The sequence below is a fragment of the Rutidosis leptorrhynchoides genome, chromosome 9 (assembly GCF_046630445.1).
Source record: "Rutidosis leptorrhynchoides isolate AG116_Rl617_1_P2 chromosome 9, CSIRO_AGI_Rlap_v1, whole genome shotgun sequence".
In the NCBI taxonomy this organism is placed as follows: domain Eukaryota; kingdom Viridiplantae; phylum Streptophyta; class Magnoliopsida; order Asterales; family Asteraceae; genus Rutidosis; species Rutidosis leptorrhynchoides.
Genome location: NC_092341.1, coordinates 153,831,952 through 153,904,040, shown reverse-complemented (window position 1 = coordinate 153,904,040; position 72,089 = coordinate 153,831,952).

Below are 72,089 nucleotides of genomic sequence, written 5' to 3'. Positions count from 1 at the left end.
TGGATAATCTAGGTGGTGTCTTTTTAACCTTGTCGATAAAATAAAGGTTATAGTTTATTTTAAAAACGAATGCAGTCTTTGAAAAACGTCTCATATAGAGGTCAAAACCTCGCAACGAAATCAATTAATATGGAACGTTTATAATCGATATGAACGGGACATTTCACGGATAGAGTAGGTAAGAAGAGGTAATATGATGGAACTGAAAATGTGTAGCGGGGGTTGTTTTTGTCTTCACGAAAAGCTGAGGTTTTAACTTAGTTATCCTCGTCAAACTGTGTGATTCCGAAATGTAGATCAAGAGCAAGTTCTGATTCCGAGATGTTAACATCGGCGCACACAACGGAAATATAGTGAAGAACTAAAAACGAGTGCTTATAAAGCCTTATTTGGGGATGCCTAACAACAATTATAGTAGGTCGAATTGTGCCTTTCGTTATGCAATGCTCTTTTGGAAAATTGATTTTGATTTTCGCAAAAAGTTTTCAACCTTGTTTTACCCTTTTTGTCTATTTTGTAGCAAAAACTTTTTGATCTTTTATAGAATTTTATAATCCTCAGTGTTTTATAATTCGAAAAGTTTTAAATTTTTGTTAAAAACTTGAGGATTTTACAAGAATCGTTATGTGCAACATTTGATATCCCTCACTTTAAAATAACATTGTCCTCAATGTTAAGGATATGAAGTATCTCACAATTTAGGTTTTAAAAGAGGCGTTGTGTTATTAAAAGTTTATGTTGGTGGGGTTGCCAATCCCACACTTAGTTTTTAAAGTGGTATAGTAGATTGCGTATATTCTATTGAAAAAGGTGGTGAAGACGTAGTACTCCCCTATGGTTGCAGGACGTGTAGTCGGATGGCGCGCTAATTATGGATTCTTCAATTCTTGTGCCGGTGTCATCCTCGTTCAGAGCTTCCTTGCTTCAAGTTGTGCTGCCATCTCGTATGGTCTCGATCGTCATTTGTTTTGTGATGTTTTATTCATGCAATTGTTATTCTAGAAACCATACATACTAAAAACATAAAGTAGTGATGCTCGAAACCGGGCGTACAAGCATAAAGTAAGAGAGAGTAGCATAAGTAATAATCTAAATATTCGAAATATAAATATAGTCACGGTTGAGGTGGTGGGTACGGAGGGGAATAGATTACGCTGGTGCGCGGCCTTTCCGGGTTTCTCAATCTGGACTGACCTTCGTCGGTCATCTCCTCGTCTGTGGCGAACTGATTGGCCAATTCTGTTGTGTTCACACCCGAGGATATCCTGAACTATATCTCGTCCGACCGTGTAATCAACCCTGCAAGCGATGATGTGCTCGTGTAAACCATAGGGCCTATTTGCCAACCCATGCCCTCTTGTAAATCTCTACCCCGACCCCACTGTTGATTAACATCCATACCATCTATACCCTATGCATAGGGATGGCACCCGAGGGTCGTGGGCGCGGATCCACTACATCTATCACCCGCACCCGCGGATTTTTTGATGATCCATTAATCCGCGAATCTTGATTGACGGATTTATTTTTAGATCTATGCCCGTACCCGCGGATATTCGCGGGTCGCGATTTTACCCGCGGATCTTATTCATCATAACATAATTCAAAGTAATATGAAAAACATCATCAAATCATATACCATGTTTATGATATAATACAATGGGAAAACATATATTAATTACACTTTTTTTTTGCTAATATATGTAAAGTTACAATGTTTGAAAAATAACAATAAAAAAATTTAGTTGCTAAAAGTATTCATACAGTAGGTTGATGAATTACTAAAGTGATAGGTAAAAATTAGATTTATTACAATAGTCTAATAAACAAAACAAACAGCAAATGCTTTGGTTATATAATACCTAGATGCTATAGTTACTAAAAAGTTTGATACCAAAATGATATGAGGAATGTAGAAACTTATACCGAGTAAATTATTACATATTGGCCATTTATTCAAGGTGACGATTTCACTCATTTAGAACGGGTATATCCGTCGATTATTTAAACGGGTATTACGGATTTTCGGATCGGATATTACCCGCAACAGATCTATTACATCCATCACCCACCCGCGACCCATCTGCGGGTACAAGATTACATCCATCGCCTACCCGCGGGTAAAGATTTTGGATTTTATCCGCCCATCACAGGTGCGGGTATCCGCGAATCTCGGATTTTTTTAGATCCATTGCCATCCCTACCTATGCAATTCCCTCGGTCGTATGCCGGTGCAACGCCTGATCCCATACCGACTCCTGAGCATCGGTAGATGTGTCTCTATTAATGTTCATATGGGAGGTATCGAACAGGTTGTCGACAAAACCTACAGCCCCTGTGCTCTGTGGAGGTGGAGGTGGAGTTGGGATAACTGTATGCTGCGTGTAGTGATGCTGAGGTGGAGATGTGGGTCCCTAATGCTGGTGGCTTGGGCCTGCTCCTCTGGGCTCCCCGTGGGATACTAATACCGGGTACTCATGAGGGTATGGCAGAACGTTGAGTTGTCTGCCCGCATAGTGTGTAAAATGATCCAAATTCTGAAGGATCGCATGCTGGGAAAACCAACTCTCGTGTCCTGGTAGATCCCCCATGTAGTAGTGGTATGGCGGAAACAGTGGCCTATCACCCTCCCCAACTGATGAGTGTCGACGGGTGTCAGTGGACCGTCCATGTGCGTGGGATCATCCTTATCCCTTGATTATTGAGAACCTCGCCGCCTCGTACCATCTCTCGTCCTAGAATCAGGTCTGAAACCCTGTACTCTCACCCCTAGCACTGTCCGGTCTTCAGAATCAGGTATATCTGGATTAGCTTGAATGATCAAATGTTCACCCTCAACACGAATGTATTCCCAAGTGCTCAGTATCTTATACCCTATTTCTTCCGACATAGCCCCAATCCTATAATTAAACAACTTTACATTCCCCAAAACACGCATTCAACGAAGGAGTTTAGTAACAACTGTTGGGATTTAACAAGTTCCATTATGTATAAAACATTTTAAGAATCAAATGAAAGCGGAAGCATGTAAGTATTACCATTTAGAACTTGTTAATCATTAACCAATTAAAGTTAAATCCCAATTAGGATCAAGTTGTGATATATACTTACAAACTACAAGCAAGTAAAGAGGTTATACCTACTCCAAGCTTGCTAGTAAATGATGAAGATGATGATGATGAATGGAGCTCCAAAAGTGTGAAACCTCAAGTTGTTATACCCCAAACTTATGCACCAACACCCTTGCTTTTAGTTAGCATTTTGTTTAACACTTGAATGAGCTTTCAAAAACTAAAATGAGAACCCTTTCTTCTCCCTCAAAGCCCACGGCTTTCTGCAGCAGAATGTAGGGGTTTATGCAGTTTTTTTTTTTATGTATTTTGCAAGTATCTCTCTCCACAAAGAGTCAAATGTGCATGTATATGGAAGTGGGAAAGTATGGCAAGGTGTAGGGAATCATTAGCATGCATTCTTACAACTCCAAGGCCACTCCCATATTAGTTTAAATAAAATAGTTTTATATAAGTTAAACTTTTATAAAACTATTATATATAAAACTTCCATATAAATTATAATGCACATTTTGTAAACTTGCATATTAATTATGTACATTTTATATAAAATCAATTATAAAGAAATGTAACATAATATTATTAATTATTTAACCTATAAATAATTAAATCCATATTATAAAAATTATTCCATAATTTATATATATATGTATACATCAAGTAGTATTTCAGAAAACCATTTTTCTTAATGTTCAAGTGTCGCGTATTTAATCAATGATCCAATCGTTAAAATTAAATAAATATAAGGTGTCGGTAAGCTTGTTATTGGGTATGACCCGACTTGGATCATAACACATTAGCCACATTAATTTAATATGTCTCTTGGGCATACGAAATATCTTCAATCTCCCACTTGCACGAGAAACATAAGAAATTAATGCAAGTGATTGGTACTACCTAACGACCGTCCATCACCCCCAATATGCTATGACTTTGTGCCATTCAATAACATCATCCCTTTCGAGTTCCCACCTCGAATATGAATAGGTGAATCTTTCATTATATCCTTTCGTCCTAGATGTCATGTTAAATCCAAGAGATACAGAGTGATCACTCTCTTTTAGATTTAACTTTATCAGGCCTTAGACATCTGACTCTCAACGAATAAGAGGGAAAAATTCCATCTTGACTACATACGTCCTAAATATGTACCTTGCATTATACCTGAGCTCTTCCTTGTGAACTACCATATTTCAGAATAGTGAAGGAAAGAATCAAGGTATGATACTCGGTAGGTATCCGAACCCAATATGTATCTCAGGTCAGAGGATACAATGATATTCGCCTTTACTCAAGATTACGTGTGATCAACCACAAAGGCTCCATTTTGTAAATCTTGAGGGCGGGTCTTCCAATATTTGTATCCCACAAATATCTATGAACCTTGGTTACAACCTTTCCCCACATTCATCCCGTGAATGTATACCAATCCAAGTTCATAATAGTCTAAACCTCACACTTGTTCCCACAAATGTGATCGACTACGGAATTTAGAATAATTACTTATTCATGGATAAAATATGCAAGATAGGAACATAACTCAAAATAAATTAATACCATAATTATATTAATGAGTTTGAACAATTTTGTTCTATTACAATACTTAAAACAGATCATAACCAATCACTAGAATATCGAAGCCCTAATGCACTAACATGCCCTTGATGTTTTGCACCATGTAAGAGTTTTGTGAGTGGATCCGCTATATTAAGATCTGTGTGAAATTTGCGAATACATATCTTTCCTTTTTCAACTTCATCCCTTATGTAGTTGAATCTCCGCTCAATGTGACGGGTCTTTTGGTGAGCACGAGGTTAATTGATTTGAGCAATCGCACCCTCGTTGTCACAAAAGATCTCAAGAGGGTCCTGAATGGAAGGGACTACTCCTAAGTCATCGATGAATTTCTTCATCCATGCAGCTTCCTGAGCTGCCAATGAGGCAGCAATGTACTCCGACTCTGTAGTGGATAATGCAACAACGTCCTGTTTTGAACTCTTCCAAGAGACCGCACCTCCATTTAATGTGAAGACATAACCGGATTGTGAACGAGAATCATCACGATCAGTTTGGAAACTCGCGTCCACGTAACCTTTTACAGCGAGTTCCTCCTCACTAGACCCGTATATAAGAAACATATCCTTAGTCCTCCTAAGGTATTTCAATATACTTTTAACAGCAATCCAATGACTGTTTCCTAGGTTATTCTGGTATCTACTTGTCAGGCTAAGAGCGCATGACACATCCGGTCTAGTGCATATCATTGCATACATGATTGACCCAATAGTAGACGCATATGGGACTTTCTTCATTCTCTCCTGTTCATCTTTCGTGGTGGGACACTGAGATGAACTGAGAAGTGTTCCCTTTTGAATAGGTACCAAACCTTTCTTAGAGTTCTCCATCTTGAACCTTTTCAAGATCTTTTCAATGTATGCACTTTGATTCAAACCTATCAATTTCTTAGATCTATCCCTGTAGATCCTAATCCCCAAAATGTATTGTGCTTCTTCAAGATCCTTAATGAAGAAGCAGCCTTTTAGCCAAGTTTTAACTCCTTGCATTGTCGGGATATCATTCCCAAATAATAATATATCATCCACATATAATACAAGGAACATGATAGTGCTCCCACTAGCTTTCTTGTATACACAAGCTTCATCACCATTTTTAATGAAGCCAAATTTCTTGGCTTCCTCATTAAAACGATGATTCCACATTCTAGATGCTTGTTTCAATCCGTAGATTGACTTCTTTAACTTACATACTTTGTTAGGATGTTTTGGATCGACAAAACCTTCAGGTTGAACCATATAGACATCTTCCTCAAGATATCCATTTAGGAAAGCGGTCTTGACATCCATTTGCCATATTTCATAATCATAATGAGCAGCAATGGCAAATAATATCCTAATAGACTTTAGCATTGCCACAGGAAAAAAGGTTTCATCATAGTCAATCCCTTGAGTTTGAGTGAAACCTTTTGCTACAAGTCTAGCTTTATATGTATTTAAGTTTCCATGCATGTCGGATTTCATCTTGAAAATCCATTTACAATCAACTAACTTGGAGCTAGTAGGTTGTACAACTAGTTCCCAAAGTTGGTTATCATACATGGATTGCATCTCAGCATTCATGGATTCCTGCCATTTATCTTTATCAATCCTTGATAAAGCATCTTGGTAGTTTGTTGGTTCATCCAAATCAACCACATAGCAATCATCCATGAGAAACCCATATCTCTCAGGAGGATTACTAATCCTACCAGATCTGTGAACGTCTTGTATACTTTGATCATCCATTTGATCATTCTCAACATTTTCATGTTGAGTGCTAGTGTTGACCAATTGTGTATCATCTACTTGATCTTGAACCTCTTCAAGATCTATCTTCCTTTCACTATTTCCTTCCAATAGGAACTTAGTGTCAAGGAATTCAGCCTTTCGAGCAACAAATACATTTTGCTCGGATGGATCATAGAAATAATATCCCATATCATCCTTAGGATATCCTATGAAGATACACTTCGTAGATCGAGCATTCAACTTATTAGGGACGTAACGCTTAGGATAAGCTTCACATCCCCATACCTTTAAGTATGATAGAGATGGAGGTTTTCCAAACCACATCTCATGAGGAGTTCGTTCCACTTTCTTGGTTGGGGCCATATTTAAAATACGAGCCACGGAGCATAGACAATGACCCCAAAATATTAGAGGTAATGAGCTTCTAGCCATCATAGATCGAATCATATCCATTAGGGTTCGGTTCCTCCTTTCAGAAACCCCATTAAGTTGGGGTGTTCCTGGTGGAGTAAGTTGTGAGACAATCCCACAACTCCTAAGATGATCTTGGAAAGCATCGCTTAGGTATTCACCTCCTCTATCGGTACGAAGTACCTTGATTGTTTTGTTGAGTTGATTTTGTACTTCGTTTTGATATTCTTTGAATGCTTCAAAAGTTTCATCCTTATGTCTTAATAAGTAGACATATCCGAAAGGACTAAAGTCATCAATGAAAGTAACAAAGTATCTTTCACCATTCCTAGTCATGGGTTTAAAGGGTCCACATACATCCGAATGTATTAATCCCAATAAATCTTTAGCCCTTTCATAGGTCCCTTTGAAAGGTGCTTTAGTCATTTTGCCTTGTAAACAAGATTCACATACATCAAACGAGTCTATCTCATTTGATTTCAAGAGTCCATTCTTTTGAAGTGTACGCATTCAGTTCTTGTTTATGTGACCAAGGCGATAATGCCATAAGTAGGAATCACTCAAATCCCTTTTGAGTTTCTTGGTGTTAGTATGGTATATTGAGCTACTAGATGATGTATTATCATGAACCAATTCATAAATTCCATTTGAAGGCGAAGCCTTAAAATAAAATACATTATCTAAATAAACGTGGATATCATTATTAACAAAATTAAGATAAAAACCACATTGTTTTAAACGGGAAACTGAAATAATGTTTCGACATATATCCGGTGCATACAAAACATTGTTCAAAATAAGTTCCAAACCACTTGGAAGCTTTAATACAAAGTCTCCTTGAGCCTTCACTTGCACTTTGGCTCCATTACCCATAAAGAGACTTGATGTTCCCATTTGCTTGCTACTTCTTTTGAACCCCTGCAAAGAATTGCAAATGTGAGTTCCACATCCAGTGTCTAATACCCATGTATTAGAAGAAGTAATACTAAGCTCTATATATACCATATATATATTACCTGAGGTTTGCCCCGCATCCCTCTTTTCCTTCAACTCCTTAAGGTAGACCGGGCAGTTGCGTTTCCAGTGACCCATTTCACCGCAATCGAAGCACGGGTCTTCCTTGGGGTTTGCTTGTCCGGCAACCTTTTGCTTCTTGTTCTTGTTTTTGGTTGGGGTAACCATCCTCCCCTTTCCCTTGCCTTGATGGGCGGGTCCTTTCCTCTTAGCCGCCTTTGGCTTAGAGGTGTTGTTCCCTTTGGACCCACCATCATTGATCATTATCACGGGTGAAGCCCTCTTACCCATGCTAGTTTCCGCCGTCCTAAGTATGCCGTGAAGTTCGCCAATGGTCTTATCCATCCCATTCATATTGTAATTAATTAAAAATTGGTCAAACCTCTTTGACAAGGAGTTTAGGATAAGATCCGTGGCCATCTCATTAGATATGTTGAGATTAAGACGGTTTGCGCGATCAATGAGGCTTTTCATCTTAAGGACATAAGATGAAACGGATTGGGAGTCGTCCATATGACATGCATGAAGCGCTCGAACGGTCTCGAAGCGCTCGACACGTGCTTGTTGAAGGAACATCTCCTTCAATTGCGTGATCATGTCGTATGCAGTATGATGCTTGAAATCATTTTGGAGTTCGGGTATCATAGTCCCAAGCATTAGGCAAGCGACTTGCACCGAATCGGCGCAATACTTATCCCAATAAGCCATGCCTTCCATATCATCCTCGTCGGGTTGATCGGGAATAGGGTCTTCCAACACATACGCCTTATCCTCAAGTTTGAGGACAATCCTAAGATTGCGGAACCAATCCATAAAGTTCGTATGGTTGATTTTGTCTTTCTCGAGGAGAGACCTTAACGATAGGTTGTTCAAGTTAATAGGTGCGTTTTGCATGTTGTTGTTATTGGCGGCCATCTACAAAATTTAACAAAGTTCATTTAAGTGTCGATTTTAAATTTAATAAACAATACCCTTTTAAATTTTAATTAATTTATTAAATATTAGAATCTAACGGTAAATCAAATTTCGGTTAGGTGACCTTCATCCCGTTATTTGATTTAGCTAGGTAGTCATTTATATGACAATTGCAATCCTTTTGCAACTTCTAAATTATGGGATCATGCAATCCTTTTGCATGGCATATTTATCCCATCAACGCCTATTTGTTCCTCATGCTTCGGTGACCCTAAGTTCATGATTCCCAAATCAAGTCGTCCTACTTGTGTAAACATGTAAAATTAACATACAAGTGGTTAGGTGACCTTTATCCCACAAGCATGCGAATTTTACCTTAACCATATTAGTTTGCTCATAATGGTTAGGTGACCTTTATCCCATTATGAGTTCCCTACTATGTTTAAGTGTCCCACAAAAGGATGGCGTTAAACTTGTTTACCTTGTTTTAGTTTTAAAGGGATTTTCGGCTTTCTTTATTCTAGTTTAAGAAAACATATATGCCATACACCAACATGCATTTAGTGTATGGTTTATTTGAAATCCATTTTCAAGTCTAGTAATTTTAGCCAATTACTTGATATAAACCATTTTATATATATGATCCTTATCATGTTCTTAATAACCGTTTATTAATGTCCTTTTAACTGTTTTTAATTTAACCATTTAAATTGACGTTTTGCATGTCGTTAATAATTTAACCAATTAAATTGTAGTTATGCTTGTTGTTAACTTGAGTGATAACTTGTTGTATTAACATACACAATCCACAATCATACAAGAAATAAAACAACCACGCATGCAAACAAATGTGTTCACAATCAAGCCGATTTGGTAGAAATTTGTTTAGCCGAAAACAAATGTCACCGGTTAAGGGTTATAACACTAAGTAGGAGATTTCAAAATCTCCCACTTAATCTTGCATCCAAATGCATCTTCCAAGTCTTCATCTTGTATCTTCATTTTTACAAAAAATATATCCTAATACATTTTTCTAGAAAATGAAAATACAACCTAATCTATTTTACATATCAAATATAAAATAAATTACATAATCAAAATAATAAAATTACAAACCAAATTGAATGAATATTACAACCACATGAATGAATTAATATTACATCCCAAATGAATAGATTAATTCAACCAAACATGCAACCATTCAAACACAAGGTCAAGGCTTGATTGTGAACTCAACATGCAACCAAAATGACCAAAGTGGAAGACCCAAAACCCATTTTGGGTCCCCAATAATTCGGCCAAAAAGAGGATCCCACCCAAACCCTAAAATTTTTGCATTCTACTATCATGCATGTTCATAAAATGCAAAATTATAGTGGGTTTTAATAACCATCTCGAAGCATATTTCAAAAACTTCGGCTCTAGATACCATTGTTGGGATTTAACAAGTTCCATTATGTATAAAACATTTTAAGAATCAAATGAAAGCGGAAGCATGTAAGTATTACCATTTAGAACTTGTTAATCATTAACCAATTAAAGTTAAATCCCAATTAGGATCAAGTTGTGATATATACTTACAAACTACAAGCAAGTAAAGAGGTTATACCTACTCCAAGCTTGCTAGTAAATGATGAAGATGATGATGATGAATGGAGCTCCAAAAGTGTGAAACCTCAAGTTGTTATACCCCAAACTTATGCACCAACACCCTTACTTTTAGTTAGGATTTTGTTTAACACTTGAATGAGCTTGCAAAAACTAAAATGAGAACCCTTTCTTCTCCCTCAAAGCCCACGGCTTTCTGCAGCAGAATGTAGGGGTTTATGCAGTTTTTTTTTTTTTTGATGTATTTTGCAAGTATCTATCTCCACAAAGAGTCAAATGTGCATGTATATGGAAGTGGGAAAGTATGGCAAGGTGTAGGGAATCATTAGCATGCCTTCTTACAACTCCAAGGCCACTCCCATATTAGTTTAAATAAAATAGTTTTATATAAGTTAAACTTTTATAAAACTATTATATATAAAACTTCCATATAAATTATAATGCACATTTTATAAACTTGCATATTAATTATGTACATTTTATATAAAATCAATTATAAAGAAATGTAACATAACATTATTAATTATTTAACCTATAAATAATTAAATCCATATTATATAAATTATTCCATAATTTATATATATATATATATATATATATATATATATGTATGTATACATCAAGTAGTATTTCAGAAAACCATTTTTCTTAATGTTCAAGTGTCGCGTATTTAATCAATGATCCAATCGTTAAAATTAAATACATATAAGGTGTCGGTAAGCTTGTTATTGGGTATGACCCGACTTGGATCATAACACATTAGCCACATTAATTTAATATGTCTCTCGGGTATACGAAATACCTTCAACAACGCCCCCAAAACCGGCACAACTGTTCTTACTGAATTCTTCTCATTACTAAAAGCCCAGGCCAGGAGATGTGATACCTGCATATTTTGGTGGTGTATAATGGCATGCATTAGGCACATATCACTAATGGCAACAGCGCCGCCATGTTGGGATTTTGGGTGAAGGGTTTTAGTGATGAGGTGGTGAAGGATGTGGTGTACGGGATTGGTAAATTCTGATGCCTTTTTACTTGATTTCCAAGGCTCATTATCGATGGTGTACTCGCGCCAGAAATCTTGGTGGTCTATGTTATTCAAGGTGGTGAATCCCCTCTTGAATATTGAACCGGTGAGCTGTGACAGTTTGTACAACTCCAAACACCTTGCAAACCGTGCGAGAGATAGGTGATATGTGTGGTTTTAGTGGCGAAAGTGGATGCACTCTTGATCATTATAATCCTCCTGATCAACATCTGAATCAAAACTCCAAGTAGCCATAAATTCCGCGTATGGCTCATTGTATGTTGTTTCATTCAGCTCAAACAAGTGTTGCCAGGCCCTGTGTGTTCTACCTTTTGCTTGAAAGGTCAAGATTACCCTAAGTTCGTCGGCCCACCCACACTGTTCCATGATCGTCCAGTTGATATACTTGTTACCCCCTTTTGGCTGATTAATCCAAACTCTCATAACCGGCTCATTATCTTCCGGATCATCTTGCCCGAGAAGATAATGGGGCAACTCATATTCGTATGGTAAGCGATTAGCCATCTGCAAAAATCAAGTAACATAGGTTATGTTCCAAAAATTAAGACTTAAATGCATATATTTTTTGAAAAAAATTCTAAATCAGGGCTTTAAAAATGACATTTTTCAAATTCCTGTTATAGTCAAATATAGCCAAAATCACCACAAACAATAGCTAAACGAACTATAAACTTATTTTTGAGCAAAATTCAAAGTGTACCCGTGATTACAATAAATAATGCTAAAAATAATAATTATAGCAAGTTAGTCGTAATAAGCAATTTTGAAACAAATGTGATGATTTTTAAGCATACAATGGTTCTAATGACCATTTTTGATTACCTTAAATATTTTTAATCACCAAACTTGAGCTATAAAATTTTTAAGTCAAAGATTAAAGTCGTTTACCAAAAAAATATTCATTTTGTTCAAAACGTACAAAATAAGAAAAATCAAAGAATAAGCTACATTTTCATAAATCAATGATATCATTATTTGAACTAGTTTAAAGGCAATTCTAAGTTTTAAAAACGTTTTAACTATAGGAAAAACCTTAATCCTAATTAAGTGTAGTTTAACCAAAAAGTCAAATATAAGCAAACAAGCATGCATTGTTCCAAAATCAGTTTCTAAGCACTCTTAAAGAATCACTAAGCCTAACTAAGCTAGCAAAACATCAAATTTCCAAGAATTACACCAATTTTTACCCTAAAACCTCAACTAATGAATCGAGAGCCAAAAACTATCCAAAATGCTTCAATCAAGCCTAAAAACTAACATATAGCAATCACATTATCTATATTGGCATAAAGGAATCCAAAATTGGGTCATGAACAAAGTTTTCCTCAAAAGTCAAAAATTTGAATTTTGTTTTAACCAAGAAAAAGTACCTTTTACACCAAATTGACGATGAAAATACGTTTAGGAGGCATGAGAGAATAAGATTTGAGCTTTGAATCATTGATTTTGGTCAAGATTTGATGGTGGGATGGTGGTGGTGTGCTCCTCAGCCACGAAGAACAGGGAGGGAAGAAGAGAAAAAAAAAAAGAGAAAAAGAAGAAGAAAAAGGAGAGGAAGGGAAGAAAAGGAGAAGAAAAATGGGCCAGTGTGTCTCACGGGCTTATTTCCCCGACCCGACTTACAAATTTTTATACTTTTTAAGATTTTAAAATTTTTATGAGGTTAATAAAAGATAAGTAGAATTTTACTTCGGATTTAAATTCGATTATTTTTATATAATTAACTAAAATAAGAAAAGACAAATGGACGGAGTAAAATTAAATTATCTTATTTCATTAAAAACACAAATTACACAGGTTCTACAACTAAATTTCAGAAATTACGTGGGAAGAAAGACAAGTTTAAAACTTCTTTGACCATCCAGAGTAAGTCAGCGGAGTGTACTGAAAATATTTCGAAATCACTTAACATTTTGCACTCGCGCTTCTGTAAATCTCTGATATCGTCCATAAGTTTAACCAAGGCCCTTTTAACCTTTTTAGTGTTTGAAATTTCATCCCTTGGTCCAGTATCTCTATAATTAAGTTCGAGAAGAAGTTTTGACACTGTGTCTTGAAATAAAAGATCTTCCGCGCAGTCAGGATCACCGATAGTAAATTTAAAATTTGTAGATATTTCCCGAATGATCTTCCTTTGCGGAGTTGTAAATGGAAATTTTGACAAAGTGAGGATTTGTACGAGTTCTGAATATATTTCTTTTCTTTTTGCGAAGAAATTCTGATGTATTCTTTCCTCGGTAGAATCCGGAAAAGCTTCAATCAATCTTTTAATGAGAAATGAGGCTGGATCAAAGTAGAAGAAATCTCGGTTTTCATATTTTGAAATAGGGTTAGGTTTCTTGCTTTCAATCCAAAATTCTAATTCAGAGATCATTGCCGCGACATAACGGTTTATATAAACTGAAGAAATTTCCTTATTGGTAAAGTGAGGGAGAAAACTGACGAATGACTCTAAATTGAAGTTGAAATCAATTTCTGTATCCCGATACTTGACGAAAAGGTCATCCCCACATTCTTTTAACAGTTTGTGAAGAGAATGAATCTGAGAACGCAACTCTTTTAACAGATTGATTTGAAATGTTGAAAACGGGAAGTCTGAGGAATAGAGGTGCCTAATGAATGCTTTATAGACGTCTAACCTTTTACTAGGATTTAACATATTTCCAATAAACGGAGCTTTTGTTTTATCAGGGTGTCGTATTTCTTTGCGATTAAATTCGAACAAGTCTGGATAATTGAAAATAGTTGGATATTCTTCATCTTCCATAATCAGGAGTTCATTAAGACTGAACCTCCCTTTTGGATCATGAAGAGGGTCGAATCCTGGTTCATTTGAGTAAAGCTTATCCAAAATAAATGAAATCTCTAAGTCAGATGAAATTATCCGGCTTCCTGGGCTACAAGGATCAAGAATTAAGTCTTGATGAGATTCATCAGGGTTTAGATTTATTTTAGGTTTATACAGAAAAACTTCGCCGGTTTTCGAAGTTGTGGGAGAGCAACTACCTTTCACACTTTCTTCGTAGTCGGTTAAGTTTGAACTGGAATCTACAGAAATTATACCATAATTAATATTTTGTTTTTATAATTTTGAAAAGGGTTTACTGTAATGGCGACTTTAAATCCTATACCGACAAACTCTCTGCTTGTTAAGCGTGTGTGATTCTTGAGACGACCCGTCCTAATCCATAAGGATGAATACAATAACATATGGTTACATTGCGAGGTATTTGACCTCTTTATGATACATTTTACAAACATTGCATTCGTTTTTAAAAGACAACTTTTCATTTCATCGAAAGTTGACAGGTATGCATACCATTTCATATTATAACCAAACTATAGATGACTTAATCTGTCATTTACTTAATAATAATCTTTATTGAACTTAACGACTTGAATGCAACGTCTTTTGAAACATGCCATGAATGACTCCAAGTAATATCTTTAAAATGAACAAATGCACAGCGGAAGATTTCTTTCAAACCTGATAATAAACATGCTTTCAAGTGTCAACCAAAAGGTTGGTGAGTTCATTAGTTTATCATAAACAATCATTTCATTAATAGACGACAAGATTTTCATTTCCATTTTTCATAAACATCATAATGCAATCTGCATAAAAATCATTCATATGGATTGAACACCTGGTAAGCGACATTAACAAAATGCATCTAGAATATCCCCAAACATATAAACATCGAAGTACTAAAGCAGTTCAAATTCTCTGACTGGGGCGTGTCAAGGCCCATAGATCTATCTTTAAGATTCGCGTCAGTTGGTGGTAATTATAATAAACACCAATTCTTAGGCTACTAAGTTCAACAAGGGCGATATCCGGTATAACAATTCAACCATAGAATGTAGTTTCAATTACTTGTGTCTATTTCGTCAAACATTTATAAAAGCGCATGTATTCTTAGTCCCAAAAATATATATTGCAAAAACATTTAAAAAGGGAGCAAATGAAACTCACAATACTGTATTTTGTAGTAAAAATACATATGATGACATGGAATAAGTGCAGGGTTGGCTTTGGATTCACGAACCTATAACATTTATATATATATTAACACATATAATGGTAATCGAACAAATTTAGGTGTTATTATTAATTGTCATTTTAGTAACTTGTACGTTTCATTAATAACTAAATTAACTATATTTATTTTTTATATACATTAAATAGATAATTAACATTTATTACAAACATATTAATATAGTGTTAGAAATAATAAAAATGATAATAATAATAATAATAATAATAATAATAATAATAATAATAATAATAATAATAATAATAATAATAATAATAATAATAATAATAATAATAATAATAATAATAATAATAATAATAATAATAATAATAATAATAATAATTTTAGAATACAACCTTTGAAGAAACAAGCTTCTAAAAAAAGTACGCCACTGCTCGGGCTTGAACCCGAGACCTCTCGTTCCCGAATCACACTCCCAAACCATCCCTCTGTTTGTATAATCCTTATTTAATCATAGCCTAAAACTATATAACCCATATATATTTGTTTCCTAATCATCATCATCATCTATATTTATCATCATCGAGCAACCATCATCATCATTATGATCATAATCATAATCGATTTCTCTCATCATCATATAACATCATACTCGTTATCATCACTATCATTCCATGTATCCTTATCAACTTCCCAAATTATCATCATCTATGTTCGCGTTTAATCTTAACAAAAAATATATAGCAGTTTCCTTATAACTTGATATTGATCCTGGCCCAACCAAATACGATGGCTCTCGGCCCAACAGCAAAAACAAGTCTCTGCCCAACAATATACACAATCCCACGGCCCAACTAGAAAGTCCAATGATAATATCACGGCCCAAATATAAACATAGTAATCAAGGTCCAAATCGTTAGCTTAATTATATGCGTGAGATATCAGATTTATCACTGTAACAAAACTATATCACGTTATCATAATGATCTTCATCCAACCTCATCATTACATCATATTCCATTATCTAAATCGTAAAAGATAGATGGCCGTAACAATTATTATAACACTTATATTTATTTTTTTTTATTTTTTTTAAAACCAACATAGCAAGATTGAATGGGCGAGTTTTTCTTTAGGCCTACCTCTATACTTTATATCATCATCACTCTTGCATTATAGAATTAGTAGTATTATACTTCATTAATACAGCTCATCGTCGTTTTTCTCACTGTAATGTATGTACCGTAACAGCAAAAAATCTACTGCAGCTGTAGTAGTTCAGAAAAAAAGGAAGAAAGAAGAACGATGCAGCAGTAGGAAGGGGTTTTGAAATGTTGGTGGTTTGCAACAAGAATAATAGTAACAGAAGCAGCTTCACAGGTGGTTTTGTGGCGGCTATTTTGGATGGTTTTTGCAGTAGATACCTGGTGGTTTGAAAGGAAACAGAAAATGGAAATATTGTAATAATTGGGATGATTTTGTTGGGTTTGATTGAAACACAAAAGACACGTAGCAACAACAGGTTTTGTGGACTGTGGGTTTTCATTTTGAGCAGATGCAACAACTATTATGGTTATGGTTTCAGTGGTTGGGTAAAGATGGTGATCGTGGGTCTTGATGAAAGGAAGAAGAAATTCTAATGGGTTCGTGGTTGATTGTCTACAAAAAACCTTGATGATAAGTTTAATGAAACTCAACGGTGGTGGGTTGCAAAAGTGAGGGTGATCGTAGATGGTGATTGATATGATAAAGGTGGTGGTTCGGTTGTGATGTAAGTAAGAAATGAGAAGATGATGGTTTGGAATGAGGATGATGCAAGTGTATGATTAATCATAGTTGTTTGTTCAAGGCGGTTAGTGGTGGTCGTGGGTTTGTAATCGAACAAGTGGTTCTTTGATGGTGGCGGAGTTTCGTTGACAACAAACATTAACCGTAAATGTGTGGGTTTTGTAACTTGATGAAGTTGTTTTTCGTTTGTCAAAAGATGTAATAACCGAACGGCTAGGAATAGTTCAAAGTATTGGTTTGGTTTATGGGCTTTTGTACTCGAATATAGCTAGCATGGTGATGATTATCGATGGTGGGAGGTGGTGAACGGTTACAAGAACAAGGAAGAAGAAGGGTGTGTGGTGTTGGTGATCAAAAGAAAGAGGAGTGAAAAAAAAATGGTTCTGGTTGATACATACATAACACATATATATGCATATTATATATAAAGTAATTGAAAACAGTATTAGATATTTAATATGCATAATTTCAATCAGGGATTGTTAAAGTAAACCAGTAACACAGTGATTAAACAGTAATATATGTCTATGATTATGTATATTATATATATGGAATCGTTTGAGACAATCAAAACAAATACAATCACAATTTACAATAGTAATCCAATTCACATTCACAATTCATATTATACGTGTAATATTAAAATAATAAAAAAATATATTAGCAGCCGTTTAATTTAACTTACTCTGCCGACAGTTTTTAGGGACTACTATTTCGTATCCCATTGATAATTAGTGGCAGATAAAAGTCTTTCAGAAAAGTCCCAAATATTTAAATTAAATTCCTTTATTTATTTCAGTCATTATGGTATAAAATTCGACCATTAACTATTAAATAAAAATTACATTAATTATTCACTCCCAACCCCAAGTAAAATATAAAAAGTTTTAAAATTTAACAAATATTTCCTAAATACATTTTTAGTAAGTCCAAAATTTATAGAACTCATTTTCGGATCACCGTTTATTCTAAAACTATATAAGTTTGAATTTAACTTACTTAATATCGATTGACTGACAAACGAGTGCTATTATCGTTTACTAAATAAATTCGAAACCATATAAATATACATTCAATATACCTTACATATACATATATATATATATATATATATATATATATATATATATATATATATATATATATATATATATATATATATATATATATATATATATATATACAAATAATTGTTCGTGAATCGCCGGGAATGGTCAAAGGGTAAATGATCTCATTAAAATAGTTCAAAAGTTTTAAGACTCGGTTTAACAGACTTTGCTTATCGCGTCGAAATTATATAAAGATCAAGTTTAAATTTGGTCGGAAATTTCCGGGTCGTCACAATTCTTGTCAAGTTATCTTTTGAAACAAGTGACCAGGCAGACAACGGAGAGGCATGATCCTTTTGGTTCCAATATAATTGGAGACTATTCGGAAAATCCAACAACCAAGTCCGTGTATAATTGTCTTTCTTAGACACCACTCAAGAATCTCAGATATCTTAACAAAACCAACGATTACCTTAACAGACAGAAAATTAAGTCCCCGGCTGCGGCGCCAAAAACTTACTACTCCCGTGATATGGCCAAAATGGACGGTTTTGTTTGTGCGGTGTCGTTAGGCCGCAACACGTCAGAGATAGCTACCACAGGGGCGTAATGGTTTTATCATTTATATTTAGCTGGGGTTCCTAGCTATAACTCACCTACTTGTCTTCCTTTTAACGAGTAAGTGGTAAATATAACTCAGGTACGTATTTTTTTATGTTTGCTCAGTAATGTGGGACAAAACTGCCTATATAGTTAACCCTAGTGACAAGAGGTGATAGATTAATATTAACAAAATAGAATAGTAATTTGACATTAAAAGTAAAGATAGATAGGTATGAAGAATAGGATTCTGAAGGGGAATTATCGCACGAGTTTAACTTCCTAGGATAAACACTAAACCTCAATCAACTGGGCAATGAACCTAACTGATTTGTCACTAAGAGTTTAGGCCTTGAAGATTCTGGCTAAGACGAATATCCCTACTCCCAACGTTAACCTAAAAGGTTTAAACGACCTTATGGATAGAATCCTAGGTACATGAACAAAGTGGTATACCTAATAAAGGAAAGTCTTACCTTTTATTAATCCTAGTTGGTCTAACTAAAGCAATATCCTACCACTTAATCACTTATGCTATGCCTTAACATTAACAGACATGCAATCTTAGATATTCTAAGGTACTGCTAATTATAATAGAGGTCTCTCCTTTGCGATCACTTATTCAACCCCGGATCATCTTACAACATCTCAAGAACATTGCTTCTGACGCGAATCATGCTTTTGAGTAAGCTAGTGTTCACTGAACTATCTGTTGCTAACTCTAATTACAACCTAAATGGGCAGCTCTTCTATGACGAATAAGTGGTTATTCGTACGTAGGTACTATATCCCTATTGTGACGTTAAGCACACATAACTACTTACCTTGTATCCTAGGGTTGATCAGGTCCTAATACTAGGTTATAGCCACGTGAATAAGTGGAAAGGGTGATCCGTAAATTAAACTTCTAAACCGTCAAGGTTTTAGCATAACAGTATGATAAGTTTCAGAAAAAGTATTCAACATGTAATAAACATTTGTAACAGATAGATAATCATGCAAGATGAAAGCAACTTAAGATAACAAGATAACTTCATTAAATTAAGGAAAGCGTTCACCGTTTACAGACAAGATCTGGACCATTACAAGTGCTGACATCCTCTAGACCGCTCCTATTACAATCTTCGGCGTTCGCCTCCGGGTACTTAATTTCCCGCTCAGAGGTGAGAAGGCCTTGAAAGCTCTAGTGAGAGAAAGTGTATTGTAGTGAGAGAGTGAAGAGAGGTGTGTGGAAATTGGATAACAAAAAGCCCTTAAATAGATTTGAAAAATGCCTGCAAACGGCTGGCAGGCCGTTTGGAAGGCCGTATTTGGCAAGCAGTTTGCTAGGCAAGCCGTTTATTGAGCCTGTTTGTCTGACCATTTGGCAGGCCATTTGCCATACTGGCAAGCCATTTGCAAGCCGTATGGTAGGCCGTTTTGTGCCTGGTAAGCCTTGATTCACTGGATCGTAACTTGATTTCTTGTCTTTCACCGTTTTCGCTCTAGAATCTTCATTTTAGCTCTGTCTCTCTTGATTCTTTTTGCATCGTCTTCGTAATTACTTTATCTACAAATTTAACCAAAAAATGATTATTTTACTGACAAAGTTTTGAACTTTATGCTTTTGGGACTCAATATCGGGGGTAAAAACATGACTTTTTAGCCGATATCACCTTCCCTCGAGTGGCTGATCCTGGCGCGCCGCGGCCTGATGACACCGCGCGAATAAAAACTATCTGTTTCGGCCATATCACATAGAAACTTGAAAATATATTTCTCTAAACTCTCTCAATCGATTTACATATATATATTTACTCAGTATTATTTCAAGATATTATTAGTATACATAAAATACTACGACGAAGTTATGTTCAGGAGATTTCAAAATAAGTTTTCAAACAGGATAGAGCTAAGGAAATTATGGGTTATAGCTATGGAGGTTATGGGTATTGTTCGAGGGTATTGCTCGTGAGGTCAACCTAACGTTTATCATTTTCATTGCGTCTACGTACTTTCTTGCAATATTGAATCACAATATTGATACGTGAGCATTCATATCTTATCTTTTATATATTAATAGTGTATCCCTGACTAGTGCTCGAGTATATATGATTATGCATGTTTGTATGCTTAGTTTCGTCGTTAAATAGTTTATGAAAAATAATGAATTTAATACATATGCTACTAAGATAAGGTAAATGATATGCATGTCATTGGAAAGCTGGCGAAAAATTAATAACTTTTCATTTAGAAAGCTTATGGTTTCGATGAACGGATTAAAAGATATGGTCAACTGAATTATTATTAATTTTAGTATTATTATTATTAAAATGATTATTATTATTACTATCGCCGTTATTATCGTCGTTATTATTATTATTTAATAATAATAATAATTATTATTATTAATATCATTATCGTTATTAATATAAGTATTATTATTGTTATTGTTATTACTATCGTTATTATCATTAAGGTTATTATTATTATTATTATTATTATTATTATTATTATTATTATTATTATTATTATTATTATTATAATAATAATAATTATTAGTATTATCATGAATATTATTATAATACTTATTAGTATCATTATCATTAAAACTAATATTAGTATCATCTAATTATTATGATTACTATTATTATCATTATTATGAATACGTTATAAAAGAGGACTAAAAGCTATTAAACAAGTCGATTAGGAAATAATGAGTATAAGTATCATGATTCAGTTAAAATATTGTTAAGATTACGATTTAGATAAAAATATCGTTTTCATTATTTTTATCATTATTAGTAATATTATTATGACATTAGTATTACTACAAAAGATTATTATTTATTATCAAAATTATTATTATCATTAGTAAATATCATTATTATTATTATTATTATTATTATTATTATTATTATTATTATTATTATTATTATTAAAATAATTAATATTATTATTATAAAATAATACAACATTTGGTTCATTATTATTATTTTCAATATTATATTATTTAATTAAATAAATACTTGATACAAATATATATTTATGATACATGTCACTACATTTTTATCATTAAAAAGATATTATGTGAACATTATACAAATTATAATATTTACTATATAAAAATATATTTTTACTATATATTAACATAAATTTTTATCATTAATACATTATAATAAATGATGAAATTAAAATATTGTAAGATAATGATTTAAATAAAAATATCGTTTTTATTATTTTTATCATCATTATTATTATTATTATTAAAAGTATCATTAATATTAAAACTATCATTCTATTAAAATTATCATTTTTATTATAAGATATAAAATTTTTAGTATCATTTTAGTATTATTATTATTAAAAATTATCATTATCATTTTGAATAAAATTATTATTTTTATATAAAATATTATTATTATTATAGTTAATATTAAAAAGTATCGTTATTATTAAAATTATCATGATTAGAATTATCACTTTATTATAATTAATATCATCATTAGTAAATAAATATTGTTATTATTATTATTAGTAGAATAATAATAATTATTATTATTATTACAAAATAATACAACTTTTACTCATTATTATTATCATCAATATTATTTTATCAAATAAATATGTGATACAATTACATTAATAATACATACCACTATATTTTTATGATATTAAGTGAACAGTATAAAATTTATTACTTAAAATATATAAAAGTATATTTTTATAATATATAAATTTTAATATAAATTTTAATTTATTAATAAATGAATTGTATTATTTAATTTAATAAAATCTAATAAATATATTTAAATATATAAGACGACTATATTTAAGTTATATAATAAACATGTATAGATTTTAGAAATTATTTTGGGTCAAGTTGACTTTTGTTGACTTTTGCATATCGGTCTCGAGCATTAGGATTGTGATACACTACGACTTGACTTAAATTGTTAAACAGATATTGACCAACATATGAATACATATACTAATATAGGTTCGTGAATCCGAGGCCAACCCTGCACTTGTTCAGTGCCGTCATATACATAATTGCTACGAAATACAGTATTGTGAGTTTCATTACTCCCTTTTATTATATTTTTGGGACTGAGCATACATGCGCTTTTATAAATGTTTAACAAAATAGACGCAAGTACCTGAACTACATTCTATGATGAATTATTATACCGCGTATCCCTTTTTGTTTAGTCTGGTAACCTAAGAATTAGTGAACCAGTCCACTAATTGACGCGAATCCTAAAGATAGATCTATGGGCCTTGACAAGCCCCAGTCAGAGAATTTGACCTGCTTTAGTATTTTGAGGTTTATATTATATACAGACGAGGTGCCTGTATGGGGATATGCTAGATGCATTTTTGTTAATGTAGGTTACCAGGTGTTCATCATATGAATGGATTTTTCAGCAGTGAGAAGACCTGCACTTTATTATGAAAATGAAATCTTGTGGTCTATTAAAATTATGGAAATGATTGATTATGATAAACTAATGAACTCACCAACCTTTTGGTTGACACTTGTAAGCATGTTTATTCTCAGGTATTAAAGAAATCTTCTGCTGTGTATTTGCTCATTTAAAAGATATTACTTGGAGTCATTCATAGCATATTTCAAAAGACGTTGCATTCAAGTCGTTGAGTTCAACAAGATTATTATGAAGTAGATGACAGATTAAGTCATTTATAGTTTGGATATATTATGAAATGGTATGCATGTCTGTCAACTTTAGATGTAATGAAAGTTTGTCTTTTAAAAACGAATGCAATGTTATAAAATGTATCATTTAGAGGTCTGATATTGCTCCAAATGAACATATATTTAGTCGCAATATCGTTCTAATATGTAATGAATTTAATGGTAATTTCCTTATTTTTAGTTGTAATCGTTTAAATAAATAAGTACGAAGACAAAAGACGCGAATCGCTCAAAAATTAAGATTTAAAGACGAAAACGAAGATTTGAAAGATGCAAATGACTAAAAAGCTCAAATGTACAAGATACAAACCAAGTGGTTCAATCTATTGATGAATAACATCTAAATATTAATAAGAGTACAAGCCACAGAACGCAAAGTACAAGATATCTTAGCGTACGAGAAGACGTTCAAAAATCTGGAACAGAGACATGAACCAACTATCAACGTACTACTCAACGGAGCTAAAATTACAAGTTAACTATGCACAAGAATATAATATAATATATATAATTCATAATAATAATGTAATATAATAATAAATATAATATAATAATATAAATTATTCGTTGATATCTATTACAGCAAGGCTCCAGCTCATTTTCAAAGTTTAATAGTGAATCCAATTGCCTATAAAAGGCAACTCAGAGACAGAAGAAAAATGCACTGATCAAACTCATAATTCACTTTCAAGTTTCTTTTAATATATTTTAGTTTTAATTTTTATTAAAGCTCTAATTAGTAGTAAGTGGTGTAATTCAAGTTTACTCGTATTATAGTACTGCTTTTCTACCATTTCAACTCGCTGTAAGTCTCTACGTCCCAACTTTATTTTCACGTATCGTTATTATCGTTATTATAGTTATTATTAATGTTGTTATTATTATATTATTGTCATTATTATTATTATCGTAATATTTATTATTATCGCCGTTATTATCGTTATTTATTATTTATTATTGTTATCGTTTATTATTATTATTATTATTATTATTATTATTATTATTATTATTATTATTATTATTATTATTATTATTATTATTATTATTATTATTATTGTTATTGTTGTTATTATTATTATTATTATTATTATTATTATTATTATTATTATTATTATCATGTCCACTTTATATAATTTATATTTTTATGCTGTTATAATGTCCAACTAAATACCCATAGTGGTGGCTAAAATGTAGAACCTATGGACGAATGGATTGAACCATATTATAATATTATGATCTAACTTTGACTATTTTTAACATCGAGTTTAATCACCGACCCATTGTTATATAATTTGATATTTTCACCCATATCACATAAATTATTAAATTGATTAGCGAAAGTTAATTAAATTTACATAAATTATGCTTCAACACCTAAGTGTTCTAGACGGACATATGGACAAATTACTGACAACAATTTAGAAGTGTGATTCGGTGGTTTGGGTAATATTATAGTTTATATAATTGTGTAAGTATAAAAAGGGAAGACCGTTATAATTTTGGTATTAGCGAAAGTTAAAACCGGATTAAATCTCAATTTGAATAGTCGGGGTATAATTTAATTCGCTAAAATGAGATCTAATGAAAGTTAGATTTAATTTTAGTTAGTTAAATCTTTATAAATCAAAAGATAAAATATAAGGATATATATTAAAACATCGTAATTGGACTTAAAAATAATCTATAATCCAGAGGGGACATATTTTAGTAGCCACTGCTTTACTTTATTTTAAATCTCATCAATTTCACTTTTTACTACATAGATAAATTTTAGTTACTTTTTACCGTATTACTTTTTACCATATAGTAAACTTTAATTACTTTTTACTATTTTACTATATTGCCATGAAAAACCTTATTTCTTCTATTTTGTCAAATTAGTATAAATTGTATTTTTATTTTCGTTAATTTAGTTATTTAGTTATAAGTTAAATTTAAATTTCGTTCAATTAAGTATTAAAGCCTTATCCAAAATCACCCTTTTTAATAGTTTAAACTTTTAGCAATTAAAAATCTTGAAAACTCCATTTCCTTGTGGAACGAACCGGATTTACCAAATAAAATATTACTATACGAATGGGACTAGTTGCCTATATGTGTAAAATCAATCCGAAATCATAAAAATGCCATATAATCACAACCAATTCGTGTAATAAAATAAATTCAAATTCGTTCAAAATAAAAGGATACGATCACGCACATCAAGGTCAAATACCTCGCAATGAAATCAATTATTATGTAACGTTTATAATCGATATGAATGGGGCATTTCAGTTGGTATCAGAGCGGTAGTCTTAGCGAACCAGGTCTTGCATTAGTGTGTCTAACTGATAGTTGATAAGATGCATTAGTAAGTCTGGACTTCGACCTTAGCTTCATGTCAAAAAGTTTTGCTTATCATTTCTTGTCAGAAATTACCTGCTTATCATTCTTAGTCTAGACACATCTTACTGCATTGATTGCATGAATAGTGTATAGACAAAATTTATATCTTAGCGTATCTGCTAATTCATATCTTAGCGTATTTGTTACTGTAAACTTTGCCTAATATATTTCGTAAATTCCTCCGTAATCTATGAAATCTTTTGCTCTATATATATATATATATATATATATATATATATATATATATATATATATATATATATATATATATATATATATATATATATATATATATATATATATATATTCTATGTAATTAGAATACCATTCGATAGCCGAAAATCAATTCATATCGAAAAATCCTTTATTCAATTGTACGAAATGGAACTCGCCACTAGTTCAAATCCCTCGGATTCTGATATGGAGTTTCACTCAAGCTCCGAAAGCAGTGTGACCGGAATGGATCAACCAATTAGCCATCATATATTCTGGATGAATTGGGGATGGGTTCGTAGTCTACTTAATCATTGGAGACAAGAAGAAGGTGATCCCTTTCATCCACCACATTGCCCTCTTGGCGATGAACCTAAAGCACTTACTAGCAAAGCTATCTGAAACACCATTTTCTCTCTCATTTCCAGATTATCTCGTCACGATTATATACTATCTCATATTCTAGATCTTATTCATCCACTCGTCCGAACCGACAATCACCCCGGTGTAATAGAAGAAGTCAACGAGCTTCGCGCTCGGGTAGTGGCTTTAAAGAATATGGTGCAAAGGTTACAAGCACCAGCAGCAACACCGGCAACAATGGTACCACCATCATCAAAACCAACGGTACCATTACCACCACCAACCACAACTGCGTCATAAACCTCAACTTTACAATTTGTCCCACAAGCACCAATGTAATACGTCCTATAGATACCAAGGAATACCAACAACAATAAACGATGAAGTATTGATTCATAACTTCATTGGAGAAACTTTCTGTGGCGATTATATAATCTCCAAAGTCTTAGAGATTATTTATTCAAACCGCAAATCAGATGAATGGATAGAAATAACAGAGAATAGAAACCCTGACAAGAATGGAGTGTAACGACCCTGGATTTTCCAACGTTTAATTATTAATAATTTATTATTAATGCTTGTGTTTTAATAAACGTGTTCTTATACGTGTTACTTGTTACCGTATTTAACTTTTCAGGGCCCTACTTGTCTTTGTGACACACGTACTTTACACGAATAATATTTCGAATATTATTTACGTTCATGGTTAATTATTATTAATCATTTTTAATTAACTAGTGTAAGTAGTTAATTACTTGGACTTTATTTAATTAATTGTTACTTACTTGGACTTGGGCTTCTATTAATGTACATGGACTTGGAAGCCCACCCTACTTATTTAATGGACTAGTTGTGAGCCCATTTTATTACTAGTAACTTATTAATGTTAAACTTAGATTAATTAAGTTAATGATGAAGAGACTTGTGCAAGCATGCTAGAAACTCTTCCACATACACTTAACTTTATCTATTCTAAGCTTTCACCTTCACCCCATGCTAGAAAGTGAGTCTTGACCCTTCCCCTTTGGCCCAAAACCATCGACTTCCAAGCAAGGGAGGGAGTTCAATTTTTTTTTTTTTTTGTTACTTATTTACTTGTATCATTTCATTTATTCACACACACTTAATTACACTTTAATTTCTCTCTCATTTTCTCTATACTTTGTAAGTAACAAGCTTCAATCTTCTTTCTTTTTCTTCGTTAAAACCGAATTATATCATCATATATCATCATCAATTACTTGTTTGATTGTTTATAGTTGTTAAAGATCAAGTTATCTAGATTGAATCTTCATGTAATCTTGGTTACTTTCATCTTTTGTTTGATGAAGAACCAAGAACAAGAATCTAAACTTACTAGTTTATGGTTCTACATTTTAATGTTTTAAAGATTTAATGTTCATAAGTTTCATTATAATACTTGTGTTCATGTTTTGTTGACTTAAATCCTAAGATCCAAACTTTGATTTGAATCTTCCTAAGTATGAAACAAACATGAACATAATACTTGTACTTTAGTTTAATTCTTTCTTTTGTAAGTACTTTAAAGTTGTGATGTTGTTAATTTGGTCAAGTATTACTAGTTAATCTTGATCTCATATTTCTTGAAACTAAAAGTTAACTTTATAAGTTCAAGAACATGGAAGTATAACTTTCTAGTTATAACTTTATATACTTATGTTGGATCTAAGTTTATATAACTTATGATCTTCTAATTTTGTTGTAAATAAGAGCTTACAAGCTTACATACATTTTACAAGTTGAAAATCTAAGTTTCATAACTTATGGTTTCATTAAAGTGTAGATCCAAGTTTTTTAACTTAGGATCTAACTTAAGAACACTAGATCTAGACTTTCTAGTCTAGGATCTTTAAGATCTAACTAAGATCTAAGTTCTACAACTTAAGATCTTGTTTATTTAGTTTACTTTCAAGTTGTAGCTTAATATTACTAGTAGAACTCATGTGTGTGTCGGATCTAAGATCTTGATGTAACTTTGGTTCATCAAACTACATACAACTCTTAAGTGAGTTGTGCTACATATCTTAGACTTACACTAGTGTTATGATAGTCAAAACTTGGTTAAGATGATGCAAACCCATCAACGAGTTGTACACTTGAAGCTATACGCATCAAGGATGAGAACCGTGATGAGCATCAAGCACCAAGAACCCACCGGAACACCTTTACTTACTGTTTCTAGAACAGATCAGACTACCTGGGCAACTGGATAGTTGATTTTCAGTTATTTTGGTTTGAGTATATGATTTTTCGTTTAGACCTAGTCTTAATCCGAGTTACGGTTTAGGATCTATGGCCTCCCGAAAGTCACTACACCCTATTAACGTCGTGCTTAAATTTCTGACCTACTCGCACTTAAACTGTCACCACGGTCAAACAAATACGAGTTTGGTTCTGGAAATTATTCAGTACCTAGGGGACTCATATACGGAGCCATGGCCACTGGTCTCACCCCATTTCAGTTTTTATAAAGGTCGTGGCGACTGAACGAAGTCAGCCCTTGTTTCAAACCCTAGTCTTGACTTAAAACTTACTTTACGCTTTTTGTTTAATGATGAATGATGATGGTACATAAGACCTAATTTACATACTTTTAAACCTTTGGGAACGATTTACTGACTTAGTAACTTTTGACTTAGGATGAGGACCTTTCGGACCAACTAGTTGCTTACTATTCCCGCGTATCGACTTTTACTACTTTCCACTGTGAGTTATAGCATCCCTTTTTACTTTAACTATTTTGGGAACTGAGAATACATGTGCATTTTATGTTTTACATACTAGGCACGAGTACTTAAACTTTATATATGTGTGGGTTATACAACGGCATAAACTTTCCCCTTAGCTCGGTAACGTTTAGTCATTGGTCTTATCCATAGGGTTTGACATCCCCACTCGGGCTAGTAGCACTAGCATTTAATGGGTGTTTAATACTTCGTAAACATACACACTCGCCAAGTGTACTTTTAGGGGGTGTTATTTACATTAAGTTAGTTACCAAGTGCTCACGATTAAACATATACTCTTCATACTGTTTTGATTGAAGCACTGAAATCTCGTGGCCTACCTTACATTACTGTTATACTTAAACTATAGCTCACCAACCTTTGTGTTGACATTTTTAAGCATGTTTTTCTCAGGTGCTTAAGGTTTGCTTGCTTTCGCTGTAGTTGTCATGCTTTGTAGAATCCCGCTGCGCTTATTAGAGATGTCATCGCATGAAACATTTAATTTGCATTCAAACTATGTTATTTTGAAACAATGTATTTGTAACGACCTATGGGTCACGTACTATTATTTTTGCTTGCTATTCGTAGAAGCATACTTTCGGATGTTAAACATTTGACGTTGGTTAAAACGTCATCTTTTATCATGAATGCAAACTCTTTTTGAAACAGCATATAGTATTTGACCTTGTAATAATCCTGTTGTTGATGATTCGTACACGATGGTTTTGTACGGGGCATCACATGGAGCGTGAATTAAAAACTAGACTTGTTTTACCAGCAGCATCAACAGTACCGTCAGCATCGTCAGCATCAGCAGCAACTACAACATCACAAGTTCAACCAGATCCATAATCACCGCAAACATCATCACTAATCAACAATGAGTATATTGTATCAACGAATTACGAAGTATTAACTCACTTCCACTGAAGAATTTATATGTATATCTGATGTGATAAAATCGACCTTTAAATTTTACAACTAAACTAGCTTAATACATATTATCACACTACGGGCAACTGGTCCCGATCGTGCAGCAATAGATACTGGCAAGTCAAGTTCGTTCCACAGGGAGAAGCGTATTCAAGAATTTAATGACAATTAATTATACTTTTAAGTGGGTTTTAATTGGTTTTTAGTTTTGGATATAATTAACTAAAATAAAAATAAAAATTACAATAAATAAAAATACAAGAAAGTGTATTTACTTAGATTTCGTCCCCCTCGTTGATATGAATCATAGACAATTCATAATCAATATACTATGGATTGTTGTTAAGTCCGATTACAATATTATATAGTATATAACTTCGTGATAACCTCTCGATTTCATAAAGTCTTGATTTACTAAGATTCAACTTAACTTTCGCTAATCTCGTCTTAACAAAGCAAACCATACCCGATCATTCGAATTGTGATTCAACCTAGTTTTACCTTTCATTAAAACTTAAACTAAAATGGTTTCCCTTCTTATAATTTCATGACTATATAAATCTTAATACCACCAAATCACCAAATCCGTATTCTTATATTTTTGTCAGGAATATAATCCTACGTTTTGTCTAGATCACAAATAGTGTTGAAGCATATTTTATATATCACCAATTTAACTTTCGCTAAACGATTCAATAAACTATGTGACGGGGATTAAGTATTAAATTTACATAATAATGGATCTTTTGATTGAACACAATATCTAAATGACTAAAATAACAATTGTAATTCTTAAAATGTTTACTTTATATATTTTTCTTTCGAATTTAAATAAAATCTTAACTAACTAAAATTAAATCTAACTTTCGTTAAATCTTATTTTAGCGAGTCAAACTATACCCCAGTTATTTAAATTGAGACCTAGCCTAGTTTTGACTTTCGCCAAAACTTAAATCGTAATGGTTTTCCTTTTACAATTTCACGATTATATGAACTATAATATTATCCAAACCACCGAATCTTATTTCTAAATTAGTGTTAATAATTTATCCATAAGTTCATCTAAACCACTTTTAGTGTTAAAGCTTAATCTATATTAATAGAAATAAACTTCGCAATTTATATCTAACAAATTAAGTGATAAGGATTAAATATCTAATTGTATAACAATGGTTCTTTTAGCTAGGCACAATTTTAGAAATAATCAAAGTTACATTTTAGTGTTCTAAATGATAACAATCCATAATCGAGGGGTTCTACATCTAAGTAAATACGGGAGTAAACTAGCTAATCATAATAATAGGACGGGAGTAAAAATACAAACATAATATAGTAAACATGGCAATAATAATAATAACAATAATAATAATTCTAACAAAATGATAGTAATAAAAATGCTACAACTAATAATAATAAAAATAACAATAATAATGATAGTAGCGATAATACAAAATTAAATAGAACAAGTGAACAACTTACAAACAATCTTCAATTTATTAACTGCAAATGATAGAAATGGAAATGACAGCACCCGTGCACTTGAACAATAATACCCGTACAATACTGAAACTATCCTAATTAAAACATTGGAATTAAACTTTGGTACGGAATATAAATTAAGAATAAAATTGATACAGAATGTTTAAGAAATGGAACTGGATAGTATACTATTCTTTTGTTTCCTAAAAATTAGCTACTATCCTACTCCTACTCTACTACTCGTTTTCTTACCGAGTATGTATATTGTTTGTTGACCAACTCTATTGAAAAATTCCTCCTTTCTGCGCATGTCATAGTACTCCGTATATATTTAGTTTTAATTGAAGTAGTGGTAGGTGATATTCCTTGAATCTGCAATTGTTGCTGTAAAGTTCTTGGAAAGAATTAATATTAAACATAAAGTAACCGTCCATTCTTTGTAAAGTTGATAAAGAAATATATATAATATTGGGGTGTGCTAACTGCTCCGATATGATAGGTTGATCTTATGTAAAAGCTGGATAAAGTAGGCTTATTATATTTAAAAAGTAACCAGCCTACGTGAATGTTGAATCTGAAGTTGGCCAAATAATTACGCGTTTCGCATAGATAGGTACGCGTTTCGCATAACGTCTCTTCTTGAAAGTTGTAGATTTTTGAGTTACGGACGTCTAGACACCTGATTCACCTTTTTTCGAGTCAGTATGATTTAGTTCTAATTTTTTTTTGTGCAGGTGCGCAGATTTCTTGATTTCGATCGTTTTAACTTGTAGTCTTAAGGCACGATGTTGTAGTCTTTTGTTGCTCATTATAAATCTTCATTTTATCTTCATTTTGATCTTTATATCATTAAAAATCCATAATAGCATTTCATTCGATGCTTTGGACATTTTAACCAATTACAAACCGAAAACTACTCGAATACACATAAAAATCATAACATTTTGGATTGATATTGCGACGAAGTATATGTATATTTATAGCAATATCAAATTACCCCACACTTGAACATTTCTTGTCCTCAAGCAATAACATCTTTTTAATAGACTAAAAATATTACATATTTTTCCATATCAATCATTCATCACACACACACACGTCACACGAAACGAAAACACACGCTTTATGAAGTTAATTGAAAACACCACACGATATTTATTGGATCACACGCACACTACACAAAATAAAATTCTGACAACAGAAACAAAGTTGAAATTTCGTGATTTAAGTCTCACAAAAAATTATAAATTTGGATCCTTAGGGAAAATTGGACCTTGTAAAAATGTTTTATGATTTTTTAAAATGTCGTGCTACTTTTTATACTAGACACGTTTTCCGATTTTAACCTCAAAGTCCGGTTGAGGGTAACTAAAAACCGTAGTCTCAGTCAGCGATTAGTAAGCTATTCGTCCCCATGATTGTAGTATCATGGAACTCTTAACCGGGCGCCCCCTGACGCGATATTTCTATCTGTCTTTTACGACAATTTGTACATTTCAATTCAAGGGTTAAAACTGCGATGACTGAGCTATCACGTGGGACAGATCCTGCTCCAGCTTATGCACCGTAATCGGTCTTGCACTGGATAGCGCCTTGGATTTACCCTACCAAGTTTATTTTCGGATTTGAAAGTTCAAGACTTTCACTTCCCACGGTACTTTTATATCGTGATATGATATAAGTATGAACTTATATAGTTTAGGAAGTATGCTATACCAAGTAAAACGACATTCGGAAGACTTTACTTCCTTTAAGGATGGACTTGATTCATCCTTTATTACTCGTATCAAATGGATAATCAGGTTTATACATTCCAAAGTAATGATATCTGCAATAAACTTCATAGAAACACGTGATAAATGGTTCTAAACATATGGGTTTATAAATTCCGTTATACTTGGTTTTCTTTTTAGATGTTTTAATCAAATAACTTATGTATATTTGTTTAAAAATTTTCAAAATTTTCGTAAAAATGACCAAGTTATAAGTTCTCGAGAATTTATATATCCCCACCCCACACTTAAGATTATGTAATGCCCTCATTACATAAAATCAGATAATAATGTATAAATTTGAGAGGACAATATCAAATGTATAAATATTGTCCTCTCAAATTTATACATTATTATCTGATTATGGATTGTTATCATTTAGAACACTAAAATGTAACTTTGATTATTTCTAACATTGTGCCTAGCTAAAAGAACCATTGTTATACAATTAGATATTTAATCCTTATCACTTAATTTGTTAGATATAAATAGCGAAGGTTATTTCTATTAATATAGATTAAGCTTTAACACTAAAAGTGGTTTAGATGAACTTATGGATAAATTATTAACACCAATTTAGAAATAAGATTCGGTGGTTTGGATAATATTATAGTTCATATAATCGTGAAATTGTAAAAGGAAAACCGTTATGATTTAAGTTTTGGCGAAAGTCAAAACTAGGCTAGGTCTCAATTTAAATAATTGGGGTATAGTTTGACTCGCTAAAATAAGATTTAACGAAAGTTAGATTTAATTTTAGTTAGTTAAGATTTTATTTAAATTCGAAAGAAACATATATAAAGTAAACATTTTAAGAATTACAATTGTTATTTTAGTCATTTAGATATTGTGTTCAATCAAAAGATCCATTATTATGTAAATTTAATACTTAATCCCCGTCACATAGTTTATTGAATCGTTTAGCGAAAGTTAAATTGGTGATATATAAAATATGTTTCAACACTATTTGTGATCTAGACAAAACGTAGGATAATATTCCTGACAAAAATATAAGAATACTGATTTGGTGATTTGGCGGTATTAAGATTTATATAGTCACGAAATTATAAGAAGGGAAACCATTTTAGTTTAAGTTTTAATGAAAGTTAAAACTAGGTTGAATCACAATTCGAATGAAACAGTACCTTTATTTATGAACGGATTTGAGTTGTTTTGTTACATGAATTGATTTATTGTATATATGGTATTTTAATGAATTCAGGTTGATTTCACACATATATAGGTAACTAGTCCTATCCGCGTAGTTTAATTTTATAGGTAAATCCGATTCGTTCCACAGGGAGATGGAGTGTTTAATGGTTTTTTAATAGTCTTTGAAGTTAAACTTATTTAAAAGGGGTTTTAGATTAGGAATTTATATTTAGCATAATAATAATAATAAAATATAACTTAATCTTAATTTAATTGAACTACTTATTAATTAAAATTACAAAATTGCATGATTTATAATTATTAACTTAAAAGTGAACTAATATGAAACTATACTAATGGTGATACAACAATTTTATTACTAAATGGTAATTAATAAAATAATAACTTGTAATAAAACTAAATAATTAGAATTTTGTTTTGAGTAATAACATATAATATAATTTCATTTAAATTAATTAAATAATAAGTTTTAATTAAATTAAAGATGAATTATAGGAAATTAACTTAAAAGTGAACTAATATGAAACTAAGCCAAAAAGTTGATGTGATAAAACCGACCTTTAAATTTTACAACTAAACTAGCTTAATAAATATTATCATACTATTATCACACTATGGGCAACTGGTCCCGATCGTGCAGCAATAGATACTGGCAAGTCAAGTTCGTTCCATAGGGAGAAGCGTATTCAAGAATTTAATGACAATTAATTATACTTTTAAGTGGGTTTTAATTGGTTTTTGGTTTTGGATATAATTAACTAAAATAAAAATAAAAATTACAATAAATAAAAATACAAGAAAGCGTATTTACTTAGATTTCATCCCCCTCGTTGATATGAATCATAGACAATTCATAATCAATATACTATGGATTGTTGTTAAGTCCGATTACAATATTATATAGTATATAACTTCGTGATAACCTCTCGATTTCATAAAGTCTTGATTTACTAAGATTCAACTTAACTTTTGCTAATCTCGTCTTAACAAAGCAAACCATACCCGATCATTCGAATTGTGATTCAACCTAGTTTTGACTTTTGCTAAAACCCAAATCATAACGGTTTCCCTTTTTACAATTTCACTATTATATACCTAATGATATCACCCAAACCACCGAACTTTATTTCTAAATTAGTGTTAATAACTTATTCATAAGTTCGTCTAAATCACTATTAATGTTGAAGCTTAATTTATATAAATAAAAATAACTTTCGTTATTTGAATCTAATAAATTAAGTGACAAGGGTTAAATGTCCAAGTACATAATAATGGTTCTTTTAATTAGGCTCCATGTTAAAAATACTTAAGTTACATTTTAATTTTTACAAATGATAACAATCCATTTCACTAGGGGCTCTACATTTAAGCAAACACTAGGGAAATTTAGCTACTCATTATACTAAGGTAAACATAAAAATACAAGTATACAAACATAATAATAACGATAAAAATTGATAACGATAATTTTAATAGAATATACTTACAAAAATCTTCACTTTCATTTACTTCAAACGGTAGAAAATTACAATAACAACACCCTTTTTACTCGCACAATAATACCTTTAATCACGAATAATTCACCCTTAATATTGAAACTATCCTAAAATTGAACCTTGGAACTGAAAATAAAAATGATACGAGTACTTAAATAAAAATAAACAGAGTAATAATTTTGTGATGCTTCCCCCTATCTCTCTATTTCTGTATGTGTGTTGTTGGATGTTGTGTACTCTTTGTGTTCATCTATCGTATTGCACTAGTACTCCGTATTATATTTATCTGAGAGTTGAAGTAGTAGGTGAACTTGAGTGTGTATTCTCTTTTAATTCTGTAAAGCTAAAAAGTTGTAATATTAAACCCAAAAGCAACCGTCCCATGTGAACTTGAATCTGAATCTGGTCTCGAGATTACGCGTTTCGCATAAGGAATTACACGTTTTGCGTAGGAGTAATAGAATTACGCGTTCCGCGTAATATTCCACACGATACGCGTAAGAGTAAATATCAGTTTTTTTATTTTTTTGTTTCTATTTTTGTTCTTTATTGATACCGTGTTGATGTATATTGACTTGGAACTTTCATATGAACTCTTTTTCTTCGATCATCTTTAACTTGCATTCGAGTAACATTATCTCGATATATATTTGGTTTAAATCCGTCGTTTATCGTCGTTTCTTCAAACTTCAAGCTCGCATTTACTTTTGCCATTTTTCTCGTGAATTATGCATTTGAATGTCTCCGTAATCGGTAAAAGCTGATGAAATATAAATGATATTGCGTCAAAATATATGTATGTTTAAAGCAATATCAAAATACCCCACACTTGAACGCTGCTTGTCCTCAAGCAATTACATCTTCTAAATAGAATCGGAACATTACATATTTTTTCATATCGAACATTAAATCACACAACACACTCCACACGAAATGAAAACACACGCTATATGGAATAAGTTGGAAACACTACACAATATTTATTGGATTACACGCACACCACACGAAATGAAATTCTGACAACAGAAACAAAGTTGAAACTCGTGATTAAGGTTTAAAAATTTGGATCCCTAAGGAAAATTGGACCTTGTGAAAACGTTTTATGATTTTATAAAATGGCATGCTAGTTTTTACACTAGACACGTTTTTCGATTTTAACCTCAAATTCCAATCGAGGGTAACTGAAAATCGTAGTCTCAGTCGGCGATTAGCAAGCTATCCGCCCCCATGATTGAAGTATCATGGAACTTGAAACCGAATGTCCTAAAATTGGTTTTACACAATATAATTCATAAAATAGCATAAGTTTTAGAATAAAATTATATCGTGTCCAAATATCATCGGTGAACCATGAGTTTGCACACCTCAATTTGTTATGGCATATGTATGTTGATCGCGGTCAAACATAGATGCGGTTGATCTTTTCGGAGATCATCCATCTGGGGATTAGATTCATTAGTCTTAAAAGCTAATTTGCAATGTGCCCCCCATTGTACGAGACAGATCCATCTCATGGTTAGGATAAGTCTGATCACCAAAAACCCTGTTTGATGCTGAGGTGAGGTGAATTTCCAGCCGATGATAGAGATGACTTTTCAAGATTTTTCGTCAACCTAAAGCTGTTCTGGACTACATCTTCTAACATAAGTTAGCAAGTGTGTCATTTTGGAAGACTTTACTTCCTTAATGGGATATTCAGGTTTATACATTCCAAAGTAATGATATCTGCAATAAACTTCATAGAAACATGTGATAAATGGTTCCTAAAATATGGGTTTATAAATTCTGTTATACTTGGTTTTATTTTATAGGTTTTAATCGAATAATCTTATGTATTTTTAATGTATGGAGACAATAATTTCGGTTTTTGACACCTAATCTTTAATTGCTCGTAATTACCTTAAAAATTGACTAGATATATTTGTTTAAAAATTTTCAAAATTTTTCATAAAAACCATCAAGTTATAAGTTCTCGAGAATTTATATATTCCCACCCCACAGTTAAGATTATGTAATGCCCTCATTACATAAAATCAGATAAAAATGTATAAATTTAAGAGGACAAAAAGTGTAAAGGTAGTTAGAACTTCCTTGGTTAAAAATTGGAGATCGTAAAATGCTTATCGTATGAACATATCCAATCCTTTTTATCACAATAATACTTTCGTGTTTCGTTATGTCGAATCTCATCATCGTAAGTACCTGTCAACAAATATGTTAATCACACATGAGATGGGGTTGTACATTAATAGTACAAAAATTTTACCCCACACTTGAAATTTTTGTATATATAAAATATATAAAAGTAAAAGTAAATACTTAAAACACACCATAAAAATCTTTTTTTTACAAACAATATAAAAAAATAAATAAAAAATAAAATAAAAATTAAAAACTAGAAAAATGGCCATACAGGGCCTCCTTGATCTTCCTGTTCCTGTTGTTGTTGCTGCCGCTGTTCATTTTGGCATTGTTCCTCGTAAAAACGCTGATAGGCATCCTGACTTGCAGCTAGAGCAGCGTTGGGATCATAAGGTGGAGGTAGAGGATCACCGGGTGCTTGCCAAGGGGTGTATGAAGGAAAGGCTGAGGGTGCGTAATGATGTGGGTTAGCTGCGTAAAGATATGCCTGATGATGTACCCATTCAAGTTGTGCTCCCTGGCCCCTTTGATCATATCGGATGTTTTCTAACATATTACCCTGAGCTAGTTGGGTATTCCTAATGTCCCCTAATTTCCGAGACAAAATAGTGTACTGATTTTCTGATCTCTGTCCCCAAGTTTCATATGAGTTCCTTACATCTAAACTCAATGAATTAAACGAATTTTGTAACATATCAAAATCAGAAGTACCTACATTAGACGAACTAGCCTGATCTGGCTATCTCCGTCTTCTCCTAGTATCTCTCTCAGGTTCATCATCTTCCTCCATAGGAGTGGGAGCAACAACTTCTTATCGTCTTAAACTAATTACCCCACCCCTCACTTGTATAGCTTTTGCAGTTTTATATACATCCAATCCTAAAGTTTTAATGGCTTGATCTACCGGTATGATTGGAGGTTCTGATTTACTCGGGTCGAGTCCGAACCAGTTTCCTAAACAAGTGATATAGTGACCCCCCAACATGTCACTTGATCATCTAGCACCCTTTCCTACATGAGCCAAGAAGTAGGCAACTCCATAGGGTATACTGACAAAAGTATCCCTATCTCTGATCATATCTAAATACCAAAGGTCAATATAATTAATTTTATCTGTATTACCAAATGACCTTTAGTTTATTGTGTTCGCTATAAATTTATGAATTATTCTAAACCGAACATCAGTGATCTTTAGGTATGAATTTTTGCCGGCCTCATATCTATTTCTATTAGTAAAAGATTGCCAAACTCTCCCAGAATCATAATTACCTGTATACCTAGCCCCAGAAAAAATATACTCCCTAAAACCGAGAGTCAACATCTCCTCAACGGTGTAAATCCCCAACGCGTTAGTCACGTTGCTTAGGGACATTCTTCTATTGTGACGACCCGGAAATTTCCGACCAAATTTAAACTTAACCTTTATATGTTTCTGACACGATAAGCAGAATTTGTAATGTTGAATCTCAAAAAGTTTGGAACTACATTCATGTAATCAATTACCCTTTGACCGTGTTCGACGATTCACGAACAATTATGTGTATATAGATATGTATATATAATATATAATATTAACTGAAAACATTAACAAAGTATTAGATATATGATACTTTACATAAACATATTTGTTTCGATATATTTATCGACAGAATTAAGAGATAATATCAAATGATTGAATTATCAGATGCATTATGATATGATTACGGGCCTATGTTTTGAGGTCCACTGTGATTTAAGAAATCTATTTTTTTTGACAACTCATTACTTAACCAGTATGATAAAGATAACGATATTTATATTTTATTTTATTATATATATATATATATATATATATATATATATATATATATATATATATATATATATATATATATATATAATGATTTAAATTAATATTATATATATTTTTATACGCGTATTATACGTACATAGTTTTATACTTTTACTTTACCTTTACTTTACTTTTACTTTACTTTAACTTTAATAATTCATACTTTAATAATTCACTTTAATAATTCATACTTTAATAATTCACTTTAATAATTCATACTTTAATAATTCACTTTAATAATTCATACTTTAATAATTCACTTTAATAATTCATACTTTAATAATTCACTTTAATAATTCATACTTTAATAATTCACTTTAATAATTTAAAAATCTATTATAAATAGAATTCAATAGATTTCATTATTTCATAGAAACTTGAAAATATATTTCTCTAAACTCTCTCGATCGAATTACATATATATATATATATACATATATATATATATATATATATATATATATATATATATATATATATATATATATATATATATATATATATATATATATATATATATATATATATATATATATATATATATATATATATATATATATATTTACTTAGTACTATTTCAAGATATTATTAGTATACATAAAATACTACGACGGAGTTATATTCAGACGATTTCAAAATAAGTTTTCAAATGGGATATAGCTAAGGAAATTATGGGTTATAGCTATGAAGGTTATGGATATTGATCGAGGGTATTGCTCGTGAGGTCAACCTAACGTTTATCATTTTCGTTGTGTCTACGTACTTTCCTGCAATATTGAATCACAATATTGATACGTGAGCATTCATATCTTATCTTTTATATATTAATAGTGTATCCCTGACTAGTGCTCGAGTATATATGATTATGCATGTTTGTATGCTTAGTTTCGTCGTTAAATAGTTTATGATAAATCACAAATTTGATACATATGCTACTGAGATAAGTTATATGATATGCATGTCGTTGAAAATCTGAAGAAAAAATTAATAACTTTTCATTTAGAAATCGTGTGGTTTCGATGAACGGATTAAAAGATATGGTCAATTGAATTATCATTAATTTTAATATTATTATTAAAACGATTATTATAACTGTTATCAGTTGATGTTATTACTAAAATTATCTTTATTACTAAAAATTAATATTTTTATTGAAACTATCATTTTATTATTTTTATCATTATTATTATTATCAATATTATTTTATCAAATAAATATGCGTACAAAGATATTTTTACCACACGTAATGTAATTACATTAATAATACATACCACTATATTTTTATGATATTAAGTGAATTTTATAAATTTTATTATTTGAGATATATAAAAGTATATTTTTATCATATATGAATTTTAATATAAATTTTTATTTATTAATAAATGACTTGTATTATTTAGTATAATAAGATCTGATAAATATATTTAAATATATAAAACTACTATATATAAGTTATATAATAAACATGTATAGATTTTGGAAGTCATTTTGGGTCAAGTTGACTTTTGCATGTCGGTCTCGAGCATTAGGATTGTGATACACTACGACTTGACCTAAATTGTTAGACAGATATTGACCAACATATAAATATATATACTTAATATAGGTTCGTGAATCCGAGACAAACACTGCACTTGTTCAGTGCCGTCATATACATAATTGCTACAAAATACAGTATTGTGAGTTTTATTTGCTCCCTTTTTATATATATTTTTGGGCTGAGAATACATGCGCTGATTTTTAAATGTTTTACGAAATAGGCACAAGTACTAAAACTAATTCTATGTGGGTTTAAACCAGAAATATACCCTTAGCTTGGTAACATTAAACTACTTGTCTATGTACAGTAGGCGTGAATCCTAAAGATAGATCTATTGGGTCTGACAAACCCCATCCTGACTATGGGATGCTTTAGTACTTCGAGGTTATTTTAAATACACCTGATCTGGTGTACTTCAGAGGGTAAAACATGAACGTAAAGGCTTGTTACCGGGTGCCTACAACTTATAGAATACTTTTATACACTTGCGAGTGTACGGATATTTATAGAAACTGAAATCTTGTGGTCTATTACTATTACGGAAATGATGGATTATGATCAACTAATGAACTCACCAACCTTTTGGTTGACACTTTAAAGCATGTTTATTCTCAGGTATTAAAGAAATCTTCCGCTGTGCATTAGCTCATTTTAAGGATATTACTTGGAGTCATTCAAGACATACTTTGAAAGACGTTGCATTCGAGTCGTTGAGTTCATCAAGATTAATATTAAGTCAATTATAGTTGGATGTAATATGAAATGGTATGCATGCTGTCAATTTTTGATGTAAAGAAAGTTTGTCTTTTAAAAACGAATGCAATGTTTGTAAAACGTATCATATAGAGGTCAAATACCTCGCGATGTAATCAACTATTGTGAATCATTTATAATGTATATGAACGGGTCCTTTCAGTTGGTATCAGAGCGGTGGTCTTAGCGAACCAGGTCTTGCATTAGTGTGTCTAACTGATAGTTGTTAAGATGCATTAGTGAGTCTGGACTTCGACCGTGTCTGCATGTCAAAAGTTTTGCTTATCATTTTTAGTCGGAAATCATCTAATTACCATCCTTAGGAAATTACCTGCTTATCATTCTTAAGTCTAGACGCGTTTTCCTACATTTATTGCATAATAGTGTATAGACGAATTCTTATCTTAGCATATCTGTTACTGTGAACTTTGACTGACATCTTTCAAAGATTCCTCCGTAATTTATGGGATTTTGGTATTATATATACATATGTAAATTATATATTGAAGAATACCAAATCTAAATTCTACAATCTATTTCATACGAAAAAAAATTCTTTCCCTGATCATACAAGATGGATCCCTCAACCAGTTCGAGTTCCTCGAATTCCGACAGCTATGCCGATATGGATTTCCACATGAGCTCCGAAAGCAGCGTGATCGGAATGGATCAACCAATTAGCCATCATCTATTCTGGATGAATTGGGGATGGGTTCGTAATCTACTTAACCATTGGAGACAAGAAGAAGGCGATCCCTTTCATTCACCACATTGCCCTCTTGGCAATGAACCTGAAGCACTTACCGGCGAACCTGTCCGAAACACCATTTTCTCTCTCATTTCCAGAGTATCTCGTCATGATTATATACTACACCAAATTCTAGATCTTATTTATCCGCTCGTCCGAACCGACAATCACCCCAGTATAATAGAAGAAGTCAACGAGCTTCGCGCTCGGGTAGTGGCTTTGGAGAATATGGCGCAAAGGTTACAAACACCAGCAGTAGCACCAGCAGTAGCACCAGCAGCATAACCAGTACCACCATCAATAACATCAACAGTACCATTACCACCACCAACAACAACCGCATCGCAAACCTCAACTTCACAATCTGTCCCACGAGCATCGACGTCATACGCCATGTAGATACCAAGGAATACCACAACGATGAAGTATTGATTCATAACTTCATTGGGGAAACATTCTACGGTGATTATGTAATTTCTAAAGTTTAGAAATTATCTATCCTAGCCTTAACCATAAATCAAATGAGTCTAATTTAATATTAACTCATTAAATCAATATTACATCTGAAGAAATATACACATATATATTTCTATAAAGACTGTAATAAAATTCTTTTGTACAAAATATTAATTGTGAAATTTTTTTTTAACGGGTAGGTAATACCTGAGAGATATATAAATTCACAATTAATATGTTACATTCTTCGAATCTGATTCAGCAAATCATCCATTATACTCCCTACTTTCACAACAATATACATTCTTTTATAGAAATCAAAACAACCATACTCATTCAAAATCTAATTACATATTCTGATTTTGAAATCTCAGAATTCGATTCAAGATATAACCGAAATCATCACTCTTAGATTCCTACATCTTTCAAAACTATACTTTGACTTCAAAACTGTCCTAGAACCTCATTTCTATTCATGGAACTCACAAAAATATTTGTATCATTCAAAATCATAGAACATCATATGTATATTAACAATTACAATATGTGTTCAAACACTTCGAAATTCCTAAAGACATGCGAGATGATGATCCAACCACATATTACCCACTGTCATGCATCTGAAAAGCTCTCGAAACCAAAGTTATAGTTTAACACGTATCCGTGTCAGATCCTTTGATATTTATTACCAAATATAATTTTTCAATCTCTTTCCAAAATAGACAGTTTTGTCACAGCTCCAGCAAATCACCTTCATTTGTTTATACGAATAAACCTTATTATAACAATTACCCCTTCATCATTGTTACCAGGGAACCTTTCATATCTCGCCACATTAGCAGTAAACTTATCAACAACTTCATTAACGTTCGACTTAAGCCTCTCCGAAAAGCCACTATACTTATTCATTAAAACCCCATCATGTACTCACCTACATCCTGTAACAATAATTGTCACACCAACTACTGGGAATTAGCAATCAGTATTTTGAATTTCGCGACAATTTTATGTCAAAAGTTATACATATAACGTCTATCTCCTAGACTTACATACTTCGAATGTGAATTTTCTGAAAAACATCCCAAACTATGAACTAGTTCTCCGAAATTGGAAAAATGCTGATGAAGCAGCAAAAACTGTAAACGACTTTAACAGTCAAAAGTTTGATGATAAAGAATAGTATGGTGGTAAATCTGAGAAAAAGAGAAGGTTTGAAACTCGAAAACGGATTGAGCAGACCATGAAGGAGGCTGTGGACAAATCATAAAGACTAAACCTGCCTTCAAAGGATCTAAATGATTCAGTGTCTACTGAAATCGTTAGCAAACACCTTACTTCTTATTCTAAACCTTCACAGATAAATCTTCTTCTTCATCCATATTATCGTATCTTTTATTATAATATCTTCGATATTTCTGAAGATATTTTCACAACTATTCTTATCCGATATCTTTTATCTCTTCGCAATATCTGCGTTACAACATAAAAAGAAACTGTGTTAGTTTCTAAATTTAAAAAAATTTTGAATTTAAAATAGGAATGTTTTTGAAGTAGTGTTGGGAACTGAAGCATGAGTTAGTATAATATAATAACACTTGATCAACGTGATTATATTACAGTAAGTCATGCTGAGTTTCTAATGGAACATGATCATTCACAGAACATACCGTCATCATGTACTGTTTACACGACTCTTACATTCTACCCAATTTTCAAACATATTAAGAACATATCATCTTGATAGCTCTATATTTTCGGATATTCTAGTAATTTGCCAAATCAAGATCGTGCCATTACGATTTTCTTCTTGGAACATTAACTATGTTTATCCAAAAATTCATATCTACGAATTCTGGACTATTATCCGCTTGACTTAAGATCGGGAAGAGAAAACGAAAGTATGAAGCTCCGAAATATAATGGAGAATATAAAGCCCGATAACAACCCCGAAATTACAAACCTTGTATATAAATGCGTATAGCAATATAAAGACACGGGAGAATGAAAAATACAATAACCTCAAGGTAATGGTAGAAGAAAATAACTTCCTCCGGTGGTAGATGAAAAGAAGAATGACAGATATGAAAGTTAAAAGTATATCAAGAATCAATACTGGATGAAGCATATTAACGAATGCTTTAAAGTATGAATTGGGGAGAAAGACTAGAAGGTGTGAGCTGTGGAAATAAAGAAACGAAGGGGGTGGAATTATAGTAAAATATCAGACAGAGAAATCGAGACAGATTATCGCATTTAATCAAAGAAGATCTTGATTTTCTTAATCGCCGAAGAACCAAATCTTATTGCAAAGATTTTCTTTAAATCCCATGAATTCCGGAAATCAATCATAACTACGTCATCGGTTAAAACGAATATACGTTTACTCATTTCACTCTCTTGCGATAGCTTCACTTATACTCTTTGCGTAATCAAATTGTTTTATCTATATTACTCAATGATGATAAAACTCTATTTATCAGCTCATATTCGTCATGAAAACATTTTTATAGTTAGCCATGATGACCTCGATCAAATTTCGGGACGAAATTTCTTTAACGGGTAGGTACTGTGACGACCCGGAAATTTCCGACCAAATTTAAACTTAACCTTTATATGTTTCTGACACGATAAGCAGAATTTGTAATGTTGAATCTCAAAAAGTTTGGAACTACATTCAAGTAATCAATTACCCTTTGACCGTGTTCGGCGATTCACGAACAATTATGTGTATATAGATATGTATATATAATATATAATATTAACTGAAAACATTAACAAAGTATTAGATATATGATACTTTACATAAACATATTTGTTTCGATATATTTATCGACAGAATTAAGAGATAATATCAAATGATTGAATTATCAGATACATTATGATATGATTAGGGGCCTATGTTATGAGGTCCACTGTGATTTAAGAAATCTATTTTTTTTGACAACTCATTACTTAACCAGTATGATAAAGATAACGATATTTATATTTTATTTTATTATATATATATATATATATAACGATTTAAATTAATATTATATATATTTTTATACGCGTATTATACGTACATAGTTTTATACTTTTACTATACTTTAACTTTACCTTTACTTTACTTTTACTTTACTTTAACTTTAATAATTCATACTTTAATAATTCACTTTAATAATTCATACTTTAATAATTCACTTTAATAATTCATACTTTAATAATTCACTTTAATAATTCATACTTTAATAATTCACTTTAATAATTCATACTTTAATAATTCACTTTAATAATTCATACTTTAATAATTCACTTTAATAATTCAAAAATCTATTATAAATAGAATTCAATAGATTTCATTATTTCATAGAAACTTGAAAATATATTTCTCTAAACTCTCTCGATCGAATTACATATATATATATATATATATATATATATATATATATATATATATATATATATATATATATATATATATATATACTTAGTACTATTTCAAAATATTATTAGTATACATAAAATACTACGACGGAGTTATATTCAGATGATTTCAAAATAAGTTTTCAAATGGGATATAGCTAAGGAAATTATGGGTTATAGCTATGAAGGTTATGGGTATTGATCGAGGGTATTGCTCGTGAGGTCAACCTCACGTTTATCATTTTCGTTGCGTCTACGTACTTTCCTGCAATATTGAATCACAATATTGATACGTGAGCATTCATATCTTATATTTTATATATTAATAGTGTATCCCTGACTAGTGCTCGAGTATATATGATTATGCATGTTTGTATGCTTAGTTTCGTCGTTAAATAGTTTATGATAAATCACAAATTTGATACATATGCTACTGAGATAAGTTATATGATATGCATGTCGTTGAAAATATGAAGAAAAAATTAATAACTTTTCATTTAGAAATCGTGTGGTTTCGATGAACGGATTAAAAGATATGGTCAATTGAATTATCATTAATTTTAATATTATTATTAAAACGATTATTATAACTGTTATCAGTTGATGTTATTACTAAAATTATCTTTATTACTAAAAATTAATATTTTTATTGAAACTATCATTTTATTATTTTTATCATTATTATTATTATCAATATTATTTTATCAAATAAATATGCGTACAAAGATATTTTTACCACACGTAATGTAATTACATTAATAATACATACCACTATATTTTTATGATATTAAGTGAATTTTATAAATTTTATTATTTGAGATATATAAAAGTATATTTTTATCATATATGAATTTTAATATAAATTTTTATTTATTAATAAATGACTTGTATTATTTAATATAATAAGATCTGATAAATATATTTAAATATATAAAACTACTATATATAAGTTATATAATAAACATGTATAGATTTTGGAAGTCATTTTGGGTCAAGTTGACTTTTGTTGACTTTTGCATGTCGGTCTCGAGCATTAGGATTGTGATACACTACGACTTGACCTAAATTGTTAGACAGATATTGACCAACATATAAATATATATACTTAATATAGGTTCGTGAATCCGAGACAAACACTGCACTTGTTCAGTGCCGTCATATACATAATTGCTACGAAATACAGTATTGTAAGTTTCATTTGCTCCCTTTTTATATATATTTTTGGGCTGAGAATACATGCGCTGATTTATAAATGTTTTACGAAATAGGCACAAGTACTAAAACTAATTCTATGTGGGTTTAAACCAGAAATATACCCTTAGCTTGGTAACATTAAACTACTTGTCTATGTACGGTAGGCGCGAATCCTAAAGATAGATCTATTGGGTCTGATAAACCCCATCCTGACTATGGGATGCTTTAGTACTTCGAGGTTATTTTAAACACACCTGATCTGGTGTACTTCAGAGGGTAAAACATGAACGTTAAGGCTTGTTACCGGGTGCCTACAACTTATAGAATACTTTTATACACTTGCGAGTGTACGGATATTTATAGAAACTGAAATCTTGTGGTCTATTACTATTACAGAAATGATGGATTATGATAAACTAATGAACTCACCAACCTTTTGGTTGACACTTTAAAGTATGTTTATTCTCAGGTTTTAAAGAAATCTTCCGCTGTGCATTAGCTCATTTTAAGGATATTACTTGGAGTCATTCAAGACATACTTTGAAAGACGTTGCATTCGAGTCGTTGAGTTCATCAAGATTAATATTAAGTCAATTATAGTTGGATGTAATATGAAATGGTATGCATGCCGTCAATTTTTGATGTAAAGAAAGTTTGTCTTTTAAAAACGAATGCAATGTTTGTAAAACGTATCATATAGAGGTCAAATACCTCGCGATGTAATCAATTATTGTGAATCGTTTATAATGTATATGAACGGGTCCTTTCATCTATCTACCCCACCCAGTCTAAATTGTAGGAAATTAGTATCATCGATAGTTTCTGGGTGTATGCTCATTCTAACAGTAGAATAGAATTCTAAGCACCATTCTCTATATACAGGACTATTTAAACTAAACAACCTCTCAAAATCATTAAAAACCAAATTCATCCCAAATTCGTTTGTGAAACTTTGGTTTAAAATTTCCCTTATTTGTGTATCTAAGTTGACTGGGTGTCCTAAGGGAGCCCAGTCCACAACATATACTGGAGAGGTGTTTCTATTGATCAGAGAAAGTAAGTCCTTAACCTTTTGCACCCGTTGAGGTAAATCATTAGGGAATCTCAGGTTCGGGTGTAAGGTTTGGAGTTGTTGTTCCATTTGTGGTGTTACTTGTTCCTCTTCTTGCTGTTGGTTTACAGCCCTCATTCTAAATAATCCCTGCATAACATTTTAAAACAAGAAAATCGTCCCAATTGGGTATGTTAATATTAGCAAAGAATACATACTCAACATACAAGCTTGTTTACAACACCACATGAACTAATATATCAACAAAAATTAAAGTATTACTGCCAAAAATTAAAACAAACAAAAATAAACCAAAAAAAAATTCATAATCATCAATCAAGTTTCATAAACAAAGTTTAATTCACAAGTGGAAAAATTCAATGAACTAAGCATATATAATTCAATTCAATCACATTGCGTATGTTCCAGCTTCTAAATAACCCTTAACATCATTACAACTCATACTTGATTCATGACAATAACAAAAATTATTAAATTTAGACAAAAAATGAAATCACAAAATCAAATAATCAAATTCATGTTCAAAGGTTCTACTACTATCAAAACAGTTAAAAACATCTAATTATAACCAAATTAACAAACTTCAATAGCAATTCATCAATTTTCCCCAATATGTATAAACCCTAACTTGGAAATAATCAATTAAACATCAAATTCTTATGCTAATCGGGTTTAACATCACACTAACAACATAGTTATAGCAATAATCAAGCAAAATTCAACAATATCATGCATTAATTTGGATTAAAGCTATAAAAATAATAAATGAAAAAGTTGAAGAACAAGTGGTAAAAACGGGTTTAGGACCCTTACCAATCTCGGCATGTTGAAAGATGGAAGAATTGGGGAAGATTGGGAGTGTTTATTTGATTTTTGGTATGATTTTTGTGGGTTTTTGGGTTCCCTTCTAGTCCACAGCAAACAGAAAAATAAGATAGAGTGTGAAGAACAAGTGTTGGTCGATCAGTTATCTTTTATGGTTCTGCACATTACGCGTTCCGCGTAGGAATACGCGTTTCGCGTAGTTTATAATTCTACGCGTTTAGCATGGATGTCCACACGTTTAGCGTAAGTGTTAGGACCCCCCCCCCCCCCCCTTTTTTTCAACTTTATAAGTACTTAAATTTCAAAATATCATTTTTAAATTTATATTTGTTGTAACGGAAATTTCGGTTGTTATACCTAGTCTTTATCCGTTTATAAATTTTCAAATTCAATTTATAAAATTTAATTCTTTAAAAGTTAAAGTTTTAATATTTTTCGAAAACAACTTAGAAATAAAACAAAACACTCTATTTTCTTTTTCTTTTTAAATTTTTTTAAAATTAAAAGAAAATTAATATTTTAAAATTTTAAAAACAATTACATGAAAAATAAAAATTAAATGAATTTAAATACACTCTATTTTTTTATATATGTATATACTTTCAAACCAACTAATTTTCAAACTTAAAACTTTGTTTCCTATCAACTAGGTAGAGATAATCTCGGTTGTTACACCTATCATTACCCACGATAAAGTTTACAAATTATATATTTTTACGGTTATTGATAAAAAAAAGTATATTTTTAGTAGTTTTAATTTTTTTTTTATTTTTGTGGTTTACTATTCAAAAGATATATTATGAATCCAACAATAAATTTCGTGCAATTTGAAGAACGACAATTAAGTTGTTACACTTAACATTATCGTTTTCAATGAAAATAGGTTAAACTCAAGGTTCATCAATTTTAAATGGTAGACCTTTTTAATAAAAACACAACAAACAAATACAAACTAAAACACACCAAAACATAAACACACAAAATTCACAAACACACAAAAATGCACAAACACACAATTGGCGAGAAAAAAAAATTTAGATGGTGAAACCGCGTTGACTAGCCTCATAGTAGAGTCGTACCATTTCGCCCCCCATGGCTTCGTAGGCGTAACCTCGTTGGTTTAAGAGGTTTTCCTTTGAACATTTAAAAGGCCCTTCTCGGCACAAGGTTACGTACTCGTAATTAGAGTTCGTCTGGTTCTTTGGGCAATTTCCGTAATGAGTCGGTTTTCCACATTTTATACATTTGCCCAAATGACGCGCTCGACGCTTCTTAGCTGATTTTGATTTGCCTTTGGCATAATTTTTCTCATTAAGTTCTTGCCTTATTTCTTTACTCGCCTGATCACATCTACTCTTTATATCTAATACCACATCTCTCGGTAAAATATTATCGCATATTAAAAGGAAGTGGTTGTAGGCATATTGATTGCGCATCTTGAAAATAAACTAAATAAAAACGAAAGAAAATAAAAAGGTAGAATGGAGCGAGAAGACTAGTTCTTTAGTGTCTACTAGGGAAAGACCGAACAAACCCCACTCTTTAAGATAAAACTAAAGATTGAGAATGGGGTTGAAAACCTTAAAGTTACCCCGAATTTATTTGTCCTTAGGGTAGAAGGTGATTTCATCTATTTCCGTAGTGTTGATTCCATCAAAGTATAACTTGAGTCGATGACCGTTCACCTTGAAAGTTCCACCATCTTTGCTATATAACTCTGCATATCCAGATGGAAAAACCTATTTTATTATATATGGTCCAGTCCACCGGGATCTAAGTTTCCCAGGTGAAAACTTAAAACGTGATTGGAAAACTAATACTTTATCCCCTTGTTCAAATTCTTTTCTTTCTTTTAATTGTGCATCGTGCCATCTCTTAGTTTTCTCTTTGTATGTTTTAGAGTTTTCATAAGCTTGTAGTCTTAATTCGTCTAATTCATTAAGTTGTAAGAATTGGTTTTCTCTGGCTTCCACAAGGTCAGTGTTACATTCTCTTATAGCCCAATATGCCTTGTGTTCAACTTCGACAGGTAGATGACACGCCTTACCATAAATTAATCGGAAAGGTGTAGTACCAATGGGCGTTTTGAATGCAGTTCTAAATCCCCAAAGTGCATCATCTAACTTTCGATGGCAGATTTTAGGATTATTTTTAACCGTTCTTTCTAAAATTCGTTTAAGACCTCGATTTGTGTTTTCAACTTGGCCACTCGTTTGTGGGTGGTAAGAAGTTGAGAAACGATGATAAACTCCGTACTTTTTAAGTACTTTCTCGAGTAATTGATTTGTAAAATGAGTTCCACGATCACTGATTAATGCTTTTGGAATCCCAAAACGTGAAAATAGGTTTTTTAGGAAGTTCACAACAACACTGGCATCATTTGTGGGTAAAGCTTTTGCTTCGGCCCATATAAAAACATAGTCAACTGCCACAAGGATGTATTTGCATTTATTCGATGCGGTAAATGGACCCATGAAGTCAATACCCCAAATGTAAAATACTTCACATACAAGAATGCCTTTTTGTGGCATTTTGTCCCTTTTTGAGATGTTACCGGATCTTTGACATGCATCACATGTTTTAACCATTTGGTGTGCATCTTTGAAGATGGTTGGCCAATAAATACCAGAGTCAAAGACCTTCTTAGCTGTATAACTAGGTCCGAAATGACCACCCGCTGGACCTTGATGACAGTGCTCCAATATTTGTTGAGCTTCTTTACCATATACGCATCGACGGATAACTTGATCCGCTCCTATTCAAAAAAGATTAGGGTCTTCCCAGAAGTAAAATTTTAAATCAGCAAAGAATTTCTTCTTTTGCTGGTACGTTTGGTTTTCAATTAATACTCCTGCGGCGAGATAGTTTACAAAATCTGCAAACCATGGAACTTCAAATTCGGTTTCTATTCTCATTAGAAACTCATCGGGAAAAGTGTCATGAATAACTGACTCATCTAGTTTTTCTAGGTTGGGATACTGAAGACGAGACAAGTGATCAGCAGCAAGATTTTCAGCACCCTTTTTATCCTTGATTTCTATATCAAATTCTTGTAAGAGAAGAATCCAACGTATCAATCTAGGTTTTGCATCTTGTTTCTTGAACAAGTACTTTAGGGCTGAATGATCGGTAAAAACAATCGTTTTGGATAGCACAAGATATGATCTAAATTTATCAAAAGCAAATACAATTGCAAGGAGTTCTTTTTCTGTAGTTGTATAGTTGAATTGTGCTCCTGTTAGTGTTTTACTTGCATAATATATTGGTTGAAATTTGTTATCTTGGCGTTGTCCTAAAACGGCTCCTAGTGCAAAATCACAAGCATCACACATCAGTTCAAATGGTTTGGACCAATCGGGAGATACTATGATAGGTGCATTCGTAAGTTTATCTTTTAGAATGGAGAAAGCTTGTAAGCATTCATCATTAAAGTCGAATGTACTGTCTTTCTCAAGAAGTTTAGTCATGGGTCGAGCGATTTTGGAAAAGTCCTTTATGAATCGTCTATAGAATCCCGCATGACCTAAGAAACTACGAATTCCTTTAACGTTAGTTGGAGGAGGAAGCTTTGAGATTACATCAATCTTAGCTTTTTCTACTTCCATTCCATCTTGAGAAATCTTGTGTCCTAAAATAATGCCTTCCTTCACCATGAAGTGGCATTTTTCCCAATTTAAAACAAGATTTGATTCCTCACAACGAATTAACATTCGCTCGAGGTTTGAAAGGCATGAATCGAAGGAGTCTCCAAAAACAGAGAAATCGTCCATAAAGACTTCCATACTTCCTTATATCATGTCATGAAATATTGCCATCATATACCTTTGAAAGGTGCCTGGCTCGTTGCATAATCCAAACGGCATTCGTTGGTATGCGAAGTTACCAAATGGACAAGTAAAAGTTGTCTTGTCTTGGTCTTTTGGATCAATGGGAATTTGAAAATAACCGGAGAATCCATCAAGGAAACAATAGTACTCTTTTCCCGCTAAACGTTCTAGCATTTGGTCAATATAAGGAAGTGGGAAATGATCTTTCCTTGTGGCGTCGTTTAAACGACGGTAGTCTATACAGACTCTCCAGCCAGTGATTGTTCTTGTAGGAACGAGTTCATTCTTATCATTAAGGACGACAGTTGTACCCCCTTTCTTGGGTACTACTTGAACAGGACTAACCCATGGGCTATCGGATATAGAGTATATTAACCCGGCATCAAGTAACTTGATAACCTCCTTTTTGACAACTTCTTTCATGTTAGGGTTTAACCTTCGTTGTCTTTGTACCACGGGTTTAAAATCTTCTTCCATTAGAATCTTATGAGTATAATAAGCGGGGTTAATCCCCGGAATATCGGTTGTTTTCTAAGCAATTGCTTTCTTGTGAGTTTTTAGAACGGAAATTAACCTACTTTTTTCGTTATCGGAGAGTTTTGATGAAATTATAACAGGTAATTTTGACGTACCTTAGAGATAAGCATACTCTAAATGTTCCGGGAGTTCTTTAAGTTCCAAGGTTGGTGGCTCTTCCAAGGAAGATTTTATTCGGAACCTATTACCATCAGTAATTTCTTCAAAGGGTTCATCTTCCTTGGGATTTTCTTCCTCACAGCAATCTTCATCGATGACTACTTTCAACAATTCGTCAAGTTCAAGCTCTACATCAAATTCATCACTTTCACTCATTGGGGTGAAGTTCGAGGTGTCTATATTTAGTAATTCTTGCAATTCTTTTTCAACACAACAATCAACGATGTCTACCTTATAACATTCGTCATCGGAAGAGATAGGTTGTTTCATAGCTTTATCTATGTTTAAGGTAACTCTATCTTCCCCTACACCTAGACTAATTTTTTTATCTTTAACACGCACAATGCATCAGCAGTATTTAGAAAAGGTCGCCCTAGAATTAGGGGAACCTTACTATCTTCTTCCATTTCAAGGACAACGAAATCGGCAGGAAAGATTAAATGATTAACTTTAACCGGTAGGTTTTCGGCAATACCAATAGGATAGTTAAAAGTTCTATTGGCTAGGCGTATACACATCCTAGTTGGTTTTAGATCACCTAGGTTTAGTTTTAAGTACAAGGAGTGTGGCATAAGATTGATACTTGCGCCTAAGTCAGCTAATGCATCGTACATTACTGAATCTCCCATTAGACACGGAATAATGAAACTACCAGGATCTCCGAGTTTTGGTGGCATCTTTTGCTTTTGCAAAATTGCTGAGCATTCCTCATTGAGGAATGTGGTTGAAACTTCTTCATATTTACCTTTATCGGCTATGAGATCCTTGATAAATCTTCCATAATTTGGTTTACCCCTAAGAACTTCCGCGAGTGGCATGTTAATGCTAATTTACTTGATCATATCTGCAAATTTCTGATATTGGTTCGCGAGTTTGTCTTTCTTTAATACTTTTGGGTATGGAATAGGTGCCTTGTGCACCTTTACTGGTGGTTCTTCACTTTTCTTTGATATGACCTCTGGGGAATCATCTTTCTCTTGTTCTTTATTAACATGCTCATCTATATCAATGGGTACTTGTAAAATAGAAGGAGACAAAGGAACTTCTGAGGACTTACTAGTTTCTAGGTTAACAGTTAAACCACTTCTAGTAGTTATAGCATTTACATGCTCATTCCTTGTTTGATTGTTGTTGGGATTTACTTGAGTATTTGAGGGGAGAGCACCTGGTGGCCTCTTCGATAGTAACTGCGAGATCCTTCCAACATCTCTTTCTAAATTCTGTATCGTAGCTTGTTGATTTTGAAATTTGCTGAGTTTGAAGTTCCGTATTTTGCTCGTGCTTAACCATAAAATCTCTCAAGAGATCTTCTAAACCGGATTTCTTCTCGAGTTGTGATTGTATAAGTGCTTGTGGTGGTGGTTGATTGTGTTGGAAATTATTTTGATAAATTCGTTGAGGTTGATTTCGGTTGTTTAGGTTATTGTAACCTGGTGGTGCATTTCTTTGATTTTGATTTGGGAAATTCTGGTTATTTTGGTAAACCGGATTTCCTTCTTGGTAATTATTGTTTAAACCTGAAGGTCCTCCTATTTGGTAGCTGTTGATAGGAGGATATTTTCGGTTATTTGCTTCTATCGCTGGAAAATCGTTGATATTCATTTCACCTTTTCGCAAGTAACCTAAGAAATTCGCTTGCTCTTCCAACGTTGTTTTATCGCAATCTCTAGTAAGATGGGGACCTTGGCACAGTTCACATCCTACCCTGATAGCATGCATTTCCTTGGTTACTTTCTCAATTTGCCTTGCTTGATTTGCCATTTGAACTTTTAAAGAAGCAATTTCATCATTGCTTTCGATATTAGCAACGGTTGATGATCTAGAGAATTCTATCTCTTGATGCCAATTATGAGAATGTGTTGCTATATCGGCAATGATTGTGTGAGCGTCTTCCGGTGTTTTCTTCATGATTGATCCTCCTGCTGCAACATCTATATCCTTTCGAGTAGCAACATTGACTCCTTTATAGAATATTTGGACTTTTTGGAATGTACTAAACCCGTGTTGAGGACATACCCTAAGCATTTTATTGAATCGAGTCCAAGCTTCATAAAGAGTCTCGTTAGACTTTTGCTTGAAGTGATTTATATCACTTTGCAATTTTGCTGCTTTTGAAGCAGGGGAGAATTCTGACAAAAACTTGTCCATCATGTCATTCCAATCTTCAATATAACCTTCCGGTAATGAGTCTAGTCAATCTCTTGCATCATCCTTTAGTGACCATGGAAAGATTTTTAAACATGCGACTTCATAGGATACATCTTTGATTTTGAATAGCTTGCAAATACTTACAAACTTACGAAGATGCTCGTTAGCATCCTCATTTGGAGCTCCACCGAATTGGCATGTATTAGTCACCATGTGAAGAAATTGACCCTTTATTTCAAAGCCGTCAGTCATCGTAGGTTGAATAATTGCGTGGCCTTGACATGTCCTTATCTCTTTCATTAATGCTTCCATCGTTTGATTTGTAGCAGTCATCTCTTCTTCTTCTTCTTCTTTAATAACTGGCTCTATGATTGGTTGAATAACTGGTTCAGAGTTAGAATCTAATGAAAGTGATTCTAAATCCTCAGCAAGAGATTCTACTTCTTGAGCTCTTAAGTGTTCGTGAAATTCTCTTTCGGGTTCAGGATATGGAGGAGTTAATTCAGTGTTGGAGGAACGTAAATTCATGAATTAATTTCTATTATGAAATCATAACACCAAAATCTTTTCTAGGAATGAATTCCTACAAAAGGATCGAATAACCTAAAGTCTATTAAAATCTTTTAAACAAAACCGCTCCCCGGCAGCGGCGCCAAAAAGTTGATGTGATAAAACCGACCTTTAAATTTTATAACTAAACTAGCTTAATAAATATTATCACACTACGGGCAACTGGTCCCGATCGTGCAGCAATAGATACTGGCAAGTCAAGTTCGTTCCACAGGGAGAAGCGTATTCAAGAATTTAATGACAATTAATTATACTTTTAAGTGGGTTTTAATTGGTTTTTGGTTTTGGATATAATTAACTAAAATAAAAATTACAATAAATAAAAATACAAGAAAGCGTATTTACTTAGATTTCGTCCCCCTCGTTGATATGAATCATAGACAATTCATAATCAATATACTATGGATTGTTGCTAAGTCCGATTACAATATTATATAGTATATAACTTCGTGATAACCTCTCGATTTCATAAAGTCTTGATTTACTAAGATTCAACTTAAATTTCGCTAATCTCGTCTTAACAAAGCAAACCATACCCGATCATTCGAATTGTGATTCAACCTAGTTTTAACTTTCATTAAAACTTAAACTAAAATGGTTTCCCTTCTTATAATTTCATGACTATATAAATCTTAATACCACCAAATCACCAAATCCGTATTCTTATATTTTTGTCAGGAATATAATCCTACGTTTTGTCTAGATCACAAATAGTGTTGAAGCATATTTTATATATCACCAATTTAACTTTCGCTAAACGATTCAATAAACTATGTGACGGGGATTAAGTATTAAATTTACATAATAATGGATCTTTTGATTGAACACAATATCTAAATGACTAAAATAACAATTGTAATTCTTAAAATGTTTACTTTATATTTTTTTCTTTCGAATTTAAATAAAATCTTAACTAACTAAAATTAAATCTAACTTTCGTTAAATCTTATTTTAGCGAGTCAAACTATACCCCAATTATTTAAATTGAGACCTAGCCTAGTTTTGACTTTCGCCAAAACTTAAATCGTAACGGTTTTCCTTTTACAATTTCACGATTATATGAACTATAATATTATCCAAACCACCGAATCTTATTTCTAAATTGGTGTTAATAATTTATCCATAAGTTCGTCTAAACTACTTTTAGTGTTAAAGCTTAATCTATATTAATAGAAATAACCTTCGCTATTTATATCTAACAAATTAAGTGATAAGGATTAAATATCTAATTGTATAACAATGGTTCTTTTAGCTAGGCACAATGTTAGAAATAATCACAGTTACATTTTAGTGTTCTAAATGATAACAATCCATAATCGAGGGGTTCTACATCTAAGCAAATACGGGAGTAAACTAGCTAATCATAATAATAGGACGGGAGTAAAAATACAAACATAATATAGTAAACATGGCAATAATAATAATAACAATAATAATAATTCTAACAAAATGATAGTAATAAAAATGCTACAACTAATAATAATAAAAATAACAATAATAATGATAGTAGCGATAATGAAAAATTAAATAGAACAAGTGAACAACTTACAAACAATCTTCAATTTATTAACTGCAAACGATAGAAATGGAAATGACAGTACCCGTGCACTTGAACAATAATACCCGTACAATACTGAAACTATCCTAACTAAAACATTGGAATTAAACTTTGGTACGGAATATAAATTAAGAATAAAATTGATACAGAATGTTTAAGAAATGGAACTGGATAGTATACTATTCTTTTGTTTCCTAAAAATTAACTACTATCCTACTCCTACTCTACTACTCGTTTTCTTACGGAGTATGTATATTGTTTGTTGACCAACTCTATTGAAAAACTCCCTCCTTTCTGCGCATGTCATAGTACTCCGTATATATTCAGTTTTAATTGAAGTAGTGGTAGGTGATATTCCATGAATCTGCAATTGTTGCTGTAAAGTTCTTAGAAAGAATTAATATTAAACATAAAGTAACCGTCCATTCTTTGTTGAGTTGATAAAGAAATATATAAAATATTGGGGTGTGCTAACTGCTCCGATATGATAGGTTGATCTTATGTAAAAGCTGTATAAAGTAGGCTTATTATATTTAAAAAGTAACCAGCCCACGTGAATGTTGAATCTGAAGTTGGCCAAATAATTATGCATTTCGCGTAGATAGGTACGCGTTTCGCGTAAGGTCTCTTCTTGAAAGTTGTAGATTTTTGAGTTACGGACGTCTGGACACCTGATTCGCCTTTTTCGAGTCAGTATGATTTAGTTATGATTTTTTTCGTGCAGGTGCGCAGATTTCTTGATTTCGATCGTTTTAACTTGTAGTCTTGAGGCGCGATGTTGTAGTCTTTTGTTGCTCATTAGAAATCTTCATTTTATCTTCATTTTGATCTTTATATAATTAAAAATCCATAATAGCATTTCATTCGACGCTTTGGACATTTTAACCAATTACAAACTGAAAACTATTCGAATACACATAAAAATCATAACATTTTGGATTGTTATTGCGACGAAGTATATGTATATTTATAGCAATATCAATATCATATATATAAATTTAGAAACCCTAATAAATCTTTTCGTACTAAGCTACTACATGTGAATCTTAACTGGTAGGTACTACTCGGTTAATTCATGTTACTGATATGCTATGATGTACATCCTTCGTTAACGACTTATCCATTGTTAACTAAAATATCTGTTTCAACTTAATAGATTCCATTTCATAATAAATCAAGTGTATTAATCAATTACATGTTTGATTATACACTTTCATCTTCGATGTACTCGAAACTTTCTAGAAAACATTCTTCGTACCTTGAGAAATTCACAAGAATTTCACGAGCACCCACATCATTTACCAAGGAAATATAATAAAAATGAATAATGAAGTATTGATTCATAATTTCATTTACGTTAAAGAGATATTCCACAAAGATTACGAAATTTCTAAAGTTTTAGAGATTATTCATTTTCTATGTTCCAGCCAAAAATCAAATGAGTTTAATATTATATTAACTCAGTCAATCTGTATTACATCTGAAGAAAATATACATACATATATTTTCACAAAGACTGTAATAAAATTCTCTTGTACAAAATATTACTTGTGAAACTTTTAACGGATAGGTAATACCCAAGAGATATATAAATTCACAATTAATATGATACATTCTTCGAATCTGATTCAGCAATCATTAACTATACTCACTACTGTCACAACGATATGCATTCTTTCGTAGAAATCAGAACAACCTTTCTCATTCAAATTCGATTACATATTCTAATTTTAACAGATCAGAATCCAAGTCGAGATATAACCGGTGACATCACTCTTAGTGTGACGACCCGAAAAATATCGACTAATTTTAAATCAAACTCTCGATACGATTTAATATTTTTGACACGATAAGCAAAGTCTTTAATGTTGAGTCTCAAAATTGTTGAACTGTTTTCATAAATGCATTCAACCTCGACCAATTCCGACGATTCACAAACAATTAATTGTAAATAAATATGTGTGTGTATATATATATATATATATATATATATATATAAATAATAATTCAAAATATAATTCGAAGTATTATATGTTGTTGTTATTAAAAATTAATAAAATAAAAATAGGATATTATAATAATTATTATTTAAAATATATATATATATATATATATATATATATATATATATATATATATATATATATATATATATATATATATATATATATATATCTAAATAAAGTATATTAAAAATAAATATTAAATGATTGTAATACTCGTTTGATGTTCCGATTGATATTAAGAAAGTTAAATTCAAACTTATATAATTTTAAAATAAACAGTGATCCGAAAATGAGTTATATAATTTACAGGCTTATTAAAAATGTATTTAGGATCTAATTATTAAATTTTAACACTTTTCATATTTTACCTGGAATCGAGCGCGGACAGTGATTTAATTTTCATTTAATAATTAATGACCAATTTTACACCCTAACAGCCCGAAATAAATAAATATAATTAATTTAAAATTTTGGAATTTTTCTGTGAACTTTTAACCGTCACTGATTAATCAGCAGAGCCCGATATATCATTCCGTGAAAACTGTCGGTAAGATATTTAATTAAGATGCACGTTTATTATTATTAATATTATTATATTATATATTTATATTCACAATTCATTCAATCTGTTAATTGATTGAAATATACTATTTAGTCACTATGTTCTTTTTGATTTCATTTCATCAAACGAATCTCAATTATTATATACATATAAGATATAAGATATATATACATATCTTAGATATAGAAATGCATTCATCCTTCTAAACCAAATCCACTTCTTCTTCTTCGTGATCTCCTGCTACTATTCTTCTTTGATGACAAATCAACCTTCACTTTCTTCAACCACTACTATCATCATGTTGAACCACCCTACACCACCCTTATCCAGTCACAGCTACGGATATTGCTATGATTATATGCTACAAACTCTCGCTTATTATTTGATACTACCTTCGAGAACCTCAATCCCAAAAAAAATGAACCACCCACCATCAAACCTACATCACCACCCAAAGCATGTTTGCTGTTGCTATTTATACCTCCTGTCGATCAAGAACAATGGAAACAGGACACCACTATGTAATGCTAATGTTTTCTATCTCTAACTAAACTACCTTGTAACCAAAAGCCATCGACAACCCTTGGCCACCACCCTCTTCCTCTTGACACCTCATCACCACTACCCACCGCCACCAGAAATATCCACTACTATCCCGTCTATAAACCACTTATCTTGATATTTCTTTTCCTGTTTCACGATTGAAACTCACACACCACGATCAACCCTCACCTTCAACATCATCATTAAACCATTCTAACAACCACCCTACAATCACCCACGTCCACCATTGTTACCACCATGTTTAGCTACCATTTCTTTTTCGATCGTTAAACCACCACACCAACTTAACACCACCTCTTCATTACACAATACTGCTACTTATGTTTTTATTATACGACCACCATCAATTCACTTTTAATAATTTCTATTATTGTCGGTTAAATAGAAAAAGGATAAAGTAAAAAGGCCACCTTTTATTCTTATTTAATTGACTGCATTATTTTTGCTGGACGATATCATCACTCAACTACGAATTAACGGGCCACTTAAACTTAATTGGGTTTGCATATTGGGCTGTCATATCCTGTAGGGCTATCATAATCTATTGGACCGAAGCAAAACTGGATCAGGTCGTTATTTTTATTTAGTTTCTGATAACAGCGACTAGTATGATGAATGATAACAAGCCGTTGCTGTGATAATGAAGATGATGGTTAAAATGATTAAAAGAGATGATGTTGAGTTAGATAAATGATGCGTAATAAAATGAATATGGTTATGAGATATCGAGTACATTGATATATAATGTTTATGATTAGGAGGAAGATGGAGATGAGATGTTGGTAATTAAGATGATTATTGATGATGGTGATGTTATGTCATGACAGGGATTATCAAATGATGATGATAAAATGATTAGGATTATGATATTTATGATTAAGATTAGATTATGTTATTGATTAGGTTGATGGTTATGTTGATGATTAAGTGTTATAATGATGATGATGTTTATAGACATAGATGATAAAATAAATGATGATAACATATAAGACGTTAAGTTAATGTAGAAGAAAAAGGAAACAGAAGTGTATTGGTTAAATATTTATAGTCTGTGAATTAAATGAGAAAAGTATTGAGTAGTGCAATGGTTGGGTATATAGTCGTTAAGCGAGAGGTCTTGGGTTCGAGCCCCCGTTGTGGCATTTTTTTTTAGAAAAAGAAGAAAGAAAGGGAAACAAGAAGAAAAGGGGTTATAAAAATATAAGTATCATATTAATCAGGAAAAAACAGACACAGATGAATGGTTAAGGGTATTTTTGGGTTAGCGGGAGGTCGCGAGTTCAAACCCGGACTTGAGCATTTTTTTTAAGGGCTACTACTTTGAGGTAGTTATTACTAATACTCTTATTATTATTATTATTATTTAATTATTATTATTATTGTTATTATTATTATTATTTATTATTGATTGTTATTAAGTAATTATTATTATTATTAATATTAGAAATAAGATTTTTAGTATAATTAATATATTTATCATTATTATTATTACTATTAAAATATATAATATTATTATGATTAATATAACTATTAAAATTTCTATTAAAATCATCAGTTTTATTAAAAGTACCATTATTATTTAAAATATTATTTTTATACAAACTAACATTTTTATCTTATCATTATTATCGTTTCTATTAAAATTATTATTATTACTAACATTACTTTTATTATTAGTATTATTATCAAAGCTATTAATATCATTATCATTACTAAATCTAATTACTTTTATTATTATTATTATTATTATTATTATCATAAAAAGATACAAATTTTTATTTATTATTATTGATATTATTTTACCAAATAAATAACTATATAAGAATATATTTAAAACATACCACATAACAACATTAATATTTTTATAATAAATATTAGTTATTTATCTAATGTATATAAAATAAAGTATAGTTAAATTAGTTATTAATGAAACATACAAGTTACTAGCATAACAATTAATATAAAAAAAATAAAAAAACATAAACTTGTTCGATTACGATTATATGTTTTAATATATATATAATTGATATAGGTTCGTGAATCCGAGGCCAACTCTGCACTTGTTCAGTGCCGTCGTATGCATATTTTTACTACAAAATATCGTATCGTGAGTTCATTTGATTCTCTTTTACTCTTTACATTTTTGGGACTGAGAATACATGCACTGTTTTTATAGTTGTTTTATTAAATGCCTTTGAAATCTATATTTTTGGACCGAGAATACATGAGATGCTTTTATAAATGTTTGACGAGATAGACACAAGCAAAACATTCCTCGAATGAATTATTATACAGACAGAAGTTCTGTTGATTATTATTGAATTAGTTGAACGTTATAATTGCCACTAATTGATGTAAATATTTTCCCCTGATTATTATAGCTTGGTAACCAAAGAATTAGGAAACGGGTATGGCCCCTAATTCACATGAATCCTAAAGGTAGCTACCGGGTTTAACACCCCCACCCAGAATGTTCACTAGACGGAAGAGCTAGTGGGCGTGGTGTTTAGTACTTCAAAATTTATATATTTATTATAGACTGAAAGTTCTGTTTATTTTGGGGATATTATTGATGCGTATTATATGTTTAGGTCTGTTACCAAGCCAAGCAAAGAAAGCAAAGTGAATGTTATATATCGAGAGAATGATTTTTATACACAGGTTATGTGTATGATATTTTGTACGGTTATTAAGGAAATCGCATGTACATTACAGGTTATGTGTATGATTTTGTACGGTTATTAAGCATTTTGAAAAATGATTTCGTCCACGAGATATGTGTACTGTATTTAAAGGAAATCGCATGTACATTACAGGTGGGTATAGGATTCGGGCCCATTTGTACCATTCACATTTAAATCTTGTGGTCTATCAAAATGATGAATTTTATTGTTTATGATAAACCTATGAACTCACCAACCTTTTGGTTGACACTTTTAAAACATGTTTATTCTCAGGTATTAAAGAAATCTTCGGCTATGCATTTGCTCATTTTAGAGATATTACTTGGAGTTATTCATGACATATTTCAAAAGACGTTGCATTCGAGTCATTGAGTTCATCAAGAATATTATTAAGTCATTTATAGTTGGATATATTATGAAATGGTATGCATGCCATCCGCTTTCGATGTGATGAAAGTTTGTCTTTTAAAAATGAATGCAATGTTTGTAAAATGTATCATTTAGAGGTCAAATACCTCGCAATGAAATCAATTATTATGAAACGTTTATAATCGATATGAACGGGGCATTTCAGTTGGTATCAGAGCAGTGATCTTAGCGAACCAGGTCTTGTACTAGTGTGTCTAACTGATAGTTGATAAAATACATTAGTAAGTGTGGACTTCGACCTTAGCTGCATGTCAAAAAGTTTTGCTTATCATTTCTTGTCGTAAATTACCTGCTTACCATTCTTAGTCTAGACACATCTTACTGCATTGATTGCATAAATAGTGTATAGACAAAATTTATATCTTAGCGTATCTGCTAATTCATATCTTAGCGTATCTGTTACTGTAAACTTTGCCTGACATATTTTACAAATTCCTCCGTAATCTACGAAATCTTTTGTTCTATATATATAGATATTCTATGTAATTAGAATACCATCCGATAACCGGAAATCATTTCATATCAAAAATCCTTTATCTAACCGTACAAGATAGAACTCGCAACTAGTTCAAATTCCTTGGATTCTGACAGCTATTCCGATATGGATCAACCAATCAGCCATCATCAATTCTGGATGAATTGAAGATGGATTCGTAGTCGACTTAATCAATGGAGATGAGAAGAAGGCGATCCTTTTCATCAACCGAATTCACCTCGTGGCGATGAACCTGAAGCACTCACCGGTGAACCAATCCGAAACACCATATTCACCCTTATTTCCAGGATATCTCGCAATGATTATATGATATCCAAAATTCTCAACCTTATTCATCCGCTTGTTCCAACCGCCAATCATCCCGGAGTAATAGAAGAAGTCAACGAGCTCCAAAATTCACAACCACATCTGCACCGCAAACCTCAACTTCACAATCTGTAACAACCCTGCTTTTTTCGTCACTTCCGTTAACTTTCTGTTAATTAATTTAATGGCAATTACTTGACTTTGTGTGTTTATGTGTAATAAATACATACGGGATCCTTGGAGGGTTACAATAACTAATATGGGTTGATATTAACTCGATTAAATATTTCGGATAAAGAAATACGATAAAAACGCTACGGTTTGAATAACTACTTTTGAGCAACGAAACGCTCGGGTTTATTTTAATAATTATTTTAATAATTATTAACTTTTTAAAAATATTTAATTTATTGGGTTTTTAATAAATTAAACGATTGGTTGCGTTTTAACGATCAGTTTAGCGTTCCGGGCCTTCGGTACGACTAAACGGCACTTGAAACGGACCACGAGTACAAGCTTCTGCAAAACACGAGCCCGGGGACTCACCCCATGGGCCATTCGGCCGACCCCACTCCCCTTCCCCCTTTTATGTTTAATTTTTATAACTTGAGGGACTTATGTGATAAATTGTGAAACTAGGGTTTAATATAAATTAATTTGTGAGGGATAAACACTGCATAATACCCTAATCAAAAAACATCACGCAGTCATCTCCTCCTGCTCTCTCCCTCACGTCGACCATCACCATCACCACCACATCTTCATCTTTCAAAATTAGCAAAAGTGTTCTACACGAATCGCGTTCATCTCATCGTTCTTTATCCATTGGTATAAACAATTTTGTGATCAAAGGTATAAACACATAAACCCTAATCATCAAAAATCAGATTTTTTATTAAGATTTCATAATATAGACTGTCTATTGCTCAAGTCTTGATGTGTGATTATTATTTGATGCGTTAATTGGTCCGGTTGTGCTGATTAACTTGAAAACCGAATTGTTTATTGCTTGATCAGTGAATTTTGATTTTTCAAATTCATGATATTATGTTATAATTAGATTCCTTACGAAAAACTATTGATTTTAGGCTTTGGATTCGCTTGATTTCATTTCCGGATGATCAAGTTATGGCCAATTGAAATTAACGTTGTGTTTTTGTGTGTAATCAGAAATATGGGTTTGATAGACCATGAATTGGCTTGTGAAACTTATAACGCTGGAAATATAATTTAAAAACACTCAAATTACACTAGGATACCATGTCCTTTGCTTATGTATAACTCAAGTTATGCTTGAATTAGTGTAAAAGTGGATTTATACAGCACTTGCATGAAAACAGCCTTGTATGATAAATGTGTTAACTTATGGATTTAAAGATTTGAATATTTGAAATTTACACAAAAAGAACTTCACTTTTCATGTAGATATCATAGTCTAATTGTATATACATCTTCGGATAATCGCATGCGAATGTGACTAGCTAAACTAGAATCGAAACAGCAAATTGCTCTCTGTTTTATACTCTGTGGTTTGTGTTTATTGAATTAGCAAGTATGCTTCTGGAAAATGAATCTTAACATGATATTTGACATATGTTTAGTTAATTTCAATCTCTGAAACCTTATGCATTGGGCACAATATGGCCACACATTATGTAAATTCTGAATTGAGCTGAAAATTGAACATTCAACTTGCACGAATAAACTGTACAAATTGGCTAAACAAAAATTTCTCAACTTTTGATATGTATTATTTTTATTTGTCCTTGAACTATGGCCACTGTTCTTGTATGAATTTCATGTCCCTAGCTCCAGTTATAGCCAAAACGAAATCAGTGCGCGGTCTGAAACTGACTTGGCAAACCATAAATGTATCCGTTCTGATTCCTGAATTTTAATTATCGTATGAGACCCTGGCTGGACTTTTTGGAATCTATTTTGAGTGGACTTATGATCTGGAGTTTTCCATATTTGCATAAATTTTGTACTATGAGATAATGTGCTAAGTTTGCTACATGTACATGAACATTGTGCACAACGATAAACTGAAATTGTGAAATTGACCATGTATGACCTAAAACGTGTTGTTTGACTTAGCTTTAACATGTTGACCAACATTTGACATGAACCTACTGATGTTGACCTTAGTTGACTACTTTGACCAAGTTTGACTTTTAGTTTGACTTCGGTTGACTTTGTTTGACTTGCATGATCTAGTTGACTATATGTTGACTTCTACTTTGAAACGCGTCGAGTCGAGCAATAAGACAACTTATGCTATGAAACCACATTTTCTTAAGACATATTTATTGACCAACCTAAATACGTATAATTAGGTTGCATTACTCGGTTATAATCCGTACAAGTTTTTGTCTGTCATCCTAGCTTTCTTCAAAGGTGATCTACAGTCCCGCTTTTTACATGTTTTTAGGGATGAGAATACACGCTGTATTACTTACATTATCAAATGCTTTTGTATTGACATGAGTACTATATATGCATATTGAGTTTGTTCACAAAGCCTCTAGCTTGAATATTTTTAATACCATCGGTGTAAGCACAATTTAGATGTACGGATTCGTTAGGTTGACAACCTCAACCTACAATATTAACTGTGGTGTATAACATTTTATGAGGTAAAGGGGGGTATAGTGGTTTCTATACTCGGGTCATTACTAGTATTAAGGTGCTCATAGATTATGCAAACGTTTCGCAACTTGGAGTTGTACTTGTAAAATCTCGTGGTCAAGGAAACTAAACTATTTTTCTGATAACTGTTTTTCAGATACTTTTACATAACTTTAAACCTGTAGATTCACTAACATTATTTGTTGACCTGTTTTGCGTGTTTTATTCTCAGGTCCTTAAGAGGTAGACTTTCGCTGTGTTTGCTGCATGGTCTGGCCGTGGAGTCAGCATTCAATTTAAAGAACATTATTTACTTTCGCATTTAAAACTTTTATGACTGATTAAATACTGTTGGCTTGTGGTTACGATCACAACAGTGTTTCTATTTTGGGATTATTGACTTATGTTTTTGGAAGTCAACTTTTAATAAAATTAAATGCAATTGCTTTAAACGTCTCATATAGAGGGCGTAACTGTTAACTGTGGGACCTTAATTAACACGTCGTTAGATGGATATTTGGCGGGGGTTATACAATCTGTCCCACGAGCATCAACGTCATACGCACCATAGATACCAAGGAGTACTAATAAATATCAACGATGAAGTATTGATTCATAACTTCATTGGAGAACTATTAGGCGGCGATTATGTAATCTCCAAAGTCTTAGAGATTATGTATTCTACATATATGTTCTACATCGATTATCTTTGTTCTACATAATCGTTCTATATCATTTATCTTCACTGAACATGGCGATTATGTAATCTCTAAAGTCTTAGAGATTATTTATTCTAGCTCAAACCGAAAAGCAAATGAGATTAATATCATATTAACTCATTAAATCCATGATTACATCCGAAGAAAATATATATGTATATATATTTTCATAAAGATTGTAATTAAAAAAAAATTCTTTTGTACAAACTGTTAATGGTGAAAATATTTTAACGGGTAGGTAATACACGAGGAATATTTAAATTTCACATTAATAAGTTACACTGTACATTCTTCGAATCTGATTCAACAGTCATTTACTATCCTACTTGCACCCACAGATATACGAATCCGTTCACCACAGAATAACCATTTTCATTCAATTTCATATTTGAATTTTGAACTATCAGAATTCAACAAGTGGCGTAATGAAGAAAACATTGGACAAAATAAAATTTGTTAGAAATAAACAAATTAACTATGAGAAATTCTGTTAAGAATCCACGCTAACAAAATCCTATCTAATTGTTCCTAGCTAACTGTTAATTCCTTATTACATTTATTTATCGCAATTTATTTATCGCAATTTATTTATCGCAATTTTAATTCTCACAATTTTATTTATCGTCATTTAATTTTTGTTATTTATTTTACGCACTTTAAATATCGCCGGATAAATCGGGACACATATACAATGTTTTGACATATCATATCGACGTCATCTATATATATTATTTGGAATAACCGTAAGTCACTCTATATTGCGGTAATGCTCGAGTTAGCATATAAAGGGTCGAGGTTGATTCTAAAATAATATATATACTTTGAGTTGTGATCGAGTCTGAGACATGTATACAATGGGTCACGACACGTATTAATTAATTCGAATATAATATATTAAACTATATATGAATTATTGAACTACTAACTGTGGACTACTAACTGTGGACTACTAACTGTGGACTACTAACATTGGACAATTAAAATGAATTAAAATATTGATTATAACATATGAAACTAAACATTTCTTCAAGTTGCCACTTGATTTCATCTTAAACCTCATTTGTATCTTGACGATTACAATCCGCGTTCAAACCTTGCATGATTCTTGAAAACACCTCAATCGAGAGGATGAACCAACCGCACTTCATCTACGGAAGGAAAGATTTATGCATATAGTTATGCACCTGAAAATCTCTCAGAAACTGAGTAAACGTTTAACACGTAGCTGTGCTAATTCCTTTAGCATTATTATTACTGAAAATAACTTTGCAACTCCTGTTCGAGATAGCCAATTTTGTCACAGCTCCAGCAAGTCAACTTCGACTTTTCGTTCAAAACAACCTTATAATAACTTTGATATATACGTTTGCCATTGTTATTGTTACCAGGAAACCTTTTATATTCTGCAATATTACCGACAGACGTACCAGCAACCTCGTTGATCCTTGGCTTAAATCTCTCCGAAAAATTGCTATACTTATTTATTGAAACCCCATCATGTACTCATCCACATCTTATAACAATTATTGCCATACCATCTACAGAGAATTAGCAATCAGTATTTTGAATTTCACTGCAATTCTACGCCAACAGTTATATATATACATATAACGTCTATCTCCTAGACTTACATACTTCGAATGTGAAGTTTCTGAAAAATACCCTAAACTTCGAACTAGTTCTCCGAATTTTGGAAAAATGCTGATGAAGCAGCAAAAATTGTAAATGACCTTAACCATTGAAAGTTTGATGATAAAGAATAGTGTGTTGAAAAATTTCAGAAAATGAGAAAAAATTTTGGTGCTGAAAAACGGTTGAGCAAACCATGAAGGAGGCTGTGGACAAATCACAAAGACTAAACCTGCCTTCAAAGAATCCAAATGATTCAGTATCTACTGAAGTCATTAACGAATACCTTGCTCCTGACTCTAAACCTTTACGAACAAATCTTCTTCATCATCCAGCGATATTAGAAATTCTAAGATATCATCGTATCTTTCATTATAAATATCCTCGATATTTCTGAAGATATTTTCATAACTATTCTTATATGAAATAATTTATCTCTTCGCGCTATCTGCGTTACATCATAAAAGAAACTGTTTTAATTTCTAAATTCTAAAAAAAATTAGAATTTAAAATATGAATGTTTTTGAAGTAGTTTTGGAAATTGATGCATGAGTTAGTATAACATATGTGACAACCCGGAAATTTCAGACCAAATTTAAACTTAATCTTTATATTATTTCGAAATGATAATCAAAGTCTGTAAAATTGAGTCTCAAAAATTTTGGAACTATATTCATGTAATCAATTACCCTTTGACTATTCCTGACGATTCACGAACATTTGTGTGTAAATAAATATGTATATATATATATTTATATATATATATATATATATATATATATATATATATATATATATATATAAGTGTACAGATAATATTTTAAATTAATAAAGTACACTTAATTAATTGGAATTAAAAATGTAAAATAATTATTACAATAATTAAGTTACTATTAAAAGGAATATATATAAATATATATATGATTTATATTAATAATTATATGTAATATATATAAAATATATAAATATTAAATAAATGTTATCATATAATATAATATTATATAATTATAATATTAATATATTAAATGTAATTACAAGTTTAATTATAGTTGTCATAGTATTATTATTAATATTAATAATAGTACTATTAATGTCACTAAAAAATAATAATATGAAATTTAAATTGATTTGTTATATTATTGATATCATTGTTAATATCATTATTTTTATAACTAGTGGTAAAGTTATAATTTTAGTTATTCAGATTAATATTAGTATTATTATCAGATAT